Source organism: Coptis chinensis, chromosome 3 (genome assembly GCF_015680905.1).
Source record: "Coptis chinensis isolate HL-2020 chromosome 3, ASM1568090v1, whole genome shotgun sequence".
In the NCBI taxonomy this organism is placed as follows: Eukaryota; Viridiplantae; Streptophyta; class Magnoliopsida; order Ranunculales; family Ranunculaceae; genus Coptis; species Coptis chinensis.
This window is the reverse complement of record NC_141458.1, coordinates 31,887,871-31,959,959: the sequence shown is the minus strand read 5'-3', so window position 1 is coordinate 31,959,959 and position 72,089 is coordinate 31,887,871. Positions and strand designations below refer to the sequence as shown.

At 36.8% G+C, this 72,089-nt stretch overlaps 2 protein-coding genes and 1 pseudogene across 9 annotated transcripts; all 3 read right to left on the bottom strand.

Annotated features, from left to right (window-relative positions):
• Window positions 1-16,797: 16,797 nt before the first annotated feature.
• Window positions 16,798-22,524, bottom strand: LOC147509196 (cysteine--tRNA ligase, chloroplastic/mitochondrial-like; annotated as a pseudogene). The gene is made up of 13 exons (XR_015218425.1): window positions 22,373-22,524; window positions 22,204-22,271; window positions 21,934-22,091; window positions 21,322-21,490; window positions 20,525-20,806; window positions 20,273-20,398; window positions 18,749-18,829; window positions 18,611-18,643; window positions 18,290-18,343; window positions 18,168-18,209; window positions 17,760-17,838; window positions 17,606-17,676; window positions 16,798-17,341 (listed from the first exon to the last, which is right to left on the bottom strand). The product of XR_015218425.1 is annotated as a cysteine--tRNA ligase, chloroplastic/mitochondrial-like (transcript).
• Window positions 22,525-22,912: 388 nt separating this feature from the next.
• Window positions 22,913-26,716, bottom strand: LOC147509195 (uncharacterized). Of its 7 annotated transcripts, none has more exons than XR_015218423.1 (4): window positions 25,594-26,716; window positions 25,306-25,491; window positions 24,335-24,438; window positions 22,913-23,242 (listed from the first exon to the last, which is right to left on the bottom strand). XR_015218423.1 is itself a non-coding variant. In XM_086601495.1 (3 exons), the coding sequence occupies exons 1-3, from the start codon at window positions 25,687-25,689 to the stop codon at window positions 24,418-24,420; spliced, it is 303 nt and encodes a 100-aa protein (XP_086457621.1). In that variant the 5' UTR covers window positions 25,690-26,716; the 3' UTR covers window positions 22,913-24,417. The 7 variants fall into 7 exon arrangements, 1 of the variants encoding a protein (XP_086457621.1); XR_015218418.1 differs by having other exon boundaries at window positions 22,913-23,923; window positions 25,594-26,713; XR_015218419.1 differs by having other exon boundaries at window positions 22,913-23,827; window positions 25,594-26,713.
• Window positions 26,717-30,057: 3,341 nt separating this feature from the next.
• On the bottom strand, window positions 30,058-64,900 carry LOC147509194 (vacuolar protein sorting-associated protein 54, chloroplastic-like). Its single transcript, XM_086601494.1, is given in 20 exon segments — window positions 30,058-30,667; window positions 31,678-31,942; window positions 32,075-32,155; window positions 42,265-42,332; window positions 43,372-43,539; window positions 47,511-47,590; window positions 48,561-48,642; window positions 49,049-49,202; window positions 50,842-51,257; window positions 51,360-51,443; window positions 51,540-51,711; window positions 54,258-54,493; window positions 56,731-56,819; window positions 56,940-57,096; window positions 57,422-57,496; window positions 58,991-59,108; window positions 59,412-59,491; window positions 60,320-60,382; window positions 64,025-64,620; window positions 64,623-64,900. Coding segments are annotated over 19 exon segments (3,054 nt in total). The 5' UTR covers window positions 64,822-64,900; the 3' UTR covers window positions 30,058-30,667; window positions 31,678-31,806.
• Window positions 64,901-72,089: the final 7,189 nt, after the last annotated feature.

Here is a 72,089-nt window from a genome sequence, read left to right as displayed (position 1 = left end):
CAACATCCATGTTGCATAAGTAAACAGTGCAACATAGCAATGAGAGTTGACACTACAACATCCATGTGGCAATGATAATTGACACTGCAACATGAATGTTGCATTGCCACGTCAGTTTGTTCAGAATAGTTTGTTCAAAATGAAGAAGAGAGAGAAGGTCAGAAGGGTAATTATCTCTTTTGATTGGGTCTTTTCTTTGTTGCACATGATAGCATTTGCCACATCAGTGTGTTTATGAAATTCGGTTTAACTTGTGTGTTACTTTAGAATTTTGGCTTCAAAAAATATGCCATTGTTATAAAGTCAAAGCAATGTACCCATACGACAAGACAAGCAAATAATTGCAAATGCACTAAAACTTCATCAATTAAAAATAGTGGTTACCTGGGCGTGGTATGGAGATAGAGCTATCAAGCTAGGGAGAGTTGAGAAAGGAGGGATTTTGTGGGGGTTTTAACTGGAAAGCAACATCACTCAGTGATATATATCATAATAATCTGATATTTCGTATTTAACATATATTATTAAGGGTTAACTAGTATTACCCCCCCCCCCCCTCCTAGATGAGCCAATTAGATTCCCTCCTAGATGAGCCAATTAGATTCTTCCCACTAGATGACCAATTAGGGTCTCCCCTCTAAACACACGGTCAACTTGGATTGACTATTAAATTTCAAGTCAAGCTACTGAAAATGACACAAATGCCCTAATTGTTTTCAAAAAAAAATGTTCAATTTTAATTAGGTGGCCATTTTCAGCCATTTGACTTAAAAGTTAAGAGTCAAACTAAGTTGACCGTGTGTTTGGGGGGAGACCCTAATTTCCCATCTAGTGGGGGAAAATCCTAATTGGCTCATCTAGTGAGGGGGGTAATACTACTTAAACCCTATTATTAAAGTGAAAAGCATTCCTACTTTTTACCTTTTTGGTTTGTTAGAATCAGGCATTCCAGACACACATAATATTACGTGGTCTGGTCACATGAATATCCTGGTGTCCTTCTCCACAGACCCGTTGCATCAACCTACTATAATCTTGCATGATTTTTTGTTGGTGTTACTAGTTTCACCAACTCCGGAAGGGGATGTCATTGTTCAAGACATTGTTGACAATATTCTTACTAGAAGTCCTAGTACTTCTATGGCGATTATTAACAACAATAAAGTGCCGACTACTCAAGAAGAAGAAAGGGAAGCAGATTCAAATGGAGATGGAGTGGAAGTGGGATATGAAACTCAATCTCAAGTACAAGTCATAAATGAAGCACAATGCCATATTAGTAAGAAATGGGCAGATAAATAGCAAAAACGAAAAGTTTTTAGTACGAAAAAGTTCAAAATCGATGAAAGAGACGAGAACTAACCACAATACTGACTTTCTGTACTAGTGTTGTTCGGATCGGATAACGCATACAACTCTAATTGAAATTCTGATTACTATGGACAAAAATTAGAGTTGATAACATCTTGTCATGCCCAGGATTTTTTTAAAAAAGATACCAACGAGGCAATATAAATATCAATGTCCAACACTCCCAAAGACTTCAACTCATTCAACTGTTCCATGGCTTCATCTAAGACTTGTCCCTTTGGCTTGTACTGACTTTTTATTAAGTATGCAAGCTGGAAATCAAAAATTGGAATTTGCTAACCCCAACAAAACTCAAAATAACCCAAAATTTCAAAGCAAGCAACCAACTATTCTTTCAATTTGAAGAACCCATCTTAAAATTCAATTTGAAAAACCCTCTTCTTTATGTGCTTCATTGAGCTCATTCTTCAAACCTCTTCACACGAACAGTACTGATTTCTCTCCTCTTCCTCATTCTCATATGAAGGATAACTCCAACAATAAATCGCAAAAACAAAATGTTTTTAGTAAGAAAAAGTTCAAAATCAATGAAAGAGACGAGAAATAACCATAATACTGACATTCTGTACTAGTGTTCGGATCGGATAACACATACAACTCTAATTGAAATTTTGATTACTATGGACAAAAATTGGACTCCAAATTTGATCTGGAATACTAATCCTAATTTGTTTAATTTCTAGACCAACACTATCGATTTCTATATATAGGGACCAAGAGACCATTAATCTTGTCATCTTGTGTTGGAAACTTATTCTATGGCAAATTCAAGTGTTTCTTCTTCTTACCTACAGTGGTCGAGATACACTTTCAGTCTAATTATTGCTCTGTTCCTCTCCCATTGCTTAGTAGTATGTTCTAAACCTATAATCTCTATTGAAGAATTTTAAGTTCCTGCTCTGAACAAAACATCTAATGACACAGCAAGGAACACCACAATATTCTTCGACCTTAATTTCTACAAAGACTGTGACGACAATGTAAGAGAAGACCCTTGTATCACATATTACTATGCTCCCCTCAATGTCATTATTTATTTTTATTTTTTTTTGAAGAATTAATCGGGTTCGGCTGACCATTGGACCTGCATTAGAATCTGAGATAAACCTTCCCTCTTACATCAGTGGCTACAATCTCTGCTTATGTAGAATCTAGAGGGGGGATATTACATGTACATTGCTCATTAGCGGAAGAAGATAGGCTAGCTAAGTAGTCATCACTACTGTTCACTTCCCTATAGACATGACAAAATTTGACCTCAAGAAAATGTGATATAAGCTTAAGAGTAGAACCTACGATGTTCATGCAGTACCATAGGGCTCTCTCTTTGCCATTCAGGATCTAAATTGCACATAAGGAATCTGAGCAGACTTTTATTTTATTTAGGTCCTTTTCCTTACACATGGTAAGACCAACCTCTATTGCTTTCAGCTCTTGAAAAAGTAATTGACCTTCGATATCCTCCCCCTGAGTATGTGAAAATCACATTTCCTTCTTGATCAATCGTTAAGCCACCATAGCCAACCCGCCGTTCAGCTATCGATCTGTCCGTATTGAGTTTAATAAACCGCGAGGGTGGCAGTTTCCACTTACAAAGAAGAGGAGTATTGTTCTTTTACTTAACTTGTATATCGAGTCGTGTGAGTAAAGCTATGATCTCCATGGTATCAAGTACTGAGTCTATCTTGATGCTGAGATAGAGTTTCATGTCGTGCAGAATGGTGTTAGCAAGATTTTGCCATGTTACTGAGTGATTTTGAAATCTTCTACTATTCCTTTCTGACCAATGATAACATATAGTTGCATTCACATATGCTCTGCAGACTTCAGCTTTGGGGGATTGTTTTCTGCAATGATTGATAATGCAGCACCATTCTTCATTTAAACTCTTCACACTGCTACCCAATCTCAAAGCCTGCTTCACTCTTGCCCAGACATTTGAAGAGAAATGACAGTCAAAGAACAAATGTTTTGAGTTTTCTCTCTCACAATTGCAAAAACAGCACTGAGAAGAATTTAAGACTTTCTTATGCATTAATCGATCTTGAGTAGGTAAGCTTCCCGAGAACAATTGCCATCCATTGAAAGAATGCTTCGGCAACACCAGTTTTCCCCACACCATCTTGCACCAGTTAAGGTCTTCTTTTCTTTCTAAGGTCATTATAAGCTGCTTTGGAAGTGAACACACCTGATGGAGATGACAACCATATCACTCTAACTTCTGGCAAGTGGACATTTATTTCGGTAGCAAGAATTCGACTTTTGACTTCTCCCTCTGGTAATGTGTGAACTAGCTGATTCCATTCTCCATTTGTGATTAGTGAGCTGACTTTTGCATCAAGAGGTAGTGGTAGATGGTCTGTAACTTCTTGTGAGAGGAGAAGCTGGCCCTCAAGGCACCATGGGTCGTGCCATAATAGAGTATGCTCACCATTTGCAATGCTATACTTTAAGAGCTTGTTAGCATGTTTCCTATGCTTCAAAATACATCTCCATGTCCATGAGCAGTCTCTAGGTATTTGCATTGTCCAGAAGAATTTCTCCTTAATGTGCTCTGTCCATGTCCATGAGATCCAAAGACTAGGTTCTTTACAAGAAATTATGTAAATGAGTCCACAATAAGAAGCTTTGTTCTAAATAATAGGATCCTGGATGCCTAGTCCACCCTCATTCTTTGGAAATTGTAGATTATCTCTGCTTGAATGGTGCATCTTCTTCCCCATTTTTGGACCACTCCATAGAAACTTTACACATGTCTTTGATATCATGGTAAGCACCCCTTTTGGAAGAATGAATGTCTTGGCCCAATAAATATGAAAAGTGGCAAGGACTGAGATGATAAGTTGTAATCTCCCTGCATGATCCAAAAATATATTCTTCCAATTTTCTATCTTTGTAGAGGTCTTTTCCACCAAAGGCAGGCAGTCTTTGGTATTTATCCTTGCGGAGACAAGAGGAAGACCAAAATATTTGATGGGGGGAGTAATAGGTTGCATACCTATAATCTGGCTAAATGATTACTATCATCTTGAGTAAGACCTCCGGATATAATAGATGACTTGTTTAAGTTCAGATGCAAACCAGTTGCCCTAGAGAACTCATCAAGAATGAATTTAAGAGCCACGATAGAGTCTTCTTTTCTTCTTATAAAGATAAGAACGTCATCTGCGAAACACAAATGTGTAATGTGCATTCTCTTACAAGCAGGATGAGGCTGAAAAGCTTTTTGATGCAGGCCCTTCTGTAGTAATGAGTTGAGCAGCTCCATTATTATGACAAAAAGGTATGGTGACATGGGGTCACCTTGTCTCAGCCCTCTCCTGCCTCTGAAAAAGCCCAAAGGTTCCCTATTGAAGATCAGGGAAAAGAAAGGAGTAGTGTAACACACTTCAATCCATCTTTTGAGCTTTGGTGGAATGCCAATCTTTCCAAGCATGAAGGAGATGGTTTGCCAATTCATGGAGTCAAAGGCTTTTTGAATGTCCACCTTTATAGTACTTCTGGGAGTACCATGTTTTCTTGAATAGCTTCTGAGCATCTCATGGGCAAGAAGAAAGTTGTCTTGTATAGTTCTCCCTGGCACAAAAGCAGATTGGCTAGGAGCCACCAAGTCATGTATAACATGCTTGAGTCTATTAGTTATGACCTTAGTAAAGCATCCACTATAATCACCCATTGTAGATGGATTTTTCACTTTAGAAATTAAGCAAATGAAGGTAGAGTTTACACATCTAGGAATAGAAGAGAGTTGAAACATGTACTTGACAGCCTTGATGTAATCCTCACCTATCACTTTCCAGCACCTTTTGAAGAAAAAGGCATTGTAACCATCTGGACCAGGTGATTTATTATCATCTTGAGAGAATAGAGCAGCTTTGATCTCCTCTTCTGATATATCCATATCCATATCATTATGTTGGAGTTGTTGCAGAGTTCCTGTGACTTCTAGATCATGAAAGAACGTACATGTAAGATCATGATACATTATTAGGATAATTTCCATTCCTCGAGCTATATCCAACCTCTTCAGAACGTACATGTAAGATCATAATCATGCCGAAGTGGTTTTGTGATGGTCGATCTAATACTTTGATATTTTACTTTCAGAATGTGCAGGGGCATGTGAGTATCGATGTTATGCCACATCGCACAAGAAACCATGTTTGCTCTACTGCAACCAGTGTTGCGACAAATGTCTATGTGTCCCCTCTGGTACATACGGGAATAAGGAGGAATGTCCTTGCTACAATGATTGGAAGACTCAGGAAGGAGGGCCAAAATGCCCTTGAAGAAGCCAGTTGTTCAAGAACAATTTTATGTACCAATTAATTAGGTTCATTTCTATGGATTTTGAGTTCGAAATTGTTCTTGTAACAGGGATCTTTGTCAGTGAAGTAATAAAAATGTTTTTTTCCTAAATTTACTCCACTGCTATTTTGTTCCACACCACACACCATAGTACAAAATACAGTCATATAGAACAATATACCGCAATATCTATTGAGAATTAAGCCATTGATATTGATATCTCACGATATATATATTTGATATATCAACAGTAAATTTGTGACTTTTGTGTGATCTATCGAAAAATATCAATGTATAGTTGTATACTAATGATATTAGGGATATTCTATTCACGGTATCAATTCAATTGATGATTTATCACTAAAAAGTTAAGCATAAAAAATGTATGCCATAAGTGATGAATAGGAGTATATTTGCCATTACTGGATTCAGAAATAATGTACGCTTAGACTTCTTTAGAAAACAACATAACGGGAAAAATGAATAAACACACTTCTTTTCTTACTTGAGGTTACAACCATTTGGTGGATAACGCTGCCATATGAAGACACAGAAAAATTGAACATTTTGAAGCGTGCAAGTGAAACCCAATGGCAGACTGGACTTTAGAGTGGGCGTTCTTTATTTATCATAAGCCCATTGGAATCCTCATGTGTAAGCCCATTGGAATGCCAGTGGTGATCCAGCTGGTGGCCCTGTTGGTGAAGGCCCACTGGACCCTTTGAATGTGGAGAATCTTCCCTGTGTTAAGTGATTGTGCTCTTCTTGTAGTTTTGATTGATAGTGGATAAATTTTTGAGCTATAACTCCTTTTTATACTGATAACTCCTATTTTTTGATGGGGATGCTGAGGTCGTTTTTCCAAGATATCTAGTATCTAACCAAATTGTATTTAAGTAAAAATTATTTAAATTACTTACTTGTCGGTAATTGTGTTTGAATTTTGTGGTGATTGATTCTCCTGCTTTGTGCTTTGTTATTTGACGACTTGTTGAACTATGCTAGATCGTCTGATGTTTGTCGGTCGTAATTGCTCGGTTCACGACTTGATAGATGAGCATAGCTATCACCTAGGTTTCCTCATTTCCTTAGGTGTGTGCATTGGCTGAGTCATTCCTTTTCGGGGAACTTCTTACTGATTGTTGACTGATAATTAGCCTTTGAGTGGTAATTATAATTGAGCCGAACTTAACCCTTTTAAAGGCCTTAAGTTGACTTTGGGTCTTTTTGGGGGTCCCCTATGTTTGTTTGTATTTGACTGATAATTTGTGTGACAATTACAGTTGAATCATGCTTAACCCTGACGTTGGTGTTAAGTTGATTTGTGGTCCTTTTGGGGGACTGTGGGTTAGATTTGATTAGTAATTAACCACTGTGTGGTAATTATAGTTGAGTCATACTTAACTTTGGCGTTAGTGTATGACCTGATACTTTGATGTCTCAGATCGGGTAGCTAGTTCAAGATGCGTGGTATTGTAATGCAAAGATGACATTTGTACACGCAATGCTGATGAAAATTTATTCATATTGATTGATACATTTGGAGAAAGATTATTGATAAAAACGCTTGAGGAGAGCTGTATTCGGGGAAGCATATCACCGAGCTGAGTTTTGATCCAGTATGCTCCATTTTCAACGACTTTGTGAACAATGTAAGGGCCTTCCCATGTTGGGTCAAGCTTGGCTGGAGCTAGTGCCTTTTTGAGGACTAGGTCGTCAGCTTGGAAAGATCGTGGGACGACCTTCTTGTTGTAAGATCGTTGGATCGTTTGGTGGTACCGAGCTAGGGATATTGCAGCTGTTTCCCTTCGCTCTTCTAGGAGATCGACTTCTTTGGCTAAGATGTTGTCATTTTCTCCTGATTCGACGATGTCGGATCGTGTGGTTGTGATTGTGAGTTCTGATGGTATGACTGCTTCGTTCCGAAGCAAAGTGTGAAATGAGACTCATTGGTATTGGCTCTGGCAAAGTGTGAAATTGGGTTCCGTTGTCCATGACAAGGGTGTGGGGTAGACCAAATCTTGTGATAATATTAGTCCATATGAAATTGATGACATGGACTTCTTTGACTTGAACTAGTGGGATTGCTTCAACCCATTTGGTGAAGTAATATGTGGCTGCTAGGACGTATTTGAGTAATGTTTTCTTTTGTGATGAATGGTCCCATGATGTCTAGCCTCCACATATGAAAAGGCCATGGGCTGGCTATGTTGATCAACTCTCGTGCTGGACTTAGATGGTTGTGTCCAAATGTTGGACATTGGTAGCATCTGAGAACATACTTCTTTTCCTCGATGTGCATGCCTGGCCAATAATACCCTTGGGTGATTGCTTTATGAGCCAGAGATCTTGCTCCTGCATGGTTGCCACATTCGCCTTTGTGAATTTTGTCGAAGATGAGTTAGCCTTCTCGTGGAGTTATGCACCGTAGGTGTGGTCCTCCTGCAGATTTACGGAAGAAGCGTCCGTTGATTACAGTGTATCTAGGAGCTCGAAATTGTATGGCACGAGCGTTATTTGCTTCCGATGGGAGCTCACCATGTAAGAGAAATTTCATAAATGGGCCTATCCAAGATTGAGTGATCTCTTCTTCGGATGAGAGCTAGAAGTCTGTGAGGCTGTTGACACTTTCTTGCTAGTAGGCGGGCCTCTCCAGGATGTCAAACTGCATGTCTATTATCTTCTCGGGAAATGTGTTCCAAGGAGAATGTTGTGACGAGCTGATGATGTCATTGACGACCTGAGCATATTTGGCTAGGTTTGCTCCGTTTGTGACATACTCTTTGGTGATTTGCTTGACGATTAGCTGTGAATCACTATGAGCTTTGAGTTTTTGGACTTGTAGTTGTTGTGTCATGTAGAGGCATGTGATTAATGCTTCATATTCCGCTTCATTGTTGGATGTTGCAAAATCGATCTTGATTGACTTTTGTAGCTGTGTTCCTTCTGGTGAAGTTAACACAGCCCCCAGTCCACTACCGCTGTCGTTGCATGCTCCATCTACGTAGAGGTGCCATGTGTCTTGGGTGGTTGGTTGATGGAATGAAGTAATAGGCTCAGGTTCCCAGTTGACATCCTCGACGGGGAAGTCGGCTTGGAAACCAACAACGACCTGGCCTTTGCGAGACGTTCTGGGAACGAACTCGATGTGATGCTCTTCGAGTTCTTCAGCCCACTTGGCCATGCGGGCTGTTTTGTTGTTAGAACTGAAGACTTGTTTGATGAGTACATATGTTATGACCTTGATGTTGTGAGCCTGAAAGTAAGGTTGGAACTTCCGAGCAGAGTACAGCAAAGACAGCATTGTTTTATCCATTGGAGAGTAATGCTTTTCTGAATCTGCCAATGTCTTTCTCGTGAAGTAGACTGGCTTTTCGATTCCCTTGTTTTTGCGAAAAAAGACCGAGCTGATGGCAAAGTCGGTAGTTGCAAGGTAAATCCCCAGTGTCTCTCCTTCATTTGGTTTGGACAGATTCGGGCGAGTTGATAGGTAAGCTTTCAAGTCGTTGAAAGCTTTTACGCATTTGTCCGTCCATGTGAATGTTATACTTTCTTGAATATTTGCGAGAAATGGTCCGCGACTTGTCGGATCGCCGGCGAGATGAATCTGTTGAGGGCTGAAACCATACCAGATAACTTGTAAATTTGTTGCTTGGAAGTTGGCTCTGGCATTTCAAGGAAAGCTCGTATTTGTTCTGGGTTTGCTTCAATTCGTCTTTGTGAAACAAGGTACCCTAAGAATTTTCCTGAGGCTACTCAAAATACGCATTTTGCTAGGTTGAGCTTCATCTTGTTTTGGCGTAATCTTTCAAAGGCTTCTTGTAGGTGAGAAATGTGATCGCCAGCCTTTTCGCTTTTGACTACCATGTCGTCTATGTAGACTTCCATAGTGTCGCCCAGCAAATCTTTGAACATTTTTGTGAGAAGTCTTTGGTAGGTCGCACCGGCGTTCTTCAAGCCGAATGGTAGGACATTGTAGCAGAACGTTCCTTGTTCGGTTATAAAGGATGCCTTCTCCTGGTCTTCCTCCGCTAGTGGTATCTGATTGTACCCACTGTATGCGGCCATGAACGATAGGAGTTCATGTCTGCAAGTTTGATCTACCAATATGTCGATCCTTGGTAGGGGGGAGCTATCCTTGGGGCAATGCTTGTTGACGTTGATGAAGTCCATGCAGAGTCGTACCTTGCCATTTTTCTTAGGAATGACTACGATGTTAGCTAGTCAAGTCGGGTACTCGACTTCTCTGATGAATCCAACATTTTTGAGCTTTTCTATCTCTTCGTTGATGACTTTTCTAAATTTGAGTGCAAGTTTCCTAGGTCGTTGTTTGATAGGCTTTACATTTGGATTTACATTTAATTTGTGGCAAGCGACCTGAGGGTCGATTTCTGGCATATCGATAAATGACCAAGCAAAAACATCTTTATTGAAAGATAGAAATTTCACAAGTTGCTCCTTGAGCTTGGGGTCTAAATCAGCCTCTACATAAACAAATTTTGGGTCATCTTCTGTGCCCAGATTGGCTTTTTCTCTTGGTTCAATTTGTGCTTGCTTCCCCTTGAGTTTTTCATTGCTGATGCTAGAAGGCTGGAAGCTTGATGATCTTGTAGCTTTGGGCTTTCTTTTGTTTGGACAACCTGAGGTTTGGCCATGGTTGTTGCGCTGACTTGATTGCATCGATGAGCCTCTAGTTGGTTGCTTCTAAACTCCATGATGCCTCGGGGTCCGGAGAACCGCAGCACTTGGTGCAAAGTGGACGGAACTGCTTGGATCTAGCTTGTGGATCCACCTACGTCCTAAGATGGTAGTGTAGGACGACTTGACATCGATCACGTTGAAATGTGTTAAGGTCTTGACCATGTCATCTTTTTCTCTAATAGAGACTGGTAAGATGACGTCTCCAATAGCACCTATACGGTCTCCGTTGAACCCATAGAGTGGTGCATTTAATTATATCATCACTGAGTCTGGCAGGTGCATGTCCTTGTATGTTTGATAGAAAAGGATGTCACAGGAGCTGCCTGGATTGATGAGGACTCTTTTGATTGTCCACCCATTAATTTTGACATGCATTACCAGGGCATCATTGTGGGGTAGGCACACCTTGTCTAGATCATCCTCGGTGAATGAAATTGTGGTTGCTGTTTGAGAGCTGGTAGAAGTGATCACCTTAACTTTGGGGAAGAGGTGGTAGATTTGTTGCAGTGCTTCTACCCGCTTGCTCTTTTCACGACCTGAGGTTTCGTTGATGGAGGTGTCTATAATTATGTTGATTACCTTTTCCTCGTCATGGTCGGAGGAGTGCTGTCTCCTGTTATGCCTCAACCGACTTGGAGATTTAGATAGTCGGGCTGTTCTGCTCCTGCTTTTGTGGCGGTTGGCATCCAGCTTATGCCTGAGGTCGCTTTCTGGCAGGAACTCTTTCAGTTCTCCCTCTTCAACTAAGTCTTAGAGGTAGTGTTTGAGGCTCCAACATTCATTGGTCTCATGGTGGTGGAGTTTGTGGAAATGGTAGTATGGACGTTCTGGTATTGCGATCACCTTGTTGATGTTTGGCTTGAAGTAAGGTTTTGTATATATCTTCTTCAGGATCTGGCATGGCATCCTGGAGAAGTTGGAGAATTCCCTTTTGGTATAGGAGGGTTTGTGGGAGCTGGAGCCCTTGTTGTTATTGTTGTTATTGTTGTTGCCTGAATAGTGATTGTTTTCTTTGGGTCCTCACTTGTCGCTTACTGTGAGGACTTCTTTTCCCTTGCATTGGGCCATCCATTCTTCATACTTGATGTACTTGTCGATTATGTAGTACAGGTCGTCTAAGCGTTTTGGCTTGTTGCACATTAGAGACCCTGCTAGGTCGGAGTCGTCTAGGAGGGCATTGGTGAATGCAGAAGTTGCAAAGCTGTCCTTGAGGCCTAGCTCCATTAATAGGAGTTTCTTCTTGAAACGTCCTAAGATAGCGTCGTGTGCTTGCTTAAGTTGAAACAAAGAGTCTAGGTCAGCTTGTTTCTTCCTCGCCAGGATCTAACTCGCTACTTAACGCGTCGCCTAGCTTGTCGGGTTACTGATTGAATTAGGAGTAAGCATGTAGAACCATTCTAAGGCTCCATCCTTCAAGCTGGCTGGAAAGAGTTTGCACTTTAGGTAGTCTTACTTTGGAACGCTGTAGAGTGTGAGGATCTGGCTGAAACGAGCTACGTGCTGGCCTGGACACGAGCTATCGTCGTACAGCACGCGGAAACTTTGGTTGGATGAATTCTGAGGGAGGCTGCTTGTCCCTGGTTTCAGTAGTGAATGGTGACACCTTGTACGCCTGGAGTATCTTTTGAGCGATTTGGATTGCGCTAGCGTTGTCGTTCGACTTCTCCAACCTCTATGCGAAGTCTTCTAGTCGTTGATTGGTGGTAGTGGTGATGGTTGTGACTGCGTTGTTCTCCACTGCGTCTGGAGAGCCGTTGTTGGCGTTGGAGGTGCCTTGGTCGCGCATAGTTTGGTTTTCTTGTTGAAAGGTTATAAAGGCATCTTGGAGCATCTTCATTTGATCGATCTGCTAAAGCTTGTAGTTGTGTTTCCATGGTGGTTTTTCTGACCAGCTTCGTGGGCTTGAGAAAAGAGTTTGTGTGTGTTTTCTCAAGGGAACGAACCAGCAAACGGCGCCAATGTAGAGGTTTGTATTTTAGGATCAACGACCTGATGTTATGTTTGATAGGGAATGGATGCACTCTTACTTGGGACAAGAGTTGCCTACGTATCAAGTTTCTTGGCTAAACTTGAATCAAGCCTTATGTAGTTCATCTCTCTCTACTTATAGATATTTGAGCTAACTTTCCTTATTTGCTCTAGACCGTTACTAAGTGTAGATCCATATTTTGTGCTATCTTGATGATTCGACATTACTCCTGATGTTACAAAGTAAATACTTTCTTGATTGGTGCATTGACTGAGCTCCAGGATCGCACTAAATCATTTGCTTCCATATATTGCTGTAACTGATGTTTGGGACGACCTGAGTTTGGGTCGTCGATACGTTCTGATGGCTTGGTACGAGCTGGTGAAGTACGACCTGGTGTGTGGACACGTGTGTTATAGTGTAGAACGGAGGTTACTTACACTTAGTGATATATATCATAATAATCTAATATTTCGTATTTAACATATATTATTAAAGTAAAAAGAATTCCTACTTTTTACCTTTTTGGTTTGTCAGAGTCATGCATTCCAGACACACATAATATTACATGGTTTGGTCACATGAATATCCTGGTGTCCTTCTCCACAGACCCGTTGCGTCAACCTACTTTACTCTTGCATGATTTTTTGTTGGTGTTACTAGTTTCACCATCAGTTTCACACGTCAAAATCAACACGGGTGGAGCAGCAAGAGGAAATCCTGGCCTTGCAGGGATCGGTGCTTCCTATAGAGACCATGATGGCAACTTCCTACTTGTAACAGGCAGAGCTTTGGGAGTTCATACAAACTTTTACTTATTACAGTCATACAGTTCCATCGGTAGTAACTAGTAAGCGTCAAAGGCATTCCCACTTTTGTCCTCGATCTTTCTTTTTGAATACTCCCTTTTGGTTTGTCAGAATCATTGTGCCCCTCACATTCCAGGCACATAGTGGTCTGGTCATTTGAAAATCCTGGTGTCCTTCTCCACAGACCCATTGTGTCAACCTACTATACTCTTGCCTGAGTTTTGGTTGGTGTCACACTGTCACTATGTTTGCTCACCAGCCCACCATCTTGCCTTAGCCACGATTGCCTCTTCTTCATTGTCTTTGTGTTACATAAACCTAGCCCCTAACTGAGGTGGCTTCCGAACTTGTCACCCGAAACAATAGTATTGGGCAATAGAACTTGACGCAGTCTTTGGGTGGTTCATAACTCCAATGAGGCAAATTTTAATTCTGCTCTAAAATGGCCAACTAAACCCAACCACTCCAACGAGCAAATTTTCATATTTACAAAAGTAAGCATCTAAACAGTATCCATTACCTTGCATAAGTTACCATGTTCAGAATTTTATCACCATCCAGTGCAAGAAAAATCAACCTAGAACAATATTGAAAGCATAGGACAATCTAACTTTAACTAACTTTTAGGAGTAAATCATAATCTAGTTGCTGAAGTCAGTATTTCACCCCTGTTATTTTGTATGAAAAATAAATAACTGGGCATGGTTGAGATACAGTACATATTTTCATTTCCCCCAAAATGAAAAACCAAATCTTAAACGCAACAAGAGAAGAAATCAACCCTACGTCCCTACCGACATAATAGGGAGTTCATTAATTTATCCCAACAAAATGGAAATGGAGAATGTGAGAATCATCGAACCAAACTAAAATAAGATATGCAAAATGTAATAGCAGTGTATTCATTGAAAGACACCTTCAGGAGTTCTGTCTAAAGCAGAAATGCGATGAGCAAAGAGTCCTACATTGGTAATCTGATTCTTGTCATGTGAGGAAAATATCTTGTCTATTATAGTTATGAAGGGATATCCATTCTTATGAATCTTTTTCCTCCATTTCCTTCTTTTCATGATTTCCTCCATCCCACCAGTTCCTCTGCTTTTAAATGCAAATTTTCATACCCTCCAATAGTTAAAAACATAACAATCTAGTCTTCCACTACGTCTAATACTAATTTTAATGAACAAAGGAAATATATATTACCAAAATGAGACAGTACTAGTAATATATACCAAAATGCTAAAAACATTAAAACTGACAACTTAATACCTACACGCTATAACATTATTTAGAACATACATTAATTCTCAGTTCAGAACATACCAATTTTCTAACTCACTATGCTTTTAAGAAAAAGAACTTTGAGTTCAGTACTTTCAATACTTGAGAACATCTTGTCATGCCCAGGATTTTTTTTAAAAGCTACCAACGAGGCAATATAAAGATCAATGTCCAACACTCCCGAAGACTTCAACTCATTCAACTGATCCATGGCTTCATCTAAGACTTGTCCCTCTGGCTTGTACTGGCTCTTCATTAAGTCTGCAAGCTCTCCAATAGTCTTTAACAAGGGATCCTTCTCAAACTTAGCTCTTTTACGCCGACTTCCTGAAACTCTTGAACTATTTGCATTACTTGGCAAAGTGTGTTTATTGCTTAGTGCAAATTTTCCCAATTCCTTCTCCGTATATGCATGTGCATTCATTTGCCTCGTTGCAGTTAATTCCTCATCCTTAATAGCCACATTTGCTGCCAGTTCCTTGTCCTTATGTGCCACAGCTTTCCTTTGCGTCGGCTCTTTGAAATCCATCATATCTAGCATAAATCTCTTTGGCTTGACGCAATTCAAACCGCTCATATCTAGCAAAGCACTGTTACAGTTAGTGATTGAGAACATCACAAGTCAACATACAGGGAACTAAAAGAAAATAACATCCCTAAAATAGTACATCCCCAGAGTCGACCATTATCACATGAGGCCAATCCAGTACCAAGTACCTGAATTGGTATTGTCGCCTTTCCTCATAATTAGACATCCAATACCACAACACCCCTTTGATCTCCCCAACTGTTTGTGAGACGGAGCATTCTTTATTCCTGAAAATATGATAATTTCTATTCTTCCATTATCCAAATAACAGCATATGGTAATAGACTCCAAATAATCGATCCGAAACTCTTCCCTCTCTTTCTCGGCCAATTTGCAAGAAATTCTTCAACTGAAGCGGCTTGCGCTAGCAAAGGAAACGCCATAACCATTGGTTGGAGCATGAGAGTCCATACCTCTAAAGCAAAGCGGCAATGCATGAACACATGACTAATGCTCTCCATAAACATATTACACATAGTACAAATGGGAGAAACCACCGTACCTCTACGAATAAGAGCATCCGCCGTTAAGGTACGCCCAAGCATGACACACCAAAAGAAGAACTTCACTTTTAGAGGAATAGATATTTTCCATACAACTCTTGAAGGAAAAGGGGTGGATATTTGTTCCGAGGGACGACCATATTCACGGATTTTATCATAGAAAAAGCTAACAGAAAAGGTGCTGGTCTTGGTCCACCGCCATAAGCAACTGTCCACTTCATCATTCAATTGGACTGTCTCGAGCAACACGGTTTGATTAGCATATTGTTGGACTTCCCAATCATTCAAACTTCTTCTCAAAAACAGATTCCATGCGAAATGACCATTCTGCATGTGTCCAAACTCATGAATATATCCCTTTTTATTAGTGGACGCTTGAAAAATAAGAGGGAATTGGTCAGCCAAAGGCACTTCACCGAGCCATACATCCTTCTAAAATAAGCATTTCTGCCCATTTCCCACATTGAAATTAACCCCACTCTTAAAATACGACAGTACCTTCAGTATGCCTCTCCAAGGGCTACAACCGTGAGATTGAGTTGTTTCCTTGGGCCACCATCTTTGGTTGTCATTGCTATACTTTGCACAAATCACAGCACGCCAAAGAGTCTTCCACCATGTATCTCCATAGCCATCTCCCAAGTAGAGCTTGATTCATGACTACAAGTTTTCGCAGCCCGAGACCCCCATCTTCTTTGGGTGAGCAAACTTTCTCCCAATCTACTAGATGGTATTTCCTTTGTTCATCCGAAAATCCCCAAATAAAGTCACAAATCAATCATTCAATAATTTCAGCCACACCTTTCGGAATACAAGTAATGGGTAAATTTGAGAGAACACAACTGGCTAGATCAAACGGGCCCATTTAGACATTAGTTTACACCTCCACATCCACCGAGTCCCCTTTAGGCATGTTAAAGACTGCAATCTTTAAAATCCAGCACCCATATAGCAAATAAGCAAACCAATGCTTGGCATACCCATATTTCGAAGCATGGCCAAGGCGTCCTTAAGATTGTCAGAGGCCAGGAAACCTTGGTAATTCCATTTGTTAAGCCATAATTAATCCCAAACTTTATCTGATCTTGGACTGTTGATTTTTCTATCATTATGGAAGTATTATCTTAACTTCTGAACTAGATTCTCAGATCAGATCTGGGCATTCATCCATTTTACTGGGACAGACCAACTTTAAAGTAGACAAACAAAGGAACGTGTTTATAAAAAATAACGAAAAATGAAAAAAACATCAAAAATAACAAAATATGAAAAAACGAAAATATGGATCAAAATGACCAAGTGCATTTATTTACAAAAAAGGAGATGGTTAAGAACCACTTAAACAAATGCATTTACAAAAGAGATGGTATGTAAGTACAAGTAAACATTTACCGGAAGAAAAAAAATGTGTCTCCGGGTCCAATTTGCTGGAATCCTGCTTTTTCCCCATGGAAGGTTTCTGTTGAGGTTTCAGCAATGGCCAACCATATGAAGTGCATTTTATCATAAAGCATTCCTTTTGCGTGCTTCATTGTTGGGGTCTCCACATAAATATGAATATACACTTAGTTTAAACCTGTAAGATCACTTCTGTCTCTGAGCTTTCTTCTATAGTCATGGTGTCTTGAGACTGGTTAGAGTGCTTGACAGCAATGTAAACGCCATAAAGGTATGTACATAACAACAAGTGAGACTAGATGAATTCACAAATTTTCAAAAGCTAGGGCTCCACAAAGGTTCTGCTGCTGATTTTGCCGCTTGAAATTGGAGTAGCATCTCTTATGATAGTACTCTGTACAAAGGCTACCATCTGCATATAGGATGATCCTTGTGGTAAGTCCATGAGATAAGTAGCAACAGAAAATAGCTATCTAACTTAATTTTAAGAAGACAAGTAGCCAACTAGGGAAGAAATCATCAACTAAACTACAACTGCCAATGCAAATCTGGTGAGCGGTAAAGATCCGGAAGTTGTATTAATGCTCTGAAGTCTGAATTGCAGTTGTAGGCCAAAATGTTAACCACTGTAGCAATCTACTGAATCAAACCTCTACACACTGTACCAAGTACTCACCATTGCAAATCCAGTGCACATTATACTGAATCCTGGGAAATGAAATGGTGCTCTTTCTGACAGGAATAACGCTGGAGAAGGGAGTGATTTGTTATTAGTTAAAAATCAGTTACCAAATCCGAAGAAAGAAGAAAGTATATAATATGGCACGTACCTGTTAGAGGAGTGAAAGTTAGGGGAGAGACAATGTTTGCAAAAGAACACATGCCAGAAATGCAGCCTTGACCCTTCCCCTGAGATTAGTTTCAATATTTTGTAAAGACTTAGCAGATGCAGCATCATTTTTATTTATTTAGTTATTTATTTCTAGTTCCAAGAATAATGCACAAGAAAGGATGCTAAGTAGCAAAAATGTCAAAAATACTGTAACAGGTGAAGCAACCACTACCACTCTATAGGTCCAAAACTAGCAGATTATCCAACGGCATGACCTTGTAAAACTAATCACAATTTTTTATTTCATATTCTAATATCAGACAGGAGAAAATTTTAGTAGCTACAGTACAACATAAATTAAAGTTATAGCGCCACCTATAAGCTAGTCCTCAACAGGAAAAATTACCTGCTCTTCAGGGTCAACTTGTTTTGATGCAATGCTCCTTATCTGCACAACACAAACCGATAAAGAAAGACAAATTTCTACTGAAATAAAATTTACGATGATATACGATGTAAATAACTTACACATGGTGGCGCAAAGACAGCCAAGACAGATATACTGCTAGCAAGATAGGGTACCTGCAAGTTCCAATATTAAAGAAATTAAGCTTTAGAAACAGGTTTCAACCTCAGCTACCAGATATAAGAAACAAAGAATTGGTTATAAATGAGAACTTAGATAAGATTTATTCTTATATAAGACATATTTAGTTGTATTATAAATAAGTAAATGATGAAAATATGTACATGACATGCAAAAAGGGTAAATTTACAACACTGTGCAAAGAAGCATAGTTGCTCAGAAATAATAAAGTAGCTTTACGATTGAGTTTCAAAGAGCAATACCCAAGGTGACCACGAAACACTATAGAGAAATATCTGCATCGTTAGAGAAAAATAATCAGCATCTCTAAACTCCAAACTTACATAGATATATATACACTCAATATGAAGGTGTATGCAAATGAGTGGGAAGAGTATTACATTTGCACAGCCTGCAAAAAGTCCTATCCTAAGCAATTTCACCTCATCTAAACCAGGTGCTAACAAAGGCATGAGCAACATCTGCAGAGTGAATCAAGTGTTAGCTTGTTAAACTGAAAACTAAGTTAGCGCAAGTATTACAAAGTTACAGATAACAAAATAAGAAAGTTTATCCATAACAAAATAACAAACTAAGTGGGACAATTGTTGGGCTTGTTGCACACTCTACACCCCAACTCACGAATACTATCCTACTTCTCCACACTATGGAGTGAATAAGCTTATCCATAACATGAAGCACTAGCAATAACTCCCACTTCACCAGCCTCTTGCCCATGAATAGAGCTAGTTTGTTGCTTTAAAGCTATCAGGTAGGTGATGGTATCAAAACTGAAGAAAACATAGAGGACACATAGAACATGTAAACCTCAAACCCAAGACACTTGTTGCCAAATCTCACTTTATCCGTGCTTAAGATAGCAATGGCACTTTTTTGGAGACAGAAAAGCTGATGTGTCACAATTTTTTTTGACAATGCGTTGATGATGCTCTAAGTAAGCTCTTAGTAAGTTGGACATGTCTTACCCAAGTCGAAAAATCCTTCCCGGGTTTCTACGGTTAGTTGGATAACATCACGACACAGTATATCCCAGTGCATCCATCATCCATCGAAGTGTCAAGCATCAGGGTTGTAGGTTTGTGAAACCAAGCTTTGATAAGAACCCAAATTGGGAATTAAACGCCAGTAATAAAGAAAATAAGAATAAATAAAAATAATAAATGCTTGTCATTGTAAAGAAACTCGGTTTAAATATAATATTTGTTTAAATATAATGTCTACACAAATTTCACGAGAACAGCTTCATGAAGATAGGTATCCAAGAATCCTATCAGCATTTATTTTATCAGAAGAGCAGGCCTTTTATAGACAAAAAAAAAATGAGGGGTAAAATACTATGCTTGTCAGAGGAAGCCATCATCCATTCTGCCCCACTAGCAAGAGGGATGTCCACAAAACAAGTTTTACAAAGACGAAATTATAACGAGGTACGAGTATCCCGACTAAACATCAATATAAATGATATCAAAAGTCGCATTCACAAAAAATAACAGATCTACACGTTTTAGTGAACGACCTCACAGAAAAGAACAAATACACTTTTTTATTGAATGAAGGCATACTCAACCTTGTGCATTTAAATCACACTCTCAGAGACTGAAGTCTACAATAGAAAATATATTGACCAGAGTCACTTGCCTATACTTGTAAGTTGGAAAAAACTTAAGATGTGCAGATCAGTTCATTGCGTGGTTGGTAAGCTCTACAGTTATCTTTTACAGTGTCAGGGATGAAACTTCCATTGGATTTAACCAGCTAGATGCGGATAATTTTAGGGTTAATAGAATGTCAGGTCTACTTCTTTCAATGTGTTCCAACTTCCAACTGCCTCGGCTTGGGAGAAAAGATGTATGAGTTGTATGTCTTAACAATGCACCTCACGGAATTGAAAGAAATAATGGTACCTGATATATGTAAAAAACACGGTCAGATGCACTTCCAAGCTGCGCATTTGAGTAGTTAATAGGAGATCGATAGTGTGTTCCCATCAGAAATAGCCTCACAGCAAGTGGATGGCAAAGGTCTATAACCTGCAGAATTGCAGGGAACCATCCATCAAGATATCGTACATTCATTGTAAAATGCTCAAACATGAAAGCAAACATAAGTTGCACAGAATGATTGTTATCCTAAGCAGAGTACTTGATTACAATTACCTGCCGGATTGTGAAGAAATTACCCAGTGACTTCGACATCTTCTCATTATCAATATTGACAAATCCGTTGTGTATCCAGTAGCTTATGTTACTCTTGTTACAAGCAGCACAGCTCTGAGCAATTTCATTTTCATGATGAGGAAACACAAGGTCCACCCCTCCACCATGTATATCAAAAGAGTAACCCAAGTAAGCTGCACTCATTGCACTGCACTCAATATGCCATCCTGGTCTTCCAGGTCCCCAAGGACTTTCCCAAAAAGATTCTCCTTCCTTCGTAGACTGCAGATGGTAAATGGAATTTGTCAGATAAAATTAGGAATTTGGGAAATTAAAATCTATACAGTTTCACTAACGGAACCGCTTTGTGTCCTGATATATTGCTATCTATCTGGCTTGTGCAATATGTCTGGCATTTATGTAGATATTGCATTTGTAGGCCGAAATACTTTACCATCATAGCATAAGAGAACCTTTGACTAATTTTAAAACCTTCTAACTTCCAAGTTAAGATCTGCAACTCTGTTTCAGTCCAAAAAAGGAAATCATCCTCACAAATGAAACCTACTTGAAAGTTCTGAGTAACAGAAATTTCATGGTGAAATAATGGACCAAATATTTCAATGTGCAAACCAATACTGAGTTTTGACAAGGCAAGAAGTTTCAGGTAGGCTGGCAGGTTAAGCCTGGAAATGATCTCTTTTTCACATATATCATCCATACTTCAGGCAAAACGTTTGCATCAAACTTTCAATGCAAAACCTAATACATACAAAAGTTTTTGCTGATCAACTCACTTTCCATAATGCAAAGTCAGTAGGATTTCGCTTCCTCGAATCAACAGTCACCCTTTCACCTGCTCTATTATCTTCCAACTTCCGTCCAGATAGTTGTCCATATTCAGGAAATTTGTCTACAGAAAAATAAACATCGCCATCAACTCTAGGCACAACCATTATCAAGAATCTGTCAAGAAAGCAAGCCAACAAAGTTAAAGTTCTATGTAAAATTGACTAGTCATGTTTCTGTTTAAGTTTGCAAAGGAAAATGAGAAGGATAATTGTTTACAAGAAAAGAAACGAAAAAGCAGCTTCTAACGCCACAGATATACTTAGTTGACATTGACAAGATATATAGAGCAAGGCCAGGTTCAGTAACAAGGTTTCTGCTATTACTTTAATGAAATTCATGAGAAGTGTCTAGTGGTCTATAAAAAAAAATCACCTGCAGGTCAAATAACTTAGCCGGTGGATAACAGCAACATGGAGAACAGTAGCGACAACTTTCTATATCATAAAAACTAGAATAACAACAGGTCTTCTAACTACAGTTACTTCTGTAAAACTACGAAACTGAAGAAGCATGCTTGGCAGTTTTACAAACAAGTATATAAAGATCAAGGTGAGCACCTGTTTGATCATATCAATGATTTAGGGCATATGATCAGATACACGCGGTTCAACCGAAAGAGAAATGCAGTGAAGATATGACATGCCACAAAGGAATTCGTCAAAGTAGCGTCTGCTTAAACTCAAAGGGTCCTCTCCCAACTCATTTGCTCTAGCAAATTATCTACACGTATGGAAAAGTGCAGAAGTAAGTCTAATGACATGTCCAACACAAAAAGTATGGCAACTAACATTTTTTTAAAAAATGAATCGCAGATAGAAGTATAATACTGACCTTGTCATCGACATCGGTGACATTGCGTACATAACAAACTTCATATTCCAAATGCTTCAAGTATCTGCCTAGTTTTCAAACAAGGTCCAAAAAACATGTCCACTTAGTTAGTGGGAAGTGAAAGCACTTTGCAATAAACAACTACAAGAATTGGAGTATACATACCTGAAGAGGACATCAAAGGAAACATAGACACGAGCATGACCAATGTGACTGAGGTCATAAACTGTGGTGCCACAAACGTACATGCCAAGTTTACCAATGTTTTTGGGAGTGAACATTTGCTTCTGTCTGCCCAATGTGTTGTATAACCACAGCTATTTCTTCTGATGCTGCTGCTCCGAAGGTGATTCGGGAGATTGGGAGGTGAAGCAGCATATTTTGTTTTTGAAGAAAAATCTCTTGGAACAAAAAATTGGTAGCGAAAATGGTCGAATGGAGGAATTTAGGAGTATATTTGCCATTACTGGATTCGGAAATAATGTACACTCAGACTTCTTTAGAAAACAACGTAACGAGAAAAATAAATAAACACACCTCTTTTCTTAGTTGAGGTTACAGCCATTTAGTGGATAACACTTATCAGACATAGATTGCTTATGGTACAAACTACTGAGGCTTTCAGAAAGAACAGTAAAGAACAGTAATAGGCAGTGCAATGAACATGTAGCTACAACTTAGAAAGAAGTTAATGAATTCAAGAAATAACTTCACAACAGGAGTATATTAGAATCAAACAATAACAATGGATTCCAACTGCATCCATGTTTATTTAAGTAATCACTAATTCTTAGCGAAAAACTCAGAATCTATTCAGGTGTACAATAATGTCAACCTTCAAGTATGACACGAGTGGTGGTTCAGATCATGCTAGCACAATTTCGGGTTGCTTGGGACTTGCTTTTAAGTTTTTAATACTTCAGCTAAGTCCAAACTTCCAATAATAGTTGCCTCGCCAGCTACAACCAATATCAAGACGCAATGAGCTTGAACATAATGCAAGTAGACCACGAGATACCATTTAATGGACCACACCTGCTAAAAAGCAAGCAACACAATCATAGGCATGAAAAATCACAAACCTGAACGTGATTATTCTGTGCAATCAATCCAACTCAGTTCAGACAACCTAGGTGCAAAACACTACCTCCAATAGAACCCTTTCACTTTCATTTATGTAAGGGTTTATTGCAATGCTCTCTGTTTTTTCCAAAGTTCCAATACAAGAGAGTGAAGTACTGGCCTAAAAGGTTGTACCACCTATACAGAGGAAGATCAGCAGAAGGAGAACTTTGAGGAAGGCAGAAACATATGGCACTTCTACGAAAAAGTTCAGACAAATTGCCAGTCAAGACCTATTTCTCGTTAAACAAATAAAAAAAAGTGGCAATTAAGTACATTTAACCTTATCATCAACAGAAAAGAGGAACCCCCTTGAATGTGTAGGAATCCGGATGCTAAGAATAGTTCCCTTTGTTCGGACTTTGATAGGCTTTATTGTATACTTATATTGTGTGCCCTTAGGGAATGTAATCGGGCAGCTGATTACTTGTCCAAAAGTTGTGTCCAAAATTATCATGTTTGGATTTTTCCATCCTCCATGAGACTGTAAGCTTGATGCTATAGTAAAGGAGGATAAGATGATCAAATGTACTTGAACATTTTTTTAGTAATGAAAGGTTGAGGCATCCTTATCCCCTAGTCTGCTACCATCTTCTTCAGGAAAATATAAAAATAAATAATTATCATGCAACTATTCATAGATGAAGCGGAAAATAAACAGATGCATTTTTGACAAAATTTTTAAAAATCACTCAAGTACTACAACTATAAATGGAATACGTAGCATCAAATATGATAACGCAAGCTCTGTATCACACCAAAACCAATATTACTAGCAAATCCAGTAAAACAAGTAACGAAATTCAAGCCAAACCAATTACATATCAATTTTGATGTTCTTCCAGGTAGGAAGCATCAGGGTGGTATTTAAATTAAATTCTTTAACATGAAGTTGTAAAACAAAGGAAGGAAATAAGGTACGTATACAAAACCATAAAAGAGAAAACAAAGTCCAAGATCTCATGTTATTTTTTCCTTTCCTCATAAACAAAATGTGAATTATACCTCTTGCACCCAAATTAGGAAAGATCATGAAACATCTGTAATACAACTATGCAAGCCAATTCTGCTAAGCTCTTCAACACCCATCATTTTTGTTTTTCTGCTGCCTGTTAAACCAATGTGATAAGACCAATAAGAGAATGAGCATTTCCAATAAAAATAAGAGATTGGGCAATAATGACAAACATAGATTGTGTAATACAGAAAGAAAAAGAAAACCATTCTCTTTGTTGTAATGTTCAAGAAGCAAGTAGCATGTGAATTAAGACTTGGATGTTACCTGGGAAATTCACTTTCCGAAAGTTATACAATGAACAAAACCCAATATAAACCTTCACCCCTCATATACATGAATTACGAATGTCATATTTAATATCGAGTATCATAGGCAAGAAATAACATACAAAAACATTGCTACACAAATCATCTCTCGGAACTCCCACTTCCTGCCATCCCTAAATCTTATCTATATTTCTACTTTCTAGATGTTGGACACACTTTGATGCACTTCATCGCCACTTCTTCAAAGACTAACCAATAACCATGTCATCTTTAGAATTGTATCGAACATATTATTAGCAGGAGTGCTTGACGAAGTCATGAGTATCGCATTCAACTAAGACAATTTTACGTCGTTTTTGAATGTTGTATGATAACATCATTCATCAAAATGTGAAAACTTTTCTGTAACTAATTTGTAAAAGATGGATATGCCAGAGTAGCAGGGAAAAAATCATTCTCTGTAATGACCATTAGTTCCTAGTAGTATATGATACTGCAACCACACAGTTCATAAAATTGCTCAATAACAACTTTGTATTTCAAGAGGAAACCTATTATTTTGTCATTTTCTATTTTACTAAAGTAACACTTACATTTCCTATATCACATAACAAGGCACTACAAATGTAAGGATATTGAGATTCCAAAGAGCATTGTAATGTTACAATCATTCCTAAGTATCATATTCATACCTTCATAAGTTTATCCATAATTGGATATGATGCACCAACAAGATTGTTTACCACCGGAATATAAGGTTCGTGTTCCACATGCCTTGGAGGGAAAAAAGATGAACCCTCAACCGCTGCAGCTTTATTAAGAGGCATAACAAGCAAAGGATTCTTAAGATCCCCACATACACTCCCCATAGCAGATACCTAACATCAACATAAGAAGCATCATTTAAGACTGTGACTAATAGTACATAAACTATATTAAAAATAAAAAATATCAAGGCTGAGATAAAAAAAACCTTACACCTTATTTGCCATAACAACAAGCGCAGACCATATGCTCCTTTTCTCTAAACCTCCTCGCAATTCTGTCTTCCTCTTGTCTAGCATCTTGAAGATCATTCATCATGGTCCGCCTTTTCACACCATATGCCGGTTGTCCTTTTCCGCGTAGAAGATGATCGTATAGCATCTTTGAGATTCTTGTCTGGATGTATTTTTAGGGATTTCTTCTGTTTTAATTTCGTCTTCATAGTGATGCACTTTACGAAAAATGTCCACACTAGGGAGTGAATAACCTTACTTCACCAGCCTGAATAGTTAGTGATGGTATCAAAACTGAAGAAAACATAGAACGTGTAAACCTCAAACCTAAGACACTTGTTGCCAAATCTCACTTTATCCCTACTTAAGATAGCAATCACACTTTTTTGGGGACAAAAAAACTGATGTGTCACAATTTTTTTTGACAGTGCGTTGATGATGTTCTAAGTAAGCTCTTAGTAAGTTGGACATGTCTTACCCAAGTCCAAAAACCCTTCCCGGGTTTCTACGGTTAGTTGGATAACATCACGACACAGTATATCCCAGTGCATCCATCATCCATCCAAGTGTCAAGCATCAGAGTTATAGGTTTGTGAAACCAAGCTTTGACAAGAACCCAAATTGGGAATTAAACGCCAGTAATAAAGAAAATAATAAATAATAATATAATATTGTCAAAAGACTTTAGATATCATTGAGATTGTGAAGAAACATGACTGCACATTAGAGTGAGCGAAACTTGAGTGGAAAAATCATATTATCTATATAAAATGTGTAACTGATAGTGATGACAATTAGCTGTTAAAAGAGGAAACAAAAGATGGAGTGAAGGAGGATAAGATGGTGCTCGTGTGCATTAGATTTTGAAAATAATCAACCATTTTTTATCTATTGGTATTGGAAGTTTGAAGCTTAACTCTATTCACCGTATGTACAATTATCATAGTTCCTAAGCAACACAAATACTTTCTTCATAATTCGGTATGCCCTGACAATCGTTACATCAGTTTAGATGTGAGAGGTCTAACTTGTGCTCAGAATCTGACAATTGTTACGTCAGGTTTAGATGTGTGACACTAACTCGTGCTCAGTTGAAAAATGTTTGGAATAATAGAGTGTAAACTCTATGTTTGTAAATAAGTAGTCAACTAGTCAAAGGTTGTTAGGATTAAGTTAGGAATCAGTTATACAGCTATACACGTGTCATGTTTTGATATATAATATTAAACTATAAATATCTGTAATCTAAATGATTAGAGTAATGAAAATATTTTCTGAATTGATCATTCCTCATTTCTCTATTGTGGTCATGTTTCACAATCTACTGTCCCTTTGCAACTTATTCATATTGATCTATGGGGCCCAACTCCTTGCTATTCTATTTCTGGATTCATATACTATTGCGAGCTTAGTTGATGATTATATAAAATACACTTGGATATATCCTCTCACAACTAAATCTCAATTTTACATTGTTTTTCTTCAGTTCACTTCTTTAGTTGAAAATTTATTGAGTATATACAACCATCAAAATGGTACGACCTGATGCAAGGGGTGAATTTAAAAGTTATCTCTTTGAAAATTTTCTGAAATCCAAAGGAATTTATCATCAATTTTCCTGTCCCCATACCCCCGAACAAAACTCAATTGTGGATAGGAAACATCGCATATACTTGATATGAGTAGAACATTATTTGCTCAAAGTAATGTCCCTTTTGTTTATTAGGTTGAAGTCTTTTATACTTCTGTGTTTCTTATAAATCTGTTGCCTTCAAAAATTCTCTCAAACATCTCACCTTTTGAAAAACTATTTCATCAAGCTCCAGATTATAGCTTTCTAAAATCATATGGTTGTTCCTGCTATCCTTGGATCAGACCATATAATTCAAATAAATTTCAGAATAGAGGAATTCACTGCATTTTCATTGGTTATAGTCAGAACCATAAAGGCTATAGATGTCTTGACATGAAAACAGATAGAATCTACATTTCAAGGTATGTAGTCTTCAATGAATATGAGTTTCCATGCATAAATTCATCTGTTTCTCCTACTTTTAATTCATATTCAGCTCCTACTTCAGTTCCAATTTTCACAAAATCATGTTCTCAAGGTACTGAACCTGTTCATCAATCTTCAACTTCCATTCCTCCTGCATCTCCAGCTCATATCAGTCCTATTCATATTGCATCTCCAGCTCCTATCAGTCCTATTCATACTGCCTCTTCTAATTCAAATAATATAGAAATGTCTGAAAATTCTTTCAATGGTCATCATTCTAGCTCCTCCTCAAATTCAAGACAAATTACTCATACATCTTCCTCCTACTCACAGTCCAATACTCAAACCAATGCTCATCAAATGCAAACTAGAGCTAAAAACAACATCTCTAAACCAACTACAAAATACCTAGTTGAAAACTATGTTCTCAATACCTCTTTTACATCAATCCCAGTTCCTACTTGTTATACTCAAGCTATTAAAGATCCAAAGTGGAGACAGGCCATGGCAGAAGAGATTACTGCCTTGCAGAAGAATAACACTTGGGTTTTGGTTCCCTATGATCCTTCTTTCAATCCAGTTGGTGCAAAGTGGGTGTTTAGAGTAAAGTATAAGAAAGATAGCTCACTTAACAAGCTTAAAGCTAGGTTGGTTGCTAAAGGCTATCATCAACAAATTAGTATTGATTGTTATGAAACTTTTAGTCCTGTAGCCAAACCAACCACTATAAGGTTGATTCTCTCCATTGCGCTTAACAGTGATTGGTGCATTAAACAATTTGATGTTAGCAATGCCTTTTTGCATGGTACTCTACAAGAGCAAGTATATATGTGCCAGCCACCAGGGTTCACTGATCCTCAGAAGCCATCTTATGTTTGTCAGTTGAAGAAATCTTTATATGGTTTAAAGCAAGCTCCCCTTGCTCCCCGTGCCTAGTACCAAGAGTTATTTGGTGTCTTACTACAACTTGATTTTATTACTTCTCAAGCTGATATCTCCTTGTTTATCAGAAAAGATCCTAAGAGTATTACCTACATCCTCATTTATGTTGATGACATTCTGATAACTGGGAATTCTACTTCAATGATTTCTTATATCATTCAACAGTTTAATCTCAAGTTCCCAATGAAAGATTTAGGGGAAATTCACTACTTTCTGGGTTTGGAATTCAAAAGGACTTCTGACACTTTGTATATGACACAAACAAAGTATGTTTTAGATCTCTTAAAGAAGGCCAACATGGAAGGAGCAAAACCTTGCTCAACACCAGTCTCATCAGGCCAAAAGCTTAACAATTTGGATGGTGATCCACTACAAGCGCAAGATGTAACTGAATATAGATCTTTGGTGGGTGCTCTGCAATATCTCTGTTGGACCAGACCTGACATTTCCTTCTCTGTCAATCAAGTTTGTCAGTTCACGCATAGCCCAAGGACTTCTCACCTTGTTGCAGTTAGAAAGAATTATCAGATATCTTAAAGGATCCATGGAATATGGTGTTTAAGTTTACAAAAGGTCCTCTTACAATAAATGCTTTCTGTGATGCAGACTGGGCTGGATGCCCAGTTGATAGGAGATCAACAAATGGGTTTATAATCTTTCTAGGTTCAAATCCTATATCATGGAGTGCTAAGAAGCAACCCTCTTGTCATGCAGTCTCCAATCTTAGAGCTTTAGCAACTACTGCAGCAGACTTACATTTCATATGTCAGATTTTGCAAGATTTACAACTTCACTTAAGCAGTTCACCTACTCTCTGGTGTGACAACATTGGAGCATTAGCTTTGGCTTCAAATCCCGTTTTCCATGCTCGTACCAAACATATTGAAGTAAACTACCGCTACACAAGAGAATTGGTTACGAGTGGAGCACTTCAGTTGAAATACATCTGCACACAAGACCAAATTGCTGACATTTTTACCAAGGGTCTTTCCAGTCCAAGATTTCACTTACTGAAGACCAAGCTTTCCATTGATACTCAATCTCAAGCTTGAGGGGATGTAATAGAGTGTAAACTCTGTGTTTGTAAATAAATAGTCAACTAGTCAAAAGTTGTTAAGATTAATTTAGGAATCAGTTATACAGGTGTTATGTTTTGATATGTAATATTGAACTATAAATATCTCTAATCTCAATGATTAGAGTAATGAAAACATTTTCTGAATTGATCATTCATCATTTCTCTATTTTGGAAGCCAGAATCTTGGGACTCATCTGGACTGGATCGAAGATATGCCTTTGTGTTGTTGCCTGCTAGTATACTCTTTTCTCATACTCATCTTTTAAAATGGGTGAGCCCACGGGAAATTTGGAACTGAAATTAGTTTGCCTACAAATTTGAGACTACTGAGGCTCATATATAGACATATAGTTGTCTATGGCAATTAAGAAGCCACCACTCTCACCTTGTGCAGCTCCAAAATGGACTACCAAACCAATCACTCCAATGAGGAAAATCTTCATATACAAAATTAAGTACTTGAACAATTTTCATTGCTTTCGAAGTTACAACGTTCAGAATTTTACCACAACCAACTGCGAGTAAAGTCAAAACAGGAACAATAGAGCTACAGTAAACCTTTTGTCAGAACTTGGGACTTAACAAACCACAATTTGATCCAACTTAAACTAATATTTAGGACACTCATAAATTGTTATCTGGTGCTGAATTCACTCTTTCACCCCTCCAATTTTGCATGAGTACAGCAGGAACAGAAGATTTTGGGCACGGTTGAGATAGAGTTCACATTTTCATTTCCACTCAAAAGAACTTGTATTTTTGAATCCCTCACTAATACAAAAACGTCGAGTGATAATGAAGTACTTCATCCGGATTACCTATAACTCTTTCTTGGGGGATCCAAGCCTGAGATTTTCTTCATAAAAAAACAGAAGATCGTGACTATAGTACAATTTGTTCTTTAAGAATGACAAATACAGTATGTTAACATGACAACCGAGTCACCGAAACTCAATGCGAAGACTTCTATCATGAAATTCTGAAATCATAACAGGGCTGACGGTTCTCTCTCCATCTAACAACGGACCAAACAAAACCTGAAATTTTACAGACTTCAGTTTAACAGTATAAACACAAAAATACATTAATACACAGAGAACAAACAACCATAAATAGATATTATTTTAGCATACATTCTGTGTCCATTGCACAAAAGTGCATAAACAACAAACTAAAAAGGTGAACTGATATACATCATGGTTTATACAGGACAGATGTTAAACTGATCAAATCAGAAGGGGTCTTCAATGAAACACATATTTGACACGTTTGTAATTTGCAACAAAATTACATTTGCACAAGATCTACAGCAGAAATAATGGTCTTTTAAAGATGCAGCAGAAATAATGGCTCAGCATTCATGTCAAATCAGTTCCATGAGTAAAAGTAAATTAAAACAGAACTGAGAAAAACACTTCCAAGCAAATTGAATGGACTTGCACACGAGCATGTTGATGTAGGATAAGCTACCTAAGCTATAGTTTATTTCTTGATCAAAATGCTATAGTTGCATGGCTGAGAACGACTACATGTCATGCTTCTTTCTTTAACACCTAGTTGCTTGGGTGGTAAGCAACAGCCTTGACCGGAAGGTTTATTCTTTTAAAAGAAAATTCAGTCACTCATGCTATCTTTGCACAAAAGGACAAATATATACACGTACAAGTGGGTGTGAGAAAAAGAATCATAATTTGTTCATCTGATTACAGCAAAAGCTCAGAAAGGAAGTACGGTCTAATTCAAGTTGTCATTTGACAGTACAAGTTGTCATAAATATATACACATATATGTGGGTGCAAGAAAAAGAATCATAATTTGTTCATCTGATTACAACAAAAGCTCAAAAAGCAAGTATGGTCTAATTCATGCTGTCACTTGTCAACATTTTGACAGTACGAGCTGTAATAATGCTACCAAGTCTCAGATGGAAGTTACGTAAACCATTGAGAAAGCCTCAGAAACGAAACCATAGCCAAACTTGCATGCTTTTATAGTAGTACTCAAGGGTTACTGTAAAGACCAGAAAAGTTAATTGCAATATCGTTACCTCAACTAATTATACAATGTAAACAAGCAGGAGTGAGCCGTTTCCTTGGATGCCCCATATAATATCGCCTTCAAATTAGGTTAGTCTTGATACAGCAGAATTATAGATGATCCTTTACATGCATATTTATCAACCAGCTTCAGTTCCAAATCTTTGTAATAAGAATTCATCAAGCTTGCCAGAGTTTGCTAAACCGTCTTTACTGAAACTATCAGAAGGCAATGACCGAATACACCCAAGAATATGCTGGGTGTCCCGATACAGTCTGGTCATAGCGACAATAGAATTCAGTTTACATCTATCTTAAGCATATAAAAAGAGCATTAAACATAAATCCAGGGATTCTGCATATGAAAGGGAAAAAATATCCAACCCACAAAATTAGAGAGTAAAGTACCTATTATTTGCTTGCGGAGTGTGAAGCTCCAATTTTGAGAATGCTTCTGAAATTTGGGAATGGAAGATTTCCACCACCTGCCTGCAAGTACCATAAATATTTTGGAAAACTATTACAGCAAGAAATGCAGTTTTTATGACAAAGAAACGATTAGAAGTAGAAAAGCTTTTATCCAGGAACCAAATGTACAGTAAAACCTACAAACCAACAGAAGGACAGAATATAAGATGCTACTTGTGAAAGGCAATATTCAGATTGTTTGCTTACACATTTCTTTAACTCTAATAATAATCAGAAAATGACCAAAAAGATTTATTGGCAGATGACAAATACAAAACTGATACTTGTTTCAGCCCCAAAGAATATATAGGGAGTCCAGAAATTCTACCAGTTTTTTTTTTTTTTTTTTTTTTTTTTTTTTTTTTTTTTTTGAAGAGGTAAATGATCAATATATAAAAGATAATTACAATATAGGATGAGATATCCTACTAAGAACCGTAAAATAAAAGACAACATCAAGGAAACGCAGAAATACAACAGTGATTAGACATCTCGGATGATATCCTCCCAAGAAAAAGCAAATGACCCGAATGGTATCTCCTTGAACTCCTTCCGCCTTATACCAAAGGAAAAGCAATCCTTTGATGTGAAGAATCAAATGTGCAACGTCAAGGCTTCTATCCTCGAAATGTCTCCGGTTTCTTTCCAACCATATACCCCATAGTATCGCAAAGGAAATGCTACTCCACAACTTTCTCTTAGTACGGGTGGGGGACCATAGATTAGACCACATCATCAAAAGACCACAAACAGATCGAGGACACACCCAAGAGATTGAACCAGATTGAATAAAATAGTTCCAAATGGCATAAGAAAAAGGGCAAAGGATAAGAGTATGAGCAACGGATTCTCCTGAATCATAGCAAAAAGGGCAGAAATTAACAATAATAATTTTCCTTTTCCGAAGATTGTCAATGGTTAAAATTCTACCCAAAACCGAACACCAAGTGAAGAAAGAAACCCTAGACGGAATTTTAGCCCTCCAAATGAAACTCCAAGGATAAACAAGGTATGATAGGATATGAGGTTGGTTAGGTGAGGTAGCAAGGAGGGCTGAATACCAAGATCTAACAGTAAATATACTTTTGGCATCATGGGCCCAAACCGGTTGATAATCTTTGAGAGTGATATTAGGTGGGGACCCTAATCTCGCCATCAAGGTAGCCAAATCATCAATCTCTCAGTCATTGAACATATGTCTGAGATCAATGTTCCATGAGGCAGTACCATCTATCATAACAATAAAATCCCTAACCGGCTGATTCTTCCTGTCTGACATGGCATAGAAGTTCCCAAAATCCCTACTCAAGGCTCTATCCCCATTCCAAACATCCTCCCAAAATCTGCCTCTATCCCCTTTGTTGACTTTATAGGAAATATTCTTCCTATAGTCCTCCACTTCTTTCAAAATCCCTTTCCACACTCCATACCCATAGGGGATCGTCACATCACGACTCTCCCACCCAAAAGGACTCAACCCATACTTGGAGACAATAATTCTCCTCCACAGTCTCTCTCTCAATACCGAACCTCCACAACCACTTACTCAAAAGGGCACGATTCATAAACTGGGTTTTCTTTATACCAATGCCACCTTGATCCTTAGAAGTACACACCCTATTCCAACTAACGAGATGGTAGTGATGTGCCTCCTCGGAATCTCCCCATAAAAAATCTCTCGAAATCTTATCCAACCACTTAGTAACACTCACTGGTGCTCGAAAGAGCGACATGAAATAAACGGGTAGACTAGACAAAGAACTCTTAATGAGGACCACTCTACCTCCTTTTGAGAGGTAACAACCTCTCCAAGAAGCCAACTTGCGCTCATATCTCTCTATCACCGGGTCCCAAATAGAAACACACCTATTCGCAGCGCCCAAAAGAAGACCTAAGTAAGACGCCGGAAGAACACTAGGAGAGCTCCCCAAGACACTAGCAAGCTTAACTGCACTATTACTCCCTCCTACACAATACACCGTGCTCTTAGCAATGTTGATCCTCAAGCCTTATACCGCCTCAAAACAAGCAAGAAGACCTCTAAGGTATCTAACTTGATTCCCCTCATTGCCCAAAAAGATGATTGTGTCATCTGAAAATTGTAAATGGGTGATCCTAATATTGTGTCTCCCCACGGAAAACCCCGACAAAACATCCCACTCATTGGCTCTTCGAATAATCCGACTCAAAGCTTCCACCACAATGAGAAAAAGGAAGAGAGATAAAGGATCACCCTACCTTAAACCCCTAGAACTCTTAAACCACCCTACGGGAGACCCGTTCACTAAGACAGAAAAAGATACAGACGAAACGCACTTATGAACCCAACTTCTCCAAACCTCTCCAAAACCCATCCGCCTCAACATATAATCTAAAAAATACCAACTCACATTATCATAGGTTTTGGAGATGTCCACCTTACATACAATCTCAGGCGTCCCATAACGAATCCCATCATCAATGGCTTCATTAGCAATCAGAACACCATCAAGGATTTGTCTATCAAAAATAAGTGCTCCTTGTTCCTGCGAGATAACCGAATCAAGAACCTTTTTTAACCTCAAAGAAAGAGCTTTGGAGATAATTTTATAAGCAGTTCCCACAAGACTAATAGGCCTGAAATCCCCCATTTCCACTACTCCATGCACCTTAGGAATAAGAGTGAGAAAAGTATGGTTCAAACTATGCTCCAAAAAATAGTTCATTTGGAAATCTCTCACCATCTCCAAAAAATCTCTTTTAATAGTAGTCCAAAACTTTTTAAAAAATTCAACAGGAAACCCATCAGGCCCGAGAGCGGTCTCCATCCATCGAATTCAGAGCTCCAAAAATCTCCTCCTCTTGAAGCGGTTGCTCCAAACACTCCTTATCTTCCACCAAAATTTGATTAACTTCGAGATTGTCAAGTTGAGGTCTATATCTCATAGGCTCTTTGTACAATTATGTATAAAAATGCACAGTCTCATTACGGATTACCTCTTCATCATCAACCATAGAGCCCCCTATGTTCAACTTGGAAATCGAATCAACTCTTCTCCTAGCATTTGCAAGACTGGAAATACTTCGTATTCTGGTCTCCTTCTTGGATCTCCTTATCCCTTGATCTTTGCTTCCACACAATCTCTTCCATTAAGATCACTCTCTCTAACTCTCTTTTAACTCCCTCCCTCCTGCCTTTCAGCTTCTGCTAGATTCTCTCCTCCACGGTGTCCAAATCCTTAAGTTCTTGAATGGAGTTCTTTTTTCGTGTCTCCTCACTCCTAAAGATTTCCTTGCTCCACACTTTGATTTTAGATTTAACATACTTCAATTTTTTTGCGACAATGAAACTAGGCCGTCCTTCAAACACTCCTTCACCCCCACCAAGTTTTCACCAACTCTTCAAAAGACGGTTCAAGCAGCCACATTAACTCGAACCGAAAAGGAGAGGGTCTCTTAGAAGATTTTCTACACTCCAAAGTGATGGGCCAATGGTAAGAAGTAGGAGCAGAGTGTATGGTTTGGATCAAGTTCAGGGCCTTATCCTCCCATCCAGTATCAATGAGAAACCTGTCAAGACGAACAAATATAGGGTCCACCTTGTGGTCTTACCAAGTAAAATTACCCCCAACAAACGACAGATCCACCAAATCGTGCCGATTAACAAAGTCAGAAAATCTCCTCATACCCGAATTAATGGCACATCCACCACTCTTCTCCTCTGAAAACCTTATCATATTAAAATCCCCTGCAAGACACCACGAAGCCAACATAGAGTAAGCTCGAACGTTATCTAACTCTTCCCAGAGATCCTTGAGATCGCTCTTATTAGATGGATCATATACTCCTGAAAACATCCATTTATCAAGGCTTCCAATCTCATAATACAAAATGGTAGCAGAGTATGCCCCAATAAGGGAATCTTCTACAACAATCACATCTTTGTCCCAAATCACACATACCCCACCTCGGGTACCTAAAGCTGGAGTGGCAACCCACCCCAAATTATTCCTGCCCCAAATATCTTGAATCACATTATTATCTATCACTTCCAGTTTAGTCTCTTGTAGAGTAACAATCGAAGCCCCAGACTGACGTATAAAATCCTTGACAAGAGTTCTTTTATCCATATCACCTAATCCTCTAACATTCCAAGACAAGATCTTTGGCGTCATTAAGACAACTTATTACCCCTCACACTATTGCTCCCACTGGGTGGGTCCCCATAATTCACGGTAGACGATAACCTCATAACCTCCCCATAATTCTACCAGTTATGAGATACACTTACTTCTATATGCACCATTTTTTTTTAAATAAACAGGGAAAACACTAAGGGTAATTTACTAAACAGACCACACTAATGTCACATTGTGCTCAATTAGGCCACACTCGATAATTTATTTTTACCTTTTCAACGTGTTTTTGACATTCTTACCCTTCATTACAAAACAAAACAATCTTCTTTCTCCTTTTACACAATCTTCTCTCTACATTTACACAATATTATCTCTCCTCCTCCATTGATTTGAGGCATTGAATTAGACAAACCACACAAATGCATTGAGATCATCAAAAATAAGATGAACGGTGTCGAAATTAAGTTTAGGTTTACATTTGTTTTAGAAACCACAGATTGTCATTGAGATCCATACTAAGCAGACGGATGGTCCTGATTAAGTAGCTTTTGAGTTTTTAATTATTTTAATTTTCAAGTAATTTAAATGACCAAAAAAACAATTAAAATGAATAAAATATATATAAATAAAATAATTTAAGTGTTAAAAATAATAATAAAAAAATAAAAATATTATTATACACAACACAAGCAAATAATTAGTAAAAGATCATTTCTTAACATTCAACCTGGACTGACAGATTAAAACACAACAACTACCATCTTCTTCCTTCAAACATAACAACCAGCAAACCACACTCTAATTAATCTAAAAAAACACATAACAGTAAAAGATAAGCGCTTTACACTTCTTCAATCAATCTTCCTAATCGTCATTGCTAGTGGAACGCGAATCTCCACCGGAACTCCGAACATCATCTCCATCCTCATTCACTGGTAGATCGTCATCGAAATAAAGGTCCCACAAGCCATATTCACCATATTCATCATTTTTAGAATATTCCTCCCATGAGAAAGTCTCTCACTCCTCTTCAGTTACATTATTGTTCTCACTATAGGAGTAATCAGGGGGCACCATGAAGATAAGAAAAGCGAAAAGAGATGAGCTTATTAGAGACATTGTTTGGAGAATGGAAGTTGCTAACAATGAAGGAAGGAGAGTGATACTTGAAACGTTGTGGTGAATGTACGTTTTTGGATTTTTAAAGAGATAAAATGTGAGAGAAACGAGGTAAATTTATGAGGTGGTTCTACAAATAAATTCGATCTTATCTACTTCTTCTAAGTTGATGTGTACATAATTAAATTCGATTATTAGAATTTCTTAATTTTCCTAATTTAGTTTGAATTAATTGTTGAAATTTTTTACTGACACCAAAGTAATAGTGAGAATAAAGTTACACGACCTGTATTTTGACAAGTGCATGACAATCTATAACACTGTAGAGAAAAATACAAATTATATTTGAAATGCAAATTATTGATTGTATTATTAAATAAAAGTATAAGATACAGTTACACAACCACTTACACCCTTCTTTATTTACACCATTAGCTGTCTAATGTAACATAACCTACACTTTAGAGTATCCCAACTACGAATGCTAATTCTGAATAAGTGTGTGTTTCCATGTTATAATAAGGATGTTAAAATGTGGAACATGGTACTCAAAATCTCAGTATTGAATTCTTTTGTATAATTAATTTTGAGTGGAAATGTATTATATATGGAACACTTAACATGGTACCCAAATAAATTTGTAATTGTATTAGGTTATACAACCACCTATTATCTATTTATACCATTATTTGTCTAGTTTGACATTATCTATACCTTGGGAGTATCCACAACTAAGGATATCAATTTTGAATAAGCAATCGAACTTTAGTAATTTGCACTTCAAATATAATATGTTATGGATTGTCATGCACTTGTCAAAATACGGGTCATGTAACTTTACACTCACTTTTACTTTGGTATCAACAAAAAATATCAATAATTAAGTCAAACTAAATTACGAAATCAAGAAATTTCAGCAATTAAATTCAACTATTTACACATCAACTTAGTAGAAGTAGATAAGATCGAATTCATTTGTGCAACAAGCTCAAAATTTTACCTCATTTCGCTTACATTTCTTCTCTTTAAAAAGAAATTAAAAACTTATTATCACCACAACGTTGTTTCAAGTATCATACTCTCCTTCCTTCATTATTACCAACTTCCTTTCTCCATACAATGTCTTTGATTAGCTTATCTCTTTTCACTTTTCTTATCTTCATAGCGCTCCTTGATTATTGATTATTAGTACTCCGAAGGTGAGAAAAGTGATACAACTGAAAAAAACCAAGAGGAATAGAAGACTTTCTCATGGGAAGAATATTTCGAAGACGGTGAATACAATGAATATGATTTGCAGGACGCTTACTTCAACGATGATGTACCAGTGAACAAGAATGAGAATGAGGATGATGATGGGAATTCCAATGGAGATTCGACTTCCAGTAATAGTGATAATCATGACGATGAGGAAGATTGATTGAAGAAGTACAACGGTTTATACTACTAGTGATCCTCTCGGTCACCATAGTATACCAGTACTGTTGGTAAGTGTTGGTAAGTATATGTATGCTTTCTTCCATTAATAAAAATTGAATTATCAAAAAAAAAACTAAAATAAAATTAAAAAAATGCAAAGATTTTATCTTTTATTGTTACGTGCGATTTTAGATTAATTAGGGTATGGTTTGTTGGTTGTTTTGTGGTTGTTATGTTTGAAGAAAAGAGATGAGAGTTGTTGAGTTTTAATCTGTCAGTTTAGGATTAATGTTTATATATTATCTTTTACTAATTATTTGTTTTGTGTTGTGCATTATAATTTGTTTTTAATTGTTTTTTGGTCATTTTAATAATTATAAACTCAAAAACTACTTAATCAGGCTTGGTGAGTATCTCAAATTCTCAATAACAATATGTGGTTTCTAAAAAAAAAGAAAAACAAATGTAAACTTAAGTTTAATCTCAACCGCTCATCATATTTTTAAGATCTCAATGAATTTGTGTGGTTTGTCTAATTCAACATGTCAAATCAAAGAGGAGGAGAGAAAAATATTGTAAGAGAAGATTGAAGATTGTGTAAGAAGAGAGAGAAGAATGTTTTGTTTTATAATAAAGGACAAAAATGTCAAAAACGAGTTTAAAAAGTCAAAATTAGGGAACGTAGCCTAATTGAGCATGATGTGACATTAGTGTCGTCTGTTTAGGAAATTACCCCTATATGATTATACAAGAGGTGGCTCATATCATAATCAACAAAACAAATCAATAATCTCATATAGTAGGGTAAAAGGTCAGCGAAGAGGAACTTAGTGACGTAAAATTAAATCCTTACTGATGAAAAGATTAATGCATGATAAAAAAAACACGAGCGCTTTGGAATGTCATACCCTGATGACCTGCTAGCATTCCTAACTTTGAAAGCTTTGAAATGCCAAGCTAGGCTAAAATAACACCTGAATTGACTAGAAAAAGCTTATGGAATGACATGTAAGTGCTTTCTCACCCAGTAATATCCAACGTAATGCACCGGAGCAAATAACACAAACTATGCATTCTCCATTATATTCAAAGAATGTTCCAAAAGACGCTAGCAGTAGTCGGACAGTGGGAGAGTGCCTAGGCCTTCTAGGTGGCACCTAGACGGGCTAGGCGCTAGGCGGTTTTATTTTATTTAATTTTTTTTTCAAAATATATACACATGTAATAGTGTAAATGTGTACATATATAGGAAATGTGAATAAATGAAACTTTACCGACTTCTTAAAATGCATGTCAGTGAAATGTGAACAAAGCACGTCACATGATTCAAACAAAAAGGCATAAGAGTTCCCAAACCAAACATGTTTCTTAAATGACACAGACAAAAGGATGGAAATAATAAATATTCCAAAAGGATGGTGGCTTGAAGTTCAGGAGGCCGAGAGAGTAGAGACCGAGTTGTTCAGGAGAGGAGAAATGCTCTTGAAGAGTAGAGACAGGGAGAGGGAACAGAGAGACCGGGAGATGGGAGAGCAAGAAATGGTTGGAAATGAGAGAACACGATTGATTTATTTTATACTCTAAGCACCAGTTGCAGTAGTGGGCTTTTCGAAATTGGGCTTGTAACTTAAATTTTTAAGTCTGCCTTTTATTTTAGACAGACCTCTTAAATTAGAAAGGCCGACTTAAATTTAAGAGGTCTGTCCAAAATAAGTGATTGTATGCTTTCTTCCATCAATAAAAATTGAATTATCAAAAAAAAAAACTAAAATAAAATTAAAAAAATGCAAAGATTTTATCTTTTATTGTTACGTGCGATTTTAGATTAATTAGGGTATGGTTTGTTGGTTGTTTTGTGGTTGTTATGTTTGAAGAAAAGAGATGAGAGTTGTTGAGTTTTAATCTGTCAGTTTAGGATTAATGTTTATATATTATCTTTTACTAATTATTTGTTTTGTGTTGTGCATTATAATTTGTTTTTAATTGTTTTTTGGTCATTTAAATAATTATAAACTCAAAAACTACTTAATCAGGCTTGGTGAGTATCTCAAATTCTCAATAACAATATGTGGTTTCTAAAAAAAAAGAAAAACAAATGTAAACTTAAGTTTAATCTCAACCGTTCATCATATTTTTTAAGATCTCAATGAATTTGTGTGGTTTGTCTAATTCAACATGTCAAATCAAGGAGGGAGGAGAGAAAATATTGTGTAAGAGAAGATTGAAGATTGTGTAAGAGGAGAGAGAAGAATGTTTTGTTTTATAATAAAGGACAAAAATGTCAAAAACAAGTTTAAAAAGTCAAAATTAGGGAACGTGGCCTAATTGAGCACGATGTGACATTAGTGTCGTCTGTTTAGGAAATTACCCCTATATGATTATACAAGAGGTGGCTCATATCATAATCAACAAAACAAATCAATAATCTCATATAGTAGGGTAAAAGGTCAACGAAGAGGAACTTAGTGACGTAAAATTAAATCCTTACTGATGAAAAGATTAATGCATGATAAAAAAACACAAGCGCTTTGGAATGTCATACCCTGATGACCTGCTAGCATTCCTAACTTTGAAAGCTTTGAAATGCCAAGCTAGGACCCTGAATTGACTAGAAAAAGCTTATGGAATGACGTGCAAGTGCTTTCTCACCCAGTAATATCCAGCTGTAATGCATCGGAGCAAATAACACAAACTATGCATTCTCCATTATATTCAAAGAATGTTCCAAAAGACGCTAGCAGTAGTCGGACAGTGGGAGAGTGCCTAGGCCTTCTAGGTGGCACCTAGACGGGCTAGGCGCTAGGCGGTTTTATTTTATTTAATTTTTTTTTCAAAATATATACACATGTAATAGTGTAAATGTGTACATATATAGGAAATGTGAATAAATGAAACTTTACCGACTTCTTAAAATGCATGTCAATGAAATGTGAACAAAGCACGTCACATGATTCAAACAAAAAGGCATAAGAGTTCCCAAACCAAACATGTTTCTTAAATGACACAAACAAAAGGATGGAAATAATAAATATTCCAAAAGGATGGTGGCTTGAAGTTCAGGAGGCCGAGAGAGTAGAGACCGAGTTGTTCAGGAGAGGAGAAATGCTCTTGAAGAGTAGAGACCGGGAGAGGGAACAGAGAGACCGGGAGATGGGAGAGCAAGAAATGGTTGGAGATGAGAGAACACAATTGATTTATTTTATACTCTAAGCCCCAGTTGCAGTAGTGGGCTTTTTGAAATTGGGCTTGTAACTTAAATTTTTAAGTCTGCCTTTTATTTTAGACAGACCTCTTAAATTAGAAAAGCGACTTAAATTTAAGAGGTCTGTCCAAAATAAGTGATTGTTGAGCTTCCCAAAATAGTTCTCTTATTTCCGTAAACCAACAAGTTTTCTTGAGATAGAATGACCAAAAAAGTACAGATAACCCTTTGAAAAAACAAACAAACAAACAAAAAAATACAGATAATCCAACCTGAAAATATCAAGAATTTCTTTTTCATGCAGAAATTTTGGCAACTCACGATGAAGAAACCCAACTTCCTGCGAATTCATGGAATTGAACAGAAAATCAGATTCAAACAAGAAATACAAGTTCCAATTACACTGTTTAGAGCAGATCACAGAAACAACAATTTCAGGAATACCACATTAACATGACATAGTTATACGGAGGATATACCTCTGTACATGTTGTCAGTCTTTCAATGATCATGTTTTATATTTTATACGTCCCTTGGTTGTAAGGTTGAGTACGATACTAGGAAAGACATGGGTGTGGAACATGAATTTATGTTTTACATTTACCATAAATCCATTTTACGTTTACCATACATATTCTGTATCCTTGGTTGTAAGGTTGAGTAGGACATCCACTTAATGCTAATATACTTCATCAATTTAAGTTAACCATAAATCCACAATGGAAAATCCAATGCACATCCAGACCTAAAAGATATAACTAAAATACCGGGAATAATTGTAAAATCCATTTATTATGCATCTAGAGGATACAGCGGATTTGCTGCTAGCAGCCGAATAACATGAATTTAGCGGATGAAGATACAAACCTAGCATGCTTTAGGCACTAAAACCAGTGTTGCAGTGTAACAATGTGAAAAATTACCACATAACCATGACCTATCTGAACAAGTGACAAGTTCTCAGAAAGTATAATGATTAGCATTGGTACACTTGATCAGGCACATGCATTATTGTGCCTCTAGACATAAATGAGTAACAAATTCAGAATCATATAATTAAAGAAAAGGCCGCAGGCACCACAATCAGTAACTAAAGAAACCAAGTCCTCGAAGAGAGAGAAAACATGGCCAGTAGATATAGTGTACTCACTTACTGGGGTTTTTTTTGGTGTGTGTGGGACATCAAATAAGTCCCAGAAAAAAAAAAGACAAAAAACATTCAAAGTTAATTTTTCACACACACACAGTGAAAGCTCCAAACGTGAATATAATTCTTGCAAGAAAACAAGTATGGTAATCACACTAGCTTTTAAGCTAGTAAGTTTCCATTGCCAAGGACAAATATCTGTGTATACGGAGTGAATGAAGCAGGATTTCACCTTAGTTAGTTGTTTAGCAAATGGACTAGGGTTTTTCTGATCGTCACCATCTTCTGGTCCATTCCAACTCTCCACAATTTTGGGCAACCCACGTAGATGAAGCAACAATCTTTCCCTCATTATCTGTACTAGCTTTGTATGTATTTCATCTCGATGAACCTTATAATCCTACACAGTTATATTGGAAGGAAAAAATGAGTAAGACAATTAGATAATAGTTGAAATTAAAGGAGAACACACTTAGAAGCTCACACTAATGTGATACTTAAGGATAGCAATATAACAAGATAACCTCACAAAGAACACAAATTCGAAGTTTAGAATGTAAATTACAGCAAGTAATTGGTAAAATAACATTCATCTGGCCTGCTGACATCTAAATGAAATCATGAACATGTGATTTATGCTCAACCAAATAGAAAACAAGTTAACAAAGACTGAGGAAGAAATTACCAAAATGTTAAACATAATACTTAGCTTACCTGGGCACCTGGCATAAGTATCAGCAGTACTTCTCTCAACGAAAAATATCAAATATGTAAAAAAGAAAATTGTAGCCGGGGCATTAAGGTGCACCTAAGGAGCAATATTCTTTCTGTGCCTTAGGCACAAGGACCTTATAAAAGTGAGGTGTGCAGTAATTTTTTTTTTAAAAAAAACTAAAGAAATTAAAAAATTAAAAATAAATATGACATGAACTATCACTGATTTGCATAGCTAAACAATGAAATCAATTCTATATGATTGTAAACATGTCAGCCATTGAGCAAGACCCATAAAAAACACGAATCATTTATGTTAGATTTCTAAGGGACCTCTCCCGAGGGGCATAGGGTGTTTATGTTAAGAGTTTTTTGGGAAGTTTCTATAATTGTACACTCTAAATTTCATATACATACTAAAGTGAGACAAAGCCGAAACTAATAAGGTGGTATCCTCTTTTTCTCCCCTCCAAACTTCCTCTCCATTAAAAACAATACAATTTCATTGTTTACATATAAAGTCATTTAAAAGAAAAGACATAAGCAACAAGTAACTAGCAAAATGAAAATTGTATCTCTCAAAACAATCTAGCTCAACTTCAATAAACTAAAAAGCAAACAAATTGAACTGAGTAAAAGGGAGTTCTTCACGAAATAGTACACATTATTCAAATTTTGGAAACCCGTTAAACTTCATTTAATCCATCTTTTTGTTGGGAAGCCAATGCCTCTTGATGTCTCTCTCAATCCATATAACTTAACATAAACTTGTAAAAGTCAAAGCTTAGAGTGTAGTCCAAGATTAAACTTGTTGAGATTATAATCCCACATCAGGTGTTTAAAGCCTAGCCAATCAATATATAAATCCTGGGGCCACTCCACTTATTACCAATTGGTTTTAAGTTGGATGTCCATCTTCAATATGGTATCAGAGCGGGCTATTTCAAAGGCCCATGTTACTCCATGTCACACGTTTAAAAATTGTCCACGTGTTAGGCTCAAGATTACGCCACACGTGAGGGGACGTGTTAAGATTATAATCTCACATCGGGTGTTTAAATCCTAGCCAATCAATATATAAATCCCGAGACCGCTCCACTTATCGCCAATTGGTTTTAAGTTGGATGCCCATCTTCAATAAAACATATAAAAATTGTATGATGTCTTGTACCATAATACTATTGGACCGAGTGTCACATATAGCAAAGAGTGTACAAAACGAAGAAAAACTGCAAATGTTGACAAGGCACGTGCCTTGCACCTCAACAAAGACATAAAAAGGCACGCGCCTTATGTTTACACCCGCCTTGGTCCAAGGGAGGCACTAAAGGTGCACCTCGCACCTTGACTACACTGAAAAAGACTACAAGGGAGTGGGTTAGCCAGCTCTCTCTGTGAAGGAATTACCAACAACGTGGGTAGTACTTAGGATTGAAACATTTTACCTTGTAATCATGTGGAGCATCTGGTGAGAGAGTCGTAGGAGAGATTTCAAGTCTATACCATTAAGACTGGAGGATACGATTAGGATTATTTTCCTGTGGTCGGAGGATTAAAGTTAGATCACCTATGGGAAGGCCTTTTTCAGATGGGACTTCTTGTTTCTGTCTGCTTTGTATTCTTCATCTTTTTAATGTAGCATATCTCATTCTACAACCCCCTTCTTTTGATTAGCTTAATAGATTTCTATATTTACCTCATTCTACATCCCCTTCTTTTGATTGGCTTAATAGAATTCTACATTTTCTTATTTAAACGAGAGAGTATATATATGCACACACATCTTAATCATGTATATACAGGAGTAAGCCATGCAGCGAGACAATGACAACTTTCGCCATGCAAACAAATTTTGCAAATTCTATGTGATAAGTATCCACACTTTCGACATGTCACTGAGCCTTTGGCACACAACACATTATAATTATGTTTTGAATTTGGTTTTGATAACTATGCAGTTAAATCGCTACTCGGACTTGGACGAAGAGTGAGTAGCGACTAGGTCTAGTCAGTCGGGGATTAATGGGTAATCCCTATTAATCGGGTGATTTTTCAAAACACTATATTTCTTTACAAATACTTGTTAAATATATTTAATATTGAAATGCCAACATAATGGAGCCAATTAAGAACTCAATCAATAAACAATCAAAACACTTAATCAACTAAAATAAATATGATTAAAGTGTAGAGCTTTAAAGAATCAAGGGTTGCTCGAATCGGTGAAATGTCAAGTTCGATGTTTAACAGTGAAATAGTGAACACAATTACTCGGCTAATTGGCACGTATTAATCGGCTAATCGGCCGAGTACTAGGGGATTTTTTTATCCTGGTCTTGATCGGGGATTAAATTGTTAGCTGGGTCGGCTAAGTAGCAAGTACTCAACGATTTAACTGCCCAGTTTGATAATTAATGCCAACTCAAGTTTTTGATGAATGACAAGGGTCATTGGAAATTTAGCATGCACATCAAAACTTTTGGCATTTAAAAATCTATATCCACCAAACGTTCTCTCTCTCCCTCCAGAAGATCATCGCCTATAAAATGGTTGAGTTCCTTGATCAGTTTAGTTGTACAACGTGTCTACGTGTCTCAATCAAAAATGATTGCGGACAAACAAAAGTTTGACCGACACTATCTTGATGCAAAAACAATATGGCTAGCAAGATGGTGGACATTGATGCTATTGAAGTCGAAACAAATCACAATGTTATGATAATACAAACTTTTGCTCCAAATACTACTAACAAATTCATTGAAGAAAGTGGAGATCGTCAAGCAGATTTGGTCTTTTGGATCCTTAATGACAATGAACAGTGTATGATATTATGATCAACATGGAAATATGTCAATATTTTCGTTTCTATGATTTGAGGCTATGTTACATGGACACGCTATCTTTAAAAATAAATTGTGTTAGATATGTATCCACATCTCGCGACAAACATATAATGTATGTGATGTACCTCAATTTTGATATTTTGTTGTCAGACACTTCGTATCCGTGTCGGATGTGGACACCTGTATCCGTGTCAATATTAGGTTTGAGGTTATTGAAGAAGCGCCAGTTTCCTAATCTAAGGGCGACAAATTAAATAATTTGGCCCCGAATAGCTAAGTTGTATATAAACAAAAAGGTATTCCACATTAGGAATGAAAATTCCCTAGAGCATTCGAATTGGAAAAAAAAAGGCTCCAATGACCACTACTTACGTTACGGGTAGCTACACACGGCAACAAATCACTTTGGAGTACATCCATTGAGATACAGTTTCGGATGGTCATAAAAGTTCTCATTTAGCCAACTATAAACACAGTTGCTAGAAGAAGAAAAAAAACAATGAAATTAAGAGAAAAGGGAGAAGGAGACAGGAACTATCGACTCGTAAAAGGAATAAATTAACAAATGATATTAACAACAAACAATAATCAGAATATCCAATAAGCTTCTCTTAGTATAACATAATCGACTGTTGCAACATACTAATTTATCTTAGTAAGATCCAATTGACTGCTATAACAGAAAATTAAAAACTTGTATTCTTTTAAAAGCAAAAAACACTTTTTCCAATGTTCCTTAATACAATATGAAATAATCAAATATATATATATATATATTAAGATAAAAGTACCAAACATCGCCAAAGGATCATACCTGAGCTACTCGATCAATCTCCAAGAGTAAAAGTGCTTTACGAGACTCTGGTATTCTGATGAAAAGAATACGCTTGATATCTTCATTAAGCATAGAAAAGCACCGTCAGAAACATAATTTGGACTTCCAATATGATTACTGGTCAATTTCAGAACAAATATGACAGAGAGAGGGTCATGGTTTCATATATTTGCAGAAGAATGAAAGAGACAAAGAGGGGAAACCAAAACTAATGAGGGATGAAGCACAGAAACGCTTTTAAGAAGTTAAATATATTAGGTGAGATAATGGTGGTGCTAACATAAGTGCTTTGCAGATTCGGTGACATATATAATAGGGTCCCCTGGCCCAAAAAATTTTAAAAAAAAGCCCTCCAAGTACAACTACCAACTTACCAAGTACAAATTTGGCCAATTAGAAATGACCACCAGTTCTTCAAAATTAAGAAATATCACTCCCTCTATCCCTGCACGTACAGTTTTCCCAGTTTCCCTTCAACTCCCTTCCTTCTCAACAAACTAAGAAAGGAAAAAGTTGGGTTTAACAAATTTCTATGGACATCATTTATTACGTTGTTCCCTGCATCTTTACTTCACATCCATCTTCGTGAACAACTACTTTCAGTTTCCAAATGGTTGTCCTCTCACTTTCAGGTATTTAATATTTGTGTCTCTCACTTTCAACTTTTCAAATGGACTAAAAAGAGGATGATTCTATGAAGAATGCTGGTTTATTTGTGGTGAAGAGCCCTTCTTGATTGATGCTTGGTATTACTGGTGTTAAAAAGACTCATTGAAATGGTTTTCCTTATTTAGAGCAAGTGTATTCTCATACAAAGTTACAAACCATGGAAGGAACAAGTGCATGCTGCTGGCTGTCACTTCAATGCATCTCAATAGTTTACTATAGAAACAACACTCCTACCTAACATGATCCTTTCTAAACCATAAAGAAAGAGCAGTGCTACAGATATCAAGAAGAAGAAAGAAAAACAAAACAAACAAAATAAAGATAAAAATAAATATTCTACAAACCTTTTTGATAACCTACCTGGAATAACAGCATAGACAAAACTGATCACTTGACTTGCCAAGGCCAAGTGCTTAGCAGCTATTGACTTCAAACCAGACACCTGCAATGCCATATTAACAAAGAACAAGTAAAACCAAAATCAAAATAAAAAATATATCAACGGCAATTTGACATGGGACTAACAAGACCTAATACACCCAACCAGAAGGATCATTTTGCAGGATCATTTTAATAACCATCAAAGCATGAAGAAACCCCAAATTCCATTACTAAAGATTTAATAACATTAAGTTCTCACGGGGAAGGGTTTTACGGTTTTACCCATCGTAGCATTCACTCAAGTCCAGAGAGGTTATGAATACCCGTGTACGCATATGAACAGTAATAAATATGACTAGTCTTCTCTTGTTGGGTTTCCCTATTTGTATGTGAATCACCAAGTTAAAAATGCTCCCTTTGCCAAACGATGAAAATTCATCTCTTAAGAAATAAAAAAAGTTCTGTACCTGCATAGCACCAGCACCAAGGACAAGCTGACAAGTCCTTGTATTGAAAAATTTTAATATCTCCACAACCCGGTGAACGAGTTCAGATGAAAGTGCAGGGAGAAAGTGGTTCATATCAACGTAATCTGACAACATCTTCAGCAATATTAAACCGCTGTAGATAAACAACACTTAATCAATTGTACGAATAATCTGACAACATCTTCAGCTTTATAGTTTTATTGAAGGAAGACAACTCTTATAAGATACCACTTTTACATTCTCAGCAAGTTGTTAAAATAGACAATAAGTTGTATGTAATGGAAACAATGAGGTTTTATGAGAAATAGAAGATTTTGGTGCTATCTCCACAGCCAAGTACTTTGTGCAAGACAATGCTCGACTTTAACTTCCAAAACTGTGTGTAAATCAAGATAAGGAGATCCCTTGTCACCATTGTTTTTATGGTTAGAATTGAGGATCTTGGTAAAACAGATAATAAAATAATAAGGCATTTCATTATGGGTTCATACATGGTAATGCAGATAAACAATTGGCGGAAGCAACAATTGTATTAAACCTACACTTTAACTAAAATAAAACAAGAACCCTAAAAGTCTCTCTTTTATTTAATCACTCAAAACTTATAAAACATCATTCTACCTAAACCTAATTAATATCCTTTACTTATAACTAGGATTTTACCTCGCGAACTAAGGAAACCAGTTAAAACGTGCCCGGCTGGCTAAAACAACTAAATAAAGAAAAACAAAACAAAACAAAACAATGGGTATGCCTATCTTGGGCTTAAGCTAGACCATAATTACGATGCCCACGTCACATGGTCTTAAGGTGAATAAAGGTCGGCCTAAGTGAGCCTCCTACAATTTGTTGATGATACCATCTTCCTTTTAGATGCTCCTCTTAAGCATTTGCTTACTGGAATGCTATATTACCTTGGTTTAAACTGTCTGGAGATCGAACATTAATCCATCTATGGTATCATTGGAGTGGAGTATGTGAATACCTTAGACTGACTTATTTCCTATGGGTTTTAAGTATGGGCTGTCTACTGGGCTACCACTTGGGCCTTCCTTTAGGATTCAAGTTCAAGAATGTAGACGCATGGAAGCTAGTGGCTGAACTCATTGACAAAATATTGGAGGGATGGAAGAGGAAGCTGGTTTCTAAAGATGACAGTTACTACTTCAGATATAGGCCTGTGGAGTGAGGTGTTCTAGCAACGTATGGTCCATCTGTTGGGTGGCAGACCTCTCAAAGGTTAAAAGTACATCTGGGCGTAGTCTCTGGGCAGCTAGTAATCTGAATTTTCTCGAGGTATTCAATCCGAATTGGAAATGGTGCTTAAATGAGATTTTGGGGTGTAGAGCTCTCAATTTACATCTTTCTCGGCCAGCAACAGATAAGGGTAGCCTGGTGGTTGACCACATCAGAGGATGGCAGCTCTTCATCGTGGAATCTCTACATTCTGTCGTTTGAGAGGATTGTGATTTGGGTTTGATTGTTGCATCCTGAAAATTGTTAACCAATTGTTGCAGGTAAAGTAGAAAAGAGTTGGCAATGGAAATTTTATGATAAAGGGTTAAATTACGTTTTTCCAAAGATGGAGTAGAATCCCAAAAAGGTGTCTTCTATGTTGTAAAGAGAACTAGAGGAGTATATTCAACATCACTTCATCAAATGCAGGACATGTTTAGAAAAACATGAATATTGGACACATCAACATCATATCACAAAAAAAAATGGAAGCAGAAGGTAAATTTAGAGAAGTTCATGAAGGTAAATAAACTAACCAGTTCGCCATGCGATAACCAACATCTTTATACATTATGCTTTGAAATTCAGATTTTTTGTGCTCCTTCGCATTACTATTTTTCTTCTGCTCTTTCCCATTACTAATGTTGTTTTGGGGTGAAGAAGTTGACAATTTAGTTTCCAAATGTGCTCCACCCAAAGCTGTGTTATCTACAACAGAACCATTACCCCCACCATGCTGAGGAGGCGATACCCCAGCATCTACTGTGAGCTCATCACCATTCGCGGAGTCTAGTTCTGAATCGTCTATGGTTACATTACCAAAACCATCTTCTGCATTCCCATTTATTACAGCTTCAGTGGAGATAAGTGAGTTGGCAATTGCCTGAAACTCATCAGGGACGTCTACTGGGACCCACATTTCTTGATCAAGAACAGCTTTAATCTTGGCCATCTACAATAAGCAATTAAGAAGTTAAACAACAAAAACGCTGTTTGGGATTCAAGAACAAACTCAAGCATAGCAGATTAAGATTTTAGACATTAAATGACTAACTCTTGAGTCATGCTGGAAATCAACAAAGGCTTTGGACTGTGACTGAAGTGTTCCTCTTATGCTATAGCCCAGCCTTCCACCAATCTGCGTATTACAGAACAGTTTAAGAATGCAAGTACGTATATGTGCCAGTGATTAAGTTAGGTTGTTTAATATTATTCTTTACCAAAAAACCAATACCTTCTCAGTAGCAGCTATAAAATCCTGAGTGATGTCGTATATGCTTAAAAACTCCTGCAATCTCAACCTGGGGTGAAGAAGAGCGCGAACACCAAGAAGCTTAGCCCATCTTCCATGAGCAGCATCACAAGCAGCAAAAACTGCCTCCGTATTTTCCCGCAATACGTCAGCCCTGTCAAGGATAAGTCTGATCAGAAGCTCAAAAGCCACTGCCCTTTGACACAACTTTTGTCAATTAGAATTAGTACTAAAGCCCACTGAATGAAGCAGTAGGATAACATCCCACATGAAACCATAAAAAGATGTCCAAGGGTATTTCAAGTTACTTAAATACTCAAAAAGCTGTATCTAGCTAGGCAAATTAAAAAGTCAAATGAATGTCATAATGTTCTTGTAAAAATCTAATTATGTGATATATTAAACTTGAATGATATTACATATGGTCATATGGACCCACTCTCCTTAAATAAGGAGAGAACACATACTAGGACTCCTACCTTCCCAATGTGGGGCTAAAACACATACTGCTACCCATACTTCTCAAAAGTTATAATTCACCTACTAGCATTACAGACCAAAAAATGCAGCTATAAGTGTAGCACAAAATTTAGAGAATTATCCCAATAAACTCACGGCGCAAGACATATCTCGAAATCAATAGGGGATATGCAACATCTCCTGATATTTGCTTGAGATTTCAATGAGAAAGATCGGATCAGTTTAGTAATCACCTTGATATACAAAATTTCACCTGAAACCAAATTCATCAAAACTAAAGCAGAATACTCTCCCCCCCCCCCGCCCTGGTCTTGGTAGGAGGAGAAGCCAGAGGATTGGAAATTGTTTTTATATGTATAAAGAGTTGAGACTTGTGTGTTACCCACACTGGAAGTCATCTATATGTTGTTGAATTGTGTTAACTATCTTAGGCATTTCAAATATTTGCTTCAATGAACTTTGACAGCCGTGGAGAAACACAGACTTCCACAGTGGTCCAAATTTTGTTGAAAAATTTTCAAAAATTCAGGAATTAAAATTTTGAGATTTTGAACTATAATCTATTCTATACATAAAGTGAACTCCCCGAAATAACTGTATTTGGTTCAACAAGTTTGGTTAAAAATTTAATGGGGATTGAATATCTTAACCACATTAATCCAAACAAAACCAAAGACAAGGTCCCAAAACATGTTGTCACTCTTCAAAGCCATGGAACACTGAAGTATCAAGATGTACTTTGATCTTGTTACTACCTCTATCATCGAGAAGGAAGAAGAACAGAAACTCCAAAAACCAACCCAATCACTATGCACTGCCATCAATGAGTCCCATCTAAACACAATAGACCCAGAAGGTGTATCTCGCCAATACTCAAAAATTCGTCAAAAGGAGTACAAATCATTTGACCAAAATAATCACCTCCTCCACCGTCATTGCTTTATCTTCGAAGTGCCTTTTGTTTATCTCCAGCGATAATCCCCACAAGATCGCAAAAGAAATAATACTCCACAACTTGAAACCATCCAGTGAATGCACTCTCAAGATCCCAGAGACAAAGAACTCCTTAGCAGAACGGGGAGCTGACCAAATCACCCATGACTATCAGATAAAGTAACACCAAACCTCCCAAGTACACGGGCAAACAATAAGAGTGTGGATACTCACTCCCGAACTGAAATAGACAACATCACTGAAGCGCAAGACCTCAATCTGTCATGGCATTACAAATGTCTCCCAACCAAGATGTGCATTGTCTAACCACATGTTATCCAGAACGGGGTGATTCTTAAGGACTAAGATAGGATAGAGTCTCGTAAAATCAAAAAACAATTGTCTCCCAGACAACCACCAATCCTCTCCCAATGACCCAATCTAATCTAAGAATCATATATAGCTAATCTTTCCCTGCAAATTAAGGAACCCTCTCTGAATGTCTTCCCACACACCACAGCCCCTATCATTCGGAAGGCTGACCACACTCCCACCCCCAAATGCTCAATAAGAACACATTTCCTCATGAAATCACTAATTAAGTTTGGGCATCCAATTCAAAATCAATTGGCCATGAGTGGAGCGGCCCCAGGATTTACATATTTTAATGCAAGGTTTTAGATACCCCATATAGGATCATAAATCTCAACAATCATCAAACATTTGTTTTCCGCTTAGAAGAAAACCTCGCAACCTTGACATCACCTCCTACACGCCAAAGGCTACACTTACTTAAAGCAAAGACTGCATCTATCTCAACCAAGAACTAAGATAACGCCTCCCTTATGGAGGGACCATAGACTCCAGAAATCAAATTAGGTGTGACCTCCCCAAGCTCACCTTTTTACAGCAATTTAATGGTCTCATTCTTAATCCTCGTAAAAGGTCGTAAAATGACAAGTGAAAATGAAAACTGTAGCAATCATATGTTCTTGATATCAATACTTAAAACAAAAATTGCCGATAAAGCTCCATATGCATTTCAAATGAATACTACTTGTATTGCGACTTAAACCAGTAGAGTCTAATGGAGGCTGGACTGTGGAAGGGGGGTGACTGCTTAAAGGAAAGGAAGTATGCAGTATCAAGTTGTCAGAGTAGTACATAGAGAGCAGAAATACATACCACCTATACAAACGCATCTCGAGCTAACTTGCAAAAAAGTAGAAGATCAATGCATAAACAAGTATACTTGTCAATAATTAGTTGGAAACACTGAGTGATTACCGGAAATTTCTTGCCATATTTGATGGACTTGAAGTTTCGTTTCCTTTTGCATGTATGGGAGGAAACTTATTAGCATTCCTCTGAAGAGAATAAGGCGAACTTTCTTGACCACTTTCTGCGACCGCAGCACCAAGTGCAGGTGATGTACCAACAGAATCAGCAGCAAAGCAATCATCAAGATTGCACATGATCCAGTCAATGGCTCTTTTAACTTCAGCGGCCCGCACTAAATGTGCCTGCATTCACTAAAAGAAAAGAAATTACATTACATCATACTTAGAGAAGTCACAAAAGAAGTTTGATTAAGTACTTTTAAGACGCAGATAATAGCAACTAGTGGGGCATTTTCCGAAAAGTTTAACCAATGGTGACCTTATTCGGACCTAGCTGTGTGAATAACTTTCCTTAGTTTACAAGCATAGAATTCAATAATGCAATTCCAAAGATCCTTCATCAATGAAAAATGTCCTTCAGTTACGCTATTTTCTTTTCACCTCAGCAAGATGAATATGTTTTTGAATGTATGAACCACAGCTCATACCAAAGGCCAAACCATGAGACCGGCACATGCCTAATGACACCGCGGCAGACGGCACAGATTTAACAGTACCCCTCCCTCTCAGCACAACTGCAAGACCACAGGTTCGAACCACCACCACTACCCACACACACACACACACACAAAAATAATAATAATAAAACCTCTTAGGACCTATTCTTGCAATACCAGGTTAGCAACCAGTTCTTTTCAAAAACTGGGGCTGATGGAGAGAAGATAACTACGAAACCGAAGGTTTGCAACTCTCAAAACGCATATATTGTCAGATGCCCCAAAACACAAATGTGGTCGAATGTCCCGTGATCCCATTGAGGGAGAGTGTTCACTAGTCCACTCCATATTTGTGGGGGAGTTAACAGAGTCCACTCCATGTTTGTGGTATGGTATGTGCCTACCATGTATTGGACCCTTTCCATACATTGTTAAAGCCTCCCTCTAGAAGTTCGAGATTTTAGAGCATTGAGCAAGTGATTCTCAGCATTCTATTAGAGTGGTTTGTTTCTGGGATGTCATGGGTTCAAGACTGCGCAACAACAATAATAAGAAAAAAAATAAATTATATATTTGTCCAACAACTTTCGCCAAGGGGGAGTGCTACCGAACGTGTGATCAGCAATCCCATTGAGAGGGAGTGTTAACTAGTCCACTCCATATTTGTGGGGGTGTTAACAGAGTCCAATCCATGTTTGTGGTATGGTATGTACCTACCATGTGTTGGACCCTTTATAAACATTGTCGAAGCCTCCCTCTAGAAGTCCGAGCTTTTAGAGCAAGTGGTTCTCAGATTCTCAATGGCATAAACAGAAATAGCGCCTTGGGCCACCAAGACGCCACCTCGGTAATGCCTTTGACAACAACCTGCAACTTTTTTCACTAAACATGGCCACCTTTGGGTGCCCCGGCCATTGCTCGCACCCGGCCTTTGTCAACACTCAACATAAGGTTAGTCAAACCAAAAAGGCATATTCATGAGCCTACATGAAGAAGAGCTACGGCTAATTTGTGGTGGATGCGACCTCTCCGCCATGGAGATCATCCTCGCTAAATTTGAGATTATACTAAAATTTCTGATCTTGTCAAAAGTTGTTTTCAAGCTTAGGATTTATCTGAGGGTTCATATTTTGTGATCTTCACACCTCAAATGGTTTTGGTCTTCCTTTTGGAACAAATGGTGAATATTACAACGCAAACCATGATTATTCTGTTTTAGCACTGAAACAAGTACCATTACATAAAACTTGATATTTTCAAATTTTTAAGCATTACTGCATCAGCGCATCCTACAGTTGTACCAGTACCTCAGGTGTAATTGTCGTCATGAACTTTTACGCAAACCAACAAACTCGACTTCAGAATCTCATCTTTCACTGCCACCTTAGAAATGATTCTATGCTGTTTTTGCAATAAGCAAGTTAAATGTATGTGTCTGTACCCTTGGGTATGTGGGTTTTGGTCCTTGGAATATAGCTTCTTGCTATATTCGGAGGTGTTGATGTAACTTTACAATTAAATCAATAAAAAAAATTGCTACTTATGATTAATTTTTGATAATTTGCGGATGGCAATGCCGCCACGGGACAAAACGGGTTTTATATATGTCCCCATGGTACACGAGTCCAACACAGACATACATTCATTGAGTAACACAAAGGTAAGGCGCATACTATCACAAAATGCTATAGCAGTAAATTCTTTTAAGTTCAAACATTTCAAGAAAGATGAGCTGGACACTCAACTCTTTCTCTCAATTAGCCATATAACCCAAGAAATCGAACCTTTGGGTTCAAGCACATTGCTGAGAAGCAGTTAATATACCCCAAATCTTGCCTACCTATGTCTACAATAGTTAAGGTCAAGAGTGTTCCAGAATTATCATTACATGATAAAGACAGATAAAAACAACCATAACCTTACCTGTACAACCATGAAAATAGCATCCAAAAGTCGAACAAAGCTTTCCGAGGACAAGTTCCGCAACTTACTAGCTAGTGATGAGCCTCCCCCTGAATCACAGTAAAAATTCGTGAAAGAAGAACGGGGACCAAAAAGATCATTGTCTGTCAAGGATACAGTATTGAGCCCAAATTCAAACAGCTCAAAAGATATAATATTGGATATCTGACCATCAGTATCAACACTTCGTTCGCCAGTTGTCAAATCAGACTCTAGGGGTCGTGCAACTAGAATTGGAAGAAATTCTGCAACTGTGGTCTTAATTACTGTTTTCATGTCCGCTACCAGTGTATCACGGTATATTCTCAACACAGTAGGAAGTTTTGCCTGAACAAAAACATGAGAGAAATAAATGCTACAACCTGTTTCAATAAAATATATAGAATGCAACTCTCCAAAAAAAAATGCAATTCTAGGGAAATAATGCAACTTTCAAAAGAAATTAGGGAAAGGTGGGCTCATAATTCGAAAACTCCTGATTTCGTCCATGATTTCCCTCAAGTTACCAGGCCTTCCCTGAATTATGAGCCTTTTTTTGGTTATCGAGAAAAAAAAGGCACATAATTCTTGAAAGTCCAGGTAACTTGAGGGAAATCATGCAACTTCCCAAAAGAAAAATTATTTCCATATAAGGGCAAGGCGAAAAGGCTACCGTTCTGAGCAATCCAATGATGAGGGGTAGAAGACGATCACGAAAGCTAGAGGTTTGATCTTCATCCAACTTAACCTGTCAAACACATAACAATGAAAGTGTCATAGTGATATGAAAGAAGTTTCATGAGAGTTACACAACGAACAATATTTCCACAACAGAGAAATAAGTACATGAATGAAATTGCATTGCACGTTGTTGTTTTTCTTTTATTTGTTTTTTATGACCAGTAAACCTAATAAGATTTAGAGCGACAGAGGAAGTCACTCTAGAACTCCCCATTTACAAAGATCATTCCAAAGGATGCTTTACAACGTTATACCATCCCACCATAAACTGGTCAAAACCTGTTCTTTCATAGTTAAATTTATGAAAATCCAATTCCAAATCATGATTTTCACTCTAGAAATTGCATTGTACATTGTGCAAGTAAAAGCTCCAAGGAAAGAACAAAATGGTAGACATAGATCCACTAAACACACAAAAATAGGATAAGAGATTGAAAAAGTAACAGATTGTCACTGTCCTACCCTATCATCCTAACACAACATACTAGAAACGTAGCACTCAAAACTTTCTAGAAGCTTAGACCATGTTATTTTCTTAAACATATTAGAACTTGATAAAACCCGCCTCTGTCCCCCAAAAGCTGTGGCCACTAACAAACTTAATTCCTTCAATGCAATGATGACATCAGTAAACACCTTGATTTTTATTTTATTTTTTTTGCTCAGTATCAGTAAACACCTTGATGACAGACTAAAAACACTTTTTTTCCTCTTTTAAAAAACTGGGCTATTGAGATAAAAACGTGAGACCTTTGCTTTCTTGACTGCTGTTGGGAGGGATGCTTTCCTTTTTTCTACTGGTTTGCATTTCTTTTGTATTCTGTCTGCTGCTTTTTGGGGTTTTGGGTGTATGGGGTTGAGGGCTATCCTATCCGAAAAAAGAAGACAAAAAGAAGTTACTAAGACGGAACAACCTACATACGAACAGAGATCAATATAGCTTTTTCAATCTATTGCAAACACTCGTAGTAGAGATAATTTCATATAAAAATAAACACACAACAAATATGGGGAAGTTATAATTCTAAAATGCTTGAATATGTATACTAATTTGGGATGTCGGCTAGGAGACTATGGGTATTCCAACATATGTAAAACGACATTTTTGGAGCATTTAGAAGGAATGAACAACAATTCTTTGAGTCTAAGGAGCAAACATTTAATTGAATTACAACTCTCTCTCTCTCTCTCTCTCTCTCTCTCTCTCTCTCTCTCTCTCTCTCTCTCTCTCTCTCTCTCTGTAATTTCACAAAAAGATGGAATCCTATTGGTTTGTGAATTCGAATTTGGGACTAACTATCTTAGTGTCGTACTAGGATAGTGTCACACACACATGTCAACTTTATTTCCTGGACATCCATATGCTGAGGTTGCAAAGAATATAATGAGAAAACCAGGGATTTTATGTGTTACAATCGACCAGACTTCACGACACTGCAGCAATCCAAAGATGTGGTTAAAAAAAGTTAAATCCAAGACAAATGAAAATGACAATACTTACATCATCATCTTTTCCATTGGTAACCCTAGCAGGCGCTGCTTTCAATCTTGATAAAATTACCAAATCTACATCTTTTGCATTATGTATAGACGCATGCATAAACTCTTCTGAAAGAATGCTACAAGAATGAAATTCACAAGTTACAAGCTAGACATAACACAACATAACAACTGACAAAGTTTATCATGTACAGTTAAGGACCAAGTAATGGGTGTATGAGGATCGAGACTATCTGCTTACTATATGAGTATGTTTCCCACCCCATAAACATTTAGTAAGTTTATGCAATTACCTCATGTTCTTTATCTCCTTCTCCCTCCCCGCTTTTATGTTTTATTTTCCTTATATTTTAAAGTAAAACCCCTTTTCCCCAATAAAGAGAAGAGACTAATAAAATTCAAATTTGAACTGACATGCCTACCTGTTTACAGAATCTATAGAATTTGCTAATTGATCCCGTAGATGGCGAAAGCAATGTAGACCAGCCAGTTCATCACTATCCTGTCAGACAAAAAAAAAACTGTAACAATATAAACCAAATACAATACAAAACCAGGAGACACTTTTTCTTTCTTTTTTATGACAATTGAGCCTGACATTAAAGTTTGGGTGATGTACAACCCTCAACATACAAACTATGCTTAGAAGTTAAAAACACGAGTTAATATAAGGAGAGTTTACATCCCTATGTACTTAAAGATATTTGCCCGCAATATAACGTTTGTGAAATAGATACAGCATGAACTTGAGAATGTTTGTTATCTATGTCAACTTAACCGGGTTAAAATTTGAAAACTTGAGAGAGACACTACCCTAGGGATTCAAAAGAATAATTAAAAATTAAAATTCAGAAATATACACTAAACTGGGGAACAAATTTTAAAAAGATTCATCTCGTGCATTTATAAAGACAGTATCTAGAAGCTTGCTCTTCATGCATATTGAGGCTTCTTGTATGGCATTTCTCTTTCTCTGATAAAATCTCTAAAATAATCTGCACTTAAGGATCAAAAGGGGCATATTGGCTTTTGTAGCATATTTTTATCAACAAAAGTTAGGAGGAATTCAACAAGACTTTTATCACGGATTCAAGAACTTTATAGCGTTATCCTGAATACAAGGTAATCAAGGAATACAACAACAGAAGTGCATATAGTTGTAGAATAAACATACTAAAAATGAGAACAGGAAACAGCCACTACTTTCCTAACAAAATCGAGAAAAAATTGAATAAGACAATAGGTTCAGATAGATTTCATATTTCAAATAAGAAAATGTCATGTGGACATTAAAATGCTGAAATGAACTTTTTCGTTCAATTAAATATACCAGCAAATGTTGCAGGTCATCAGTGACATCCAAAGCTCCTGCACAATCTGCGGCTGCAACAAGCTGCATAAAATACAACTAGATCAATTTCACAAACTACTCATCATGAGGCAGTTCTTTCATCTATATTCATAATCCGAATCATGAGTTAGAAAAAGTAAGTAAAATTTAATTACATAATTACGTGCATGTACAAAGAAATGTGGCCACTTCTTGTAATGCAAAATCTTCTTTAAAATATAATAATGGTATTTCTCTTGAACGTGCAACTAATGCTTCACCTTGACCAATACTCAAATCTGAATAACTTCATCTTTATTATTATTATTACTATGGTTTTGTATATCTTCAAATCTTGAAAAAGATTTCGATTTCAAAATGTTTGGATTGTAAAGGGTGGTAATTCAGTTTGATTAACTGAAGATGGAGACCACCACCAAGATGATGATGAGTCAGATTTATTAAGGTGTGGGTAGTTTAAGAATTAAGATTGATGGAAAAACGATATTATTTATTATATCTACATGCAATATTATTGGATTGAGTTTTTTTGTACAACTGTGAGGCATTTATAAAGACAGTATCTAGAAGCTTACTCTTCCTGCATATTGAGGCTTCTTGTATGGCATTTCTCTTTCTCAGATAAAATCTCTAAAATAATCTTCACTTACAGATCAAAAGGGGCATATTGGTTTTTGTAGCATATTTTTATCAACAAAAGTTAGGAGGAATTCAACAAGACTTTGATCACGGATTCAATAATTTTATAGCGTTATCCTGAATACAAGGTAATCAAGGAATACAACAACAGAAGTACGTATAGCTGTAGAATAAACATACTAAAAAAGAGAACATGAAACAGCCACTGCTTTCCTAACAACTATTGGATTGAGGTGCGAGGTAAGGATGAGTCGGATTATATACATGTAAATATTATTTTTATTTTAATCAGCAAAACGATATTATTTATTATATCTACTAACAGTGATGCAGTGTGAGCACACTACAAAAGGTATAAGCATACATAGGCTAAGCCTCAATCACAGCATCCCACCTAAATACAAGACCTTCCTAATTCAACCCTAAAAATCGGTAAATACGACACCGAATATACCACATAAGTGACTTGCATTTAACGATAAGCTGCAGGACAACCCTAGATTCGTCATCAAAAGTTCTACGATTTGGTTCAAGCCATAATGGCCAAGTGCCCGCGTGAGCTACAATCTTCGAGAGGAGACGACCCGTGCTTGAAATATGAACATGTGGCTTGCAATTAAATCTTCCCATAAACCCTTGTGAGTGACTAGGGGTGCCTCTTTTTTCCGAAAACCCAATTTTTCCGAATTTTGATCCGATATTTTTCCAAATTTGGCCATGATATTTGTGTTCCGATATCCGATTTTTCCGAAAAATAATTGGATTGGAATTGGATGTGTTTTCAAAATCCGATCCGATCCGATTTCCGATTAATTTCCGAATTTTTAACATATAGCGGTCTATTTCATATAGTTACTACATTAAAACTGCCATATAGTTTACAAACCAAATAAAAACCCTAGAGAAGTAGAACATTGCCTCTCACACAATTCAAAAAATCAATATTGTCATTCTAGTACATGTCTCAATTTCTCTCATCTTCCTATTTATTGAATTAATGCATTAACATGAAGAAAAAACTTGCTGAATGAACATGTTAAAATGTCTAACTTGTTTACTGAATTAATACATTTCAAAATGATTGCTAAATGAATGTATTAACTAGATAAAAAAAAATGGTTATCATAAAACAGAATCCGATTATATAATTCAAATTTTCAATTTACTTCCGTATTTTGCGGATTCCGAAATTTCCGAAAATTTTCCGATTTTCCAAACTTTCCGAATTCGGAAAAAAAATTGTCATCCAAAAAATAATTGGATCGGATTTAGAAAGGATATTGCCATCCGAAAATAATTGAAAATTTTTCCAAAAGCCCTTTATCCGATCCGATCGGATCCGAAGTCAACCCTACTTGTGACACTTGAGAAACTGCGTGAAATACCCAGACCACTTGCGCCACTTCATAGTCCAAGAATAAATGTTGAATTGTTTCCTCCTCCTTGATGCACATAACATGCCTGTTAACAAGGATCTTACCCTCTTTATGAGATTATCACAAGTCCGAGTCCTCCCCAACATAATGCCCAAAACAAAGAATGAAACCTTCGTAGGGTCTATTTTATTCCACACTTTAGTTCAGACCAACCAACTGCAACGCTTGTATCCTTCTCTCCTCAATCAGCTCATGTATAGTCATTTACACTTTGATTAGCAAGCACATTCAGAAATTCACTAATCAGTTGCAACACTCTTTCAAATAAATTTCTTCTGAAATTTAGATCCCATGACTGAACCCCATTCTCCCATATGACACGGTGCTTAACATTCCCACTCTTGTTATCTAAGATGACATACAACTCCTTATAGCAGATGTTTAGGGGGGCACAAGAACACCACCTGTCCCCCAAAAAAGAATTCTATCTCCCTTTCCTAGCTTGAAACTTTATTCATTCACCACCAACTCTTTATAGTTCATGACCCTTTGCAAAGACTTCACACATGTTGCTAACCTTCTTTGTGAACCAGCCCATTTTGTCTACTCCATACTTGTCTCTGATCACATCCTTCCACAGACCAGGTTCTTCGTTGCCAAAGCGCCAAATCCACTTGGATAACAAAGAAAAATTGACACCTCCAATGTATCGAAATCCAAGACCACCATACCCTATCCCACGCATACCCTCTTTAGAAAGGCAAAATTCATGTACTCGAATCCTGATCAACGACCCAAGATGAGCAGGTTATACACGCAAGCTTATATTACACGTTAACTTCTATTGTCTTGGAACACTTATCAACCTCTATTGAATATCTCAAGATACATATTTATCTCAAAGGATGACACCACAAACACTTAAATCCCTATATTTAGCACACAAAAAAACAATTGATATGCTGATGCTGACTTGTCCCCTTATGACAAAAATAAGAATTACGATATCTTCAAAATAATGAAACACTGTAGGAATTAAATGTTGACAATCAAGGGGATCAAAACACTAATATAAAAAATCAGTCCAAGATGGGATGGGTCAATGGCTAACTGCCTATTTAAGTCAAGGATAAATGTGGGGGGGGAGGAATAATTTAGGAAGCCCGTTAGTGAGGAGATTCGGGAAAGTACATCCCCCTAGTACAGTGATGGGTTCTCGGCCCATATAATGATGGTTTGAGTTGGGGAAATTACATTTTCTGACTGCAGTGTATAATCCAAAACACAAGGCCAAAAAAAAACAACAAAAACAAACAGACAGTTTTCCCCTATAAAAGAGAGACAATGTGGACCACAAACAGATAATGTGTGTGCATGGTGCAAAGCGAGATTGTTATCGTAAAACTGATAATGTGTGATGTGTAAGTTAGTATTCATAAAACGCACTCGCCAAAGGTTTTAGAACTCAATTAGCCAAGGCGCATAGGAGTTATTGCTACAGGCATGGCTGAAGTAGCCTAACATGCATTCTAGTTTTATTAGCATATCCTACTATTTATATATTGTATCATACTTTGGTTTCGGAGCTATGGCAATGACATTACAAGCTGTATACACATTATGCAGAAATGATCAAACATTCCATCTAAAAATGACAATAAGATTTTACCAGTTTCAACGCGGACATTGCTTGATTAACATACAAAATAAGCCTCAACTTGTGCTGAAGCGCAATCAAATTACTCCTAGTCGAATTCAAATCCTGAATAGACCTGGCCGAGTCCACCAAATCCCCATCCAAAATCCTAATCATCTCTTTCAACTCCCTAATCCTCCCACACGCTTCGAAAACCTCCCCATTCAAATCTTGCAACTGCCCTTGCGCTTGAAAAAACGAATTCGACCTCAAGGAAATCTCCTTAACCAAATGCACTTCCACTGTATCCAAATAATAAGACAACTTCTCTTGCAATGCGACATTTTCCAACGGACTAGAAAACGGACACGCAGCTCGAAACGTTGCCCCTTCTTGTAATGCAAAATCTTCTTTAAAATACAACGATGGTACTTCTCTTAAACAAGCAACTAATGCTTCCCCTTGACCAATACTCAAATCTAGAATCCCTTCATTGTTTTTACTATGGTTTTGTATATCTTCAAATCTGGAATAAGATTCCGATATTTTGGATAAATAAATATCGAATTCGGATTTGGAAATGTTTGGAATTGAGTTTTGGATTGTTAAAGGTGGTAGAAATTCAGGGGACTAATTGAAGAAGATGGGGACCACCACCAAGAAAGTGGATTAACAGATGAGTCGGATTTATTAAGGTGTGGGTTGTTTAAGATTGATGATAAACTCTGACTAGTGTTTTGATACGATGATGATGTACGAGGTAAAGGTGAGTCGGATTGGTTTGAGGCTGAGGAACTGGTTCGAGGGAACCGGCCCGGGAGTGGATCCATTTTTTTTTTTTTTTAAATGAAATTCAGATTTGAGGAAATGAATCAGATCTTGGAAGGAGGGAGAGAGAGAAAAGCAGGAGGGGAGAAGGAGGAAATGGGTATTGTATTCTTTGATCAAGGGTAATTCAGACATTTCATGTTATTAGTTGCGGACCACTAGGGTTGGTGCAGCCTATCTAGAGTATCAAATTGGCTAGTAATGTTGGAAAGGGATCGGTTTACTCTCTAATGTTTACTCACTTTTGCACTTTTGTACTCTCAATAATAATAGCTATCAGATAGTTCGAATCAACGTATGAAAATCTGCTCACGAGTCACTTTGAAAAAGTAAAAAATAGATAATCTGACCGCCCATTTACACGCCAAAATCATTGCCACTATTTTCTAAACGTGTGTTCAACTTTTCTCACACATTTTCCGCCAATACTAAAATTTTCCTGAGTTCTCTTTTTCAGTGAAAACATCATTTTTTACAAACAAACAAGAAAGGAAAAATCACAAAGTTACCCCTATTTTTGCAAAGAAACCATCTTTAACAAGACACAAAATCCGTTCTTTAGCTTTTCTCTTTTCCTTTCTCTCTTGGGATTTTCTCTTTTTACTATAAATGGGGGGAACTCCTCCAGTTGCCTTGATTACATACAGACCAAGATTAATTGGCTATGAGAGTAGCAATACTCTTGCGTTTAAGCTTCTCAAGATGATGTTTTGCAAAATAAAGTCTGTTGCAGTTCGCTTAACTGTTTGAAGCATGTCGTCGTGATTCATAATTTATTTTTATTTTTTGTAGATAGAGTTTTGTAAAAGTTATCGATACAGTGTATGGTAGGAGCTGTAATTATAAAAATCTATCATTTTGTCACAAATTGATGAGTTTTTGTATTAAACATTATCTTAATCTAAGAGCATCAATTTTCTAAATTGTTTTGCTCATTCGATAATTGTTTTCCAAAATGTTCTCAGATCATTTTATCCATATCATTTGAAATGTGTGTTATACTAAAGTTTAATGCCCAAATTTAATCAGGTTTTCTCTTAAACGTTTGCGGACATGTTATATAGTGTCTTGAGCAGTTTATATAGTGTCTTGCACAGCTTATATAGTGTCATACATAAGCTGCCCATAAACAAGTTAAGAAACGTAAATTAAAAAGTTGTTAAAGACACTATATAAACTGTTCAAGACACTATATAAGTTGTCCCACAAAATATACATGTATGTTTAAGAGAAAACCAACAAGTTTAATATCAAATAGTTTGCAAACTTATGGTGAAATAAAAGACTAAACACTACATTTTTTTTTTCCGATGATAAGTTTAAACACTACATGGGTGGTGTGGTTATGCCACTAGCCAAAAGATTAATAGAATCAAATTAGAAGTATAGGAATTGGGAACACCAATGACAAGTGAAGTTACATGCTATTTGAATTGAAAAGTAGTCCATGTTTTCTCTTAAATGTATTGTCCGTTTACGGACATGTTATATAGCGTCTTGAGAAGTTTGTATAGTGTATTGCGTAGTTTATATAATGTCATATATAACATGCCCACGAACAAGTTAATAAGTGCAAATTAAAAAGTTATTCAATACACTATATAAGCTGCCCCACGAACATATTTGTTAATGGACATATTCGTTTAATAGTAAGCCGCCAAGGCTGTATAATCTTGTTCTGAGACAGTCATGGACTCGTGGGTGGATTTGAAGGGTAGTATATTATTGAAAAACTCTTATTGGTAAACTTTTGGCTAATTAGAAACAAGAAAAAACAAAATTATATGGGTACCACAAATCATCTGTTAATGGCAAAAAGAACTTCCCAATATCCAAATTTGATATATCTAGTTTCCATATCCACAAAAAAAAAATATAATAATTAAAAAATAATACAAATAAAGTAAGTAAAATGGAGGGGGAAAGAGATGATTTGCATGTTCTTGTTCAAAATTCATCAAACTCGTTCGTTGGCTTGAACTTGCAAAATCAAATGATTGTGAGGTGACTTATTGACGAAATCAAAGGTCACAATACGTCTTGTTGACAAACTCGAAAGTCTTTGTTTCTCCAAATTGCAAATGTATTTGTTGAGAGAGAGAGAGAGAGAGAGAGATAACACAAAATTTATAGATTCATTCATGGTATTTAGTTGTTAAAAATGGTGTCTTCACTTTGAGAAAGATAACTCTGGTCTCTGGAAAGTTTTGTGTTTTGACAAAAAATGTGAGAGAAACGTGGGACACGTGTTTAGAAAGTAGTAGTAATGATTTTGGTGTATAAATGGCTCAGCTTTAGCCAGGTCAAATTATCTATTTTCTTACTTTTTCAAAGGGACACATCAGCAGATTTTCAAACGTTGATTCCAACCATCTGATGGCTATTATTGAGAGTACAAAAATGAGTAAACATTAGAGAATAAACCGATCCCTTCCCAATCATGTTTCACGTAAACGTCTGAATATTTTAATTTTTAAGACAAGAAACTTCTTATTGTTGTTGTGTATACTACACTCTCGATGTTAAATTGTCAGTTTCTAATGAGGTAGTTACTCTCATTGTTAGTAATGGAGATGAATCTTAAGGTCATTGTGATATTATTCTATACAGTAAAATATGCAGCTTAAATAGAATCGATGAAATTCATCAAAGTTTTATGTCAATGCAATGCCCCATCTTATTTCCCGACGGAGCTTATAAATATATGTTTGATATAAAAGTACATAAAATCATAGTAAACTAGGAAAAAATACAACATGTTACCACGAGAGATATTAAGATGTCAATAGTAAAGAACAATCAACAATCAAACATTCAAGACAGATGCATCAGAAATGCTGACTTAGCAAAAGCATAACTAACTTTAGTTTTCAATTATAACTAATCATATATGGGGAGGGATAGAGCCACTCCCAAAATATACAAAATCATATCTCATCCTACCAATTGAATTAAGGGCTGATATTTTGTATATATGATCTCCCCACCATGAATAACATGCCTACAAAATTTCGGCTCATTCAAATATGTTTAACCTAATCAAATATTATTATGAAATCAGAAAATTCATAACTGTTAGATAAATGTTCAAAATTGAACACTAGTTTTCGCAAGGTTAGATATATCCAAATATGATGAAATTTTGTAGGCATGTTATCTATTGTGAGAACATCATATCCACAAAAATCAGGTATTAATTCAATTTATTTGTAAGTCGATGGAGTGGCTCGGAAGTGACTATAATGGGAGTGGCTCTATCCCTCCCCGTCATGTATTAATCATGTTTTGTAACTAATAGTATAAATAGACAATTGTTGTAATCATTTTTCATTCAATAAAATCATTATCAAGTTTACAGATAACATAATTTTATTTAGAATATTGTGCTTTTAGAATGCAGATGAGAGCAAACAAAGGACTAACAATAGTTAGAGATAGACAATTGAAGCAATAATTTTGACAATTGATAGCAATAATTTTTCGATACCAATGTTTGGTTGAAGTTGATGCTTACGACCACAATTGAAGCAATAATTTTGAGCTAATTGATGCATACACTGATGTTGAGAAGATGAAGTTTTCGTACTGAATTATACCAATGTTTGGTTGATGTTGATGTTTACGAGGACACTAAACCTGCTTCTGTCGGTAGGCGATTAATGTTACCGTCGTCGTTTACAGGTGGGCCACGATATATAGTCCAAAATTATTAGGATGCCATAGCCATTTCTAGATGGGTTGGACTCATGATATTTTCACACACATTTACTTGCAACTCCAAGTGGGCTGGAATTCAAAAGGTACTGGACAAGTTAACTACATGACATAAATTAAACATGAATACGCTCCCGAGATTGTTGATAGAGTATTTGAAATTAAACTGCACGAGTTAATAATTGATTTACAATGGCACAAATATTTTGGGAAAGTTTGGGTAGGTCATACTTTATTTTAATTTATTTTTACTATGTTTTATTATATCCAAGAAAAATAATAATTTACTTTTACTGTTTAGAACGATATAACACCACAATATTAAGTTGAAACTAATTTAAACAAAATAACTATATGGATGCCTCTTTTGATGAATGGGGTTCAACTAGAGATCAATAAGAAGCGTCAATCTAATAATACATGAAAATCTACATGAACAATAACCAAACAAAAATAAAAAATATATATATATAATGCAAAGATCAAACACTAAACACGACCAAAATATATACTTGTGGTAGAAATTGATACCCATAATATAACAATTTTCAAAGTTTTCAAATTAAAGCGATACAAAACTCTTTATATACAAATCAAATTTGAGATATGATATATCTTTATAGTCTACACAAAACTAGCTTTTTGAATGCGATAAAGTAACAAAGCCCACTTAAATTGCAGTGATGTAACAAAGAGATTGATCATCAATATGTTCTTCAACAAACCACATCATAAATACAAATAAATACTATAACTACACTAGTGTCGTGGTGCAAGATGGTATTCACATTTGCGAACGTACAAGCTAGTTCAACAAATGAATTGAAACCAACACAAGTAGCACATATATTGAACAACTAAGTTTATTCATCTATCACCAGTCTCTAATAATTTTGATTTAGGTCATCTCTTAGTATTTAATTACATGTAGTGATTAGGAATAATGTGAGATGTCTATAATTAAACCAGGGGTGTGAGATAAGAGCACACATATGGTTTTATTATTCTTAATTCATTATATTTATATATTACTTTCTCACGCACGTAGTATTTTGATTAATTTGTTTTGTTATTTTCATCACCATATTCAATCTAGTTTGTCTATTAGTGTGCTTCCAATACATGTATTAGCGTCGAAGAATAATTTATACCGTGTTTAAAAAAATAAAGTTGTAACTATATAAAGCCATTCGAAAAACAACAAAATAGCCTAAGATTAAACAGATTTTTACTTGCTCCAGCCTTCCAAGTATGCTGAAATTAAAACAAGCATTAAAAATCCCAATTAAATTCGACCACAAAAGTAAACATGGCTTTGGTGGCTAGAACAACTAAGTTTTAGCCCCTTAACTAACTGTTGGTAACAATTGCCGCAACAAGAACAAACTGTGAATAAGAATGTTGGCTGAGGCACGGATCAAACGCTTTCTTTAAGGTTGTTTCACGTCTGTTCCTCTTTATACAGACAAATCGCATCAACCTCCAGGATACAACAGCCAGATAGACTCTCATTTGTTTACTGCAGATAAACCAAAAAAGAAAAGAAGAACCACGATTCTGATCTTATGAAAGCCCTCAACTTAGTATAGAAAATAGTTTTCGCACACATTCTTATTAGTTGTTGCTCTAGGAGTATTTATAGAGGAAAACATGGAACACTTAGTAGATCCGGATAGGGTACTGATCCAGTTTCCCAATAAGAATTTGATTCTACAAGTTTATCACATCTGTTTCCCAATCCATATCCAATTCTGTTTCCAAACTTATCCGGAAACAGTTTAAGGAAAATGGTATACCAAAAAGATATCCAATTCTGTTTCCAAACTTATCCAAAAACAGTTTAAGGAAAATGGTCTACCAAAAAGACAAGGGATCAAAGAGAGCCCAAGCCCAAGCCCAAGCCCAAGCCCAAGTTCACCTCTTGTTTTATTCAAAATAACACAACAATCCCCCACTTATTTTTTATAAAAACAAAATATAAAATATATTTAAGAGCAATCAATATCAGTATCAACATGTTATGCATAGATGAAGGTGTCCATGGCTTAAACCTTTACGTAGTGAAAATTACTCAAAGTATAAAAGTCATAAGTGATTAAGTCTTAAACTTAGGTCTTGAGTATACAATAAGTCATAATCACGCACAACATATCCAGTGTTCTCTTTACATGTTCTGCACATTAAAGGCCCTGTGCTCTCCTGGATTCGTGAATGATCTAGAGAATCAGCCATCATTCTCATAGAAAGCGGCCTCTACTTTCACATTCACTAGGTGAGTCTATCAAGAGTGCTCCTGTAGCTATACACTCCGCCCATAAGGACCATAGAACTTCATTATGAGTTTTTCCAAAAACCTCGACCTTTATTATCGCTGCAGGATTTCATACATTTTACTATCCAACTACGGGACAGATAAGTAACAATGTATGTTTTACAACCAACATTCTATGACTTGTTATTCCCTTTAAACCTAGTTCTTGGGATCTCTAGTCCCTAGGTTGGGTTACCATCATAGATGTTCATCTTCCAATTGGCTTCAGTCTCATGCTTCTGGCAGTAGTCCACAGTTTTTCTTTGGCCAAAGCTTTGGTAAATGGATTTGCTAGATTATCACCAGATCTCACAAAATCAATAGTCACTGCACCTCTAGATATAAAATCTCTGACAGTACTATGTTTACGATGAATCTGTCGTGATTTACCATTATAAAATTTATTGTGGACACGCCCGATAGCAACAGTGCTATCACAATGTATCAAAGTGGCTGGTACCGGTTTATGCCAAACCGGAATATGAGTGAGAATATCTCGTAACCAACCAGCCTCCTTACTTGCACTAGCCAAAGCAATTAGTTCAGACTCCATGGTAGACTGTGCTATAACAGTCTACTTCTTGGACTTCCAAGATACAACACATAACCACTGTGGCCTTAGAGTCTTCTGAGAGAGTGTTCCAGTCAACATCTGTATACCCCTCAAGAACAGCAGGATATCTCTAATAATGAATACCCAAATGACTGGTTCCCTTTAGGTATCTCATTAACCTGCCAATTGCTTTCCAATGCTTAGCGTTAGGATTACTAATATACCTGCAAATAATACCTACTACATAGGCAATGTCAGGTCTAGTACAATCTGTAGCATATTTCAAACTACCAATGATACTTGCATATTCATTTTGATTCACATGTTCACCATTATTCGCAAATAATTTAACACTGTGATCAAAAGGAGTACCAACGGCCACACAATCGAAGTAGTTATACTTCTTCAACATTTTCTTAATGTAGTGTGACTGATCCAGCCATATGCCATCAGACGATCTTGTAATTTTGATTCCCAACATTACATCAGCCTTCACCTAATTCCTTAATATCAAAGTTAGAAGACAACATATTCTTGGTTTCTTTTACAACATGTAAATTGGAATCAAAGATTAGTAAATCATCAACATATAAGCATATAATAACACATATCTCATCAGAGTACTTATAATAAATGCATTTGTCACTTTCATTTATCTTGAACCCATTAGTAATGATAAAGTTATCAAATTT

Bases quoted from the DNA above. Each gene is read 5' to 3' on its own strand.
- LOC147509195 (XM_086601495.1), bottom strand. From the start codon at position 25,689: ATGATCTTCAAGATGCTAGACAAGAGGAAGACAGAATTGCGAGGAGGT. The intron at 25,492-25,593 runs GTGTAAGGTTTT...TGTTGATGTTAG, and splicing joins TTGTTGTTATGGCAAATAAG to GTATCTGCTATGGGGAGTGT. The intron at 24,439-25,305 runs GTATGAATATGA...TTGGTTTAACAG, and splicing joins TTATGGATAAACTTATGAAG to GCAGCAGAAAAACAAAAATG.